Source organism: Nicotiana attenuata, chromosome 7 (genome assembly GCF_001879085.1).
Source record: "Nicotiana attenuata strain UT chromosome 7, NIATTr2, whole genome shotgun sequence".
NCBI lineage: Eukaryota > Viridiplantae > Streptophyta > Magnoliopsida > Solanales > Solanaceae > Nicotiana > Nicotiana attenuata.
In genome coordinates, this window is record NC_031995.1 from 72,446,721 (window position 1) to 72,518,809 (window position 72,089).

The 72,089-nt window shown below is 38.5% G+C and overlaps 1 protein-coding gene across 1 annotated transcript; it reads right to left on the minus strand.

Moving 5' to 3' along the window:
• On the minus strand, positions 39,975-42,074 carry LOC109229295 (transcription factor DIVARICATA-like). The gene is made up of 2 exons (XM_019394685.1): positions 41,081-42,074; positions 39,975-40,702 (listed from the first exon to the last, which is right to left on the minus strand). The coding sequence occupies exons 1-2, from the start codon at positions 41,509-41,511 to the stop codon at positions 40,279-40,281; spliced, it is 855 nt and encodes a 284-aa protein (XP_019250230.1). The 5' UTR covers positions 41,512-42,074; the 3' UTR covers positions 39,975-40,278.

Below are 72,089 nucleotides of genomic sequence, written 5' to 3' on the forward strand. Positions count from 1 at the left end.
CTCGGTACGGGCATTTTGAGTTCTTGGTGATGTCATTCGGATTGACAAATGCCCCAACAGCCTTTATGGATTTGATGAACCGAGTGTTCAGGCCTTATCTGGATTCCTTCGAGATTGTCTTCATTGATGATATTTTGATTTATTCCCGTAGCCGGGAGGAGCATGAGCAGCATTTGAGAGTGGTTCTTCGGACTTTGAAAGATAGTTAGTTGTATGCCAAGTTTTCGAAGTGTAAGTTCTGGTTGAGTTCAGTTGCATTCTTGGGTCACGTTGTTTCAGCATAGGGTATTCAGGTGGATCCGAAGAAGATAGAGGCAGTCAAGAACTAGCCTCGACCCACATCAGCTACAAAGATCCGGAGTTTTTTGGGTTTGGCAGGCTATTACCTTCGGTTTGTGGAAGGGTTTTCATCTATTGCAGCCCCGATGACCAGGTTGACCCAGAAGGGTGCCCAATTCAAGTGATCGTACGAGTGTGAGGCGAGCTTTCAGAAGCTCAAGACAGCTTTGACTACGGCGCCGGTGTTGGTTTTGCCTACAGGTTCAGGGCCATATACAGTTTATTGTGATGCATCCCGTATTGGACTAGTGCGGTGTTGATGCAGGATGGCAAGATCATTGCTTATGCTTCGCGTCAGTTGAAGATTCATAAGAAGAACTATCCAGTCCATGATTTGGAGTTAGCAGCCATTGTTCACGCGCTTAAGATTTGGAGGCACTATTTATATGGAGTGACATGTGGGGTGTTCACGGATCACAAGAGTTTGCAATACTTGTTCAAGCAGAAGGAGCTAAACTTGAGGCAGAGAAGGTGGTTGGAGCTACTGAAAGACTATGATATCACCATCTTATATCATCCGGGGAAGGCCAATGTGGTGGTCGATGCTTTGAGTAGGAAGTTAGCCAGTATAGGCAGTCTTGCGTATATTCCGGTCGGTGAGAGACCGCTTGCTTTGGATATTCAGGCTTTGGCCAATAAGTTCGTGAGGTTGGATGTTTCTGAGCCCAGCCGTGTGTTAGCTTGCACAGTCGCTCGTTCTTCATTATTTGAGCGCATCCGAGATCGGCAGTATGATGATCCCCATCTGTGTGTTCTAAAGGACACGGTGCAGCACGGTGGTGCCAAGCAGGTCACAGTTGGAGATGATGGAGTTTTGAGGATGCAGGGTCGTATTTGTGTGCCTAATGTGGATGGACTTCGAGAGTTGATTCTAGAGGAGGCCCATAGTTCCCGGTACTCTATTCATCCGAGCGCCGCTAAGATGTATCAGGATTTGCGGCAGCATTATTGGTGGAGGAGGATGAAGAAGGATATTACTGCGTTTGTGGCTCGGTGTTTGAACTGTCAGCAGGTAAAGTACGAGCATCAGAGACCTGGTGGTTTGTTCCAAAAGATTGAGATTCCTGAGTGGAAGTGGGAGCGTATCACTATGGACTTTGTTGTTGGACTCCCACGGACTCAGAGGAAGTTCGACGCAGAATGGATTATTGTTGATAGGCTGACCAAGTCAGCGCATTTCATACCTGTGGCAGTCTCCTATTCTTCTGAGAGGTTAGCTGAGATCTATATCTGTGAGATTGTTAGTCTTCATGGTGTGCCCGTGTCTATCATTTCTGAACGAGGTGCGCAGTTTACATCACATTTCTGGAGGGCAGTTCAGCGTGAGTTGGGCACACGGGTCGAGTGGAGCGCAGCATTTCATCCTCAGACGGACGGGCAATCCGAGCGCACTATTCAAATTTTGGAGGATATGCACCGAGCTTGTGTTATTGATTTTGGAGGCTTTTGGGAACAATTTTTGCCTTTAGCGGAGTTTGCCTACAACAACAGTTACCAGTCGAGCATTCAGATGGCTCCTTATGAGGCTTTATATGGTAGGCGATGTCGGTCGCCGGTTGGGTGGTTTGAGCCGGGAGAGGCTCGGTTGTTGGGTATGGATCTAGTAATGGATGCCTTGGACAAGGTCAGTATCATTCAGGATAGGCTTCGTACAGCTCAGTCCAGGCAAAAGAGTTGTGCCGACCGTAAGGTTCGTGATGTGGCATTCATAGTCGGCGAGCGAGTGTTGCTTCGGGTGTCACCTATGAAGGGTGTGATGAGATTTGGAAAGAAGGGCATGCTTAGCCCTAGGTTCATTGGCCCGTTTAAGATTCTTGATCGAGTGGGAGAGGTGGCTTACAGACTTGCATTGACGCCGAGCTTATCAACCGTGCATCTAGTGTTTCACGTGTCCATACTTCGGAAATATCATGGAGATCCATCCCACGTGTTAGATTTCAGCACTGTCCAGTTGGACAAGGACTTGTCCTATGAGGAGGAGCCGGTAGCTATTCTAGACCGGCAGGTTCGTAAGTTGAGATCGAAGAGTTTCCCTTCTGTTCGGGTTCAGTGGAGAGGTCAGCCTGCTGAGGCATCGACCTGGGAGTCCGAGTCCGATATGCGGAGCCGTTATCCCCATCTTTTCTCCGACTCAAGTACTTTTTTTCAATGTCCGTTCGAGGACGAACGGTTGTTTTAGAGGTGGAGGATGTGATGACCCCCAAAAGGTCATCACTCGTTTTGAAAGTAAATTCTGTGTTCCGAGGCCTTAAAACCTCCTTTTTGCCTTACTTTGATTTGCATGCGCAGTCCGGACGTGTATCCGGAAAGCCATTATGTGAAAATCTGTGAAAAATAATAAATTTTGCTTTTAAAATGAATTTAGGTTGACTTTGGTCAACATTTTGGGTAGACGGACCCGAACCCGTGATTTGACGGTCCCGGAGGGTCCGTAGGAAAATATGGGACTTGGGCGTATGCCCGGAATCGAATTCCGAGGTCCCAAACCCGAGAAATGATTTTTTGAAGAAAATTGTTTAACTGAAATTTTTAGAGTTTTTTGAAATTTGAATGTAAATGAATGTGATGGTATCGGGCCCATATTTTGGTTCCGGAGCCCGGTACAAGTCTTATACGTGATTTAAGTTGAGCCGGTAAAATTTGGTAAGAAACGAACTTGAAATGACGTGAATCGGACCTTATTTGAGAAAATTGGAAAAATTGATGTTCTTAAGTGATTTCATTAATTCATAATTATTGATGTTATTTTGATGATTTGATTGCACGAGCAAGTCCCTATGATGTTTTGGACTTGCGTGCATGTTTGGTTTGGAGCCCCGAGGGCTCCGGTGAGTTTTGGATAGGCCACGAAGTGGAATTGAACTTAGGAAGTTGCAGGTTTTCAACTGGTATGTTGCAGGTCTGCAGGCTTCGCAAATGCAAAGCCTGGCTCGCAAATGCGAGAAAGCATCGCAAATGCGAAAATCGACCTGGGTTGCCTTGGTCGCAAATGCGACGTATCTATCGCAAATGCGATGTCGCATTTGCGAAGTTTCCCTCGCAAATGCGAAGGTGACCAGTTTTCTTCAGGGTCGTAAATGCGACAGTTTCTTCGCAAATGCGAAAAAAGCAGACTTCTGAAGGGTTCCCATTCGTGAACCCTGGTCGCAATTGCGACATCTGCAACCTGCAAAATCATAACTTAGACGTATTTTCAACCATTTTTCAAACCCTTTCAAAACCTAAACACCTTTTGGGCGATTTTTCAAAGACAAGTACTCTTCTAAATCGATTGTAAGTCATTTCTAACTCGTTTTTATTAAACATTAACATCTTTTCTCATGATTTCAACTCAAAATCAAAGGTTTTCATAGGGAAAATTGGGTGTTTTGGGTAGAACTTAGGTTTTCTCAAATTTTGGGGATTTGGACCTCGATTTGAGGTCCGATTTCAAAACAAATTATATATTTGAGTTCATGGTGAATGGGTAATTGGGTTTTGGTTCGAACCTCGGATTTTGACCATGTGGGCCCCGGTTCGATTTTTGACTTTTTGGGAAAAACTCTACAAAATCTATTTTCATGCATTAGAATTGATTCATTTAGCATTTATTGATATAGTTAAGTAACTTGTGACTAGATACGAGCGAATTGGTGGTGGAATTAAGAGGTAAAGCGGTAGTTGAGGCTTGAATTGTGTTAGTGGCATCGAGGTAAGTGTTTGGTCTAACCTTAGCTTGAGGGATTAGGAGTCGTGTCCTATTTGCTATGTGTTAATTGTTGGGTACGACGTATAGGCATGGTGACGAGTATCTATACGTTGGTGTCAAGCATGCCCGTGAGTCTTATACTATGATTAATGTGACTCCGTTTTGTATTTCTCATGCCTTATGTGATATTCCTATTGCTGAACAAGACTTGTGGAAGTAAATTTGGTAATTGAACATTTAAGAGCGTTGGATCAAGTTGTGAAGTGATTTGTGAGAGTATTATCGGTACTTGAACATTATAGAGCGGTGGCTCAAGTTGTGAATCGAATTGTGAAAGTATCATTGGTAATTGAGCATTGTAGAGCGTTGGATCAAGTTGTAAAATTGAGTTATGAAGTAAATGTGAAAAAGAGAAGAGGATTATGATATTGTCTCCCTTGCCGGGATGTTGTTGCTTTTCATATTGTTCCCTTGCCGGGATGTTCTTGCTTTTAATATTGTTCCCTTGCCGGGATGTTGTTGTTTTTGATATTGTTCCCTTGCCGGGATTTTTATTGTGATTTTATTGTGATTCTATTTAATTCCTTGCCCTTATTGTTTGTCATTGTTGTTTGGGTGAGGAAGAGTGTTAAAGCACGAAGGGTGATGCCGTGCATGATATTTTGTGAGAGAGTGTTAATGCACGAAGGGTGATGCCGTGCAGCACGATGTACCATTTTGTGCCTTTATATGAGTGATTACGCACGAAGGATCATTCCGTGCCATGATTATGTGAGGTAAAAGCACGAAGGGTGATGTCGTGCCAATTATATTGATATTTGGTGAGGACGAGAGTAAAAGCATGAAGGTTGATGCCGTGCACTTGTTTGATTTCCTGGTTATTGTTGATATTTGAGTTACGGGTTTTTTACGGTTATCTATTTGTGTCCTGTTTTTACTTGATATCCCCGCAGCATGTCTCTCTTCCCCCTTATTCTTTTATATTGTAAATTTCTGCCTTTATTTTTTGCTGTATATGATTTAACTGCACAGGTATATTTGGTAGTCTGGTCATAGCCTCGTCATAATTTCGTCGAGGTTAGGCCAGGCACTTACCAGCACATGGGGTCGGTTGTGTTGATACTACACTTTGCACTCTTTTGTGTAGATCCTGGTGTTGTAGCTTTCGGACCGCAGTGAGGTTGCTACTTCTAGTTCATCAGGCGACCCGAGGTAGTCCTGCAGGCGTCCGCAGGCCTTGGCGTCTCCTTCTATCTTTTATCCTGTTTCTTTCATGTATTTCCAGAGAGAGTGTTGTATTACTTTTTCAGACCTTTATTTGTAGTACTCCTAGACAGACTGTGAAATTGTGACACGAGCCTTGGGTAGTTTTGTTACGGATCGGTATTGGTAGTATTATTAAAACATTTCATTTCAGTCTTCCGCTTATTAAATTATGTTATTTATTAAATGTTGGTTCTTAATTGTTAACGGATTCAAATGGAAACAAGGTAAATAATTCGATTGGTTGGCTTGCCTAGCTTTCACTAGTAGGCGCCATCACGACCCCCGAGGGTGGGAAATCCGGGTCGTGACAGTCGGCAAGAACCATAGTAAATTTCTAAGCTGAATCCCGATAGTATCCTTCCAACATGCTGAAATTGAATCCAATAGTATTCATTCTAGGTCCCAATGACCTCATCTCATCCAACACGACCACTCTAGTGACATGACACATCGATACAATCTAAATCCACAACCCATGCAACCCGTGCACCAATAAGCAACAGTCCAAATGTACTCAAATCATGGAAAGATGGCTCAAATGAGAGAGCTGTACCGCAAGCTCACCGGTACCATCACAACACGATGCTAAGAACCCATCACACACTTTAGAACCAGAACTCACGAATCTAACCCGAATGATCATACCTCGTAACACAGAGGAGAAACATCATAGATCACTCCAGAACACGAACAAGTTCAACAATAATCGAATGGCACATCTCTCAACAATAGCAGTTCGGAGTCAACAAATCCAACCCGGTGCAGAGCACACATCCACATTGGGCCCACCAATGAACCCCAAATCAATTCTGGTCACCCACAACAGATAAATAACTCTTTGAAGGTTCACAATGACTGAATCATAGCACATACTACCCTCTGACTAACCTTAGCTATTTTCTCACAGTCCACAGTCACAAAATCATCTACTCACGAAAACTCTCAGCCTCCCAATGCATAAAGCACACGAATCACCATATCCGATCCCCGCTACACTGCCCGAACATCTAACACACGTCTGATACTTGATCATTCCATGAGGGATACTTCTATAATTCTTCTGTGCCGCCAAGCAAACTTTGAATATCAGCAGTCGATCAGACAAGATAGTACCGCAATACCGGTGAAGCACCAATGACCAAAACACATTGCCCTTTCTGAAATGCATAACCTCATCAAGCTACACCAATCAGTGATCTCATCTAGTCATCTGAAACTGTCTATGTTGCCTAAGAATTTAGAACCTTCCTTCCAAAACTGAACCGTGACCTTACACATGCAATTCTCAATCCCACACAACATACCGCATATACCATGTCATCCTAGGATAAACATAAGGACTTCATATCCATTTCGAGACACAAGCAACTACGTACTCAACTAGTCAAGAACTTTCCATTGATCCCATCTAGAAGAAAAATCACTACACATCCCATGTTCCTCACGCCAATAGAAAATATACACCTCTAACTATGGTAGAACTCATCAAGAACTCTCTGAATCCTATTTTCACAAAGCCAAATCGTCAAGACTGAATTGCTCTAACTCAACCAAGCTACGCAAGCCATCAAAACGTAACAGCATTGCCACAAAGCACCTGTAGAACCCCACGGCATCATAAGCACCCGAGAACCGATCATATCCATTACCGTGCCGACCCAACCTACTACCAAGTTGTCCTAATTCTCTGAGTTCCATTCCGAATTACCTTCAAATTTATATGTTTGCTTGCTAGTACACCACTATCCTTAACTAAAACTTGCCCCACAATCCTTAGCATAAAACCACACCGCCCTAAGGCTCATAAACTGTTGTATTCTCCTGAAGCACTCCCAAAAGTACCACACACGAGCTGCCCGCTCTGAAGAGACCTTCTACGAATCTAAAGCCATTACCTCTACCTGCCTGATACTGGTATGTAGAATTCATAATGATACAGAAATGCCACAAGTCCTGACATCCTCCCATATAAATCTCAGTTTCTAGCCAAAACACATCCTATAGATTCCCAATTACTACATGTAAGTCTTGAATCCTTCAAAATCATTCTCAGGAGTCATCCACTATACTCCAGTTTCAATTAGACTAATCAAATGAACCGAACGACCTGTGCTCCAATAGCACTCCGACACCACAGAATGTAACCTCACCTTAATGCAACCAAACAACTTCCTGTTCTATGCACCGTACATCCTTTACCAATAACAACTCAAGTCATTCCATGATTCTCATACACCCATAAAGCATAACATAACCTTTATTGAAATTTCCTTTACTCGAGCCATCCTCGGTATCAACCTCCATAAGCCATAACAAATTCACCAGCACGCCTCAAACTGGAACAAACATAGCACATAATCGTGCGATCAACTAATCAATAGCAGACTCCCCCACTTGGCTCAAAGCCATAGATCGAAACACACAATAACTCATAATTAATATACTCTATTAATGCCATAATATCATAGTGAGATTAAACTCAATCCTTCATAAGCTCGGCAATACATCCCATCTAGTACTTCAAAATCCGTGAATCTCGCATTCACCCTCGTAACAGTCAAGCCCACTCTCTTAAGCGACCCAAATTTAAATTGCAACACATATACTTCACTGGTAAAGGAGATCTTCCAACAACAACATAAGGATCACACAACTTCAGAACATTCTGCAGGTGGTAACCCACCTGCTTCACCTCAAACTAACATCTCTTTATACCCTTCCACCGTCATAAAGATTATGCAGTCATTTAATCTTCCTGAGTCTGAACTCATATCACAACGTGAAATCTACTTCACTTCCCAACTAGGCAACATGAAAAGATCCTTCATCACACCCACAACTCGGGGCTACACGTCAAATCACGATGGAAATCAAACACCAAATAGTTCTTGCTGCCCCAAAGCAGACCCTTCTCGTCTCATTCAATTCATATGAACACATCTCGCAGTCACATCACACACATCACGTAACTATCCAGCTATCACTTCCACTAATAGGGACATTATCAGATATATATATAAGTCCAAAAGCACATGCTCACACAATCATCACCTCAGTGCTCAAGCTACAACCAAAGCCCGAACTTAAGTCCTCCAGACTGGCCCAACATCAATACACAAAAATCACATCTCGCCCCTGATCAAGGAATCACAAGCCGTCGATGCACATCTGGTACTGAGCGCTCATACGCACATACGAATGCGTGGAAGGAATTCAAAGAGTTACCTTTCAAGCTGAATCAAAGATGCACGATAAGAGTTCAAGAATATGAAGTTTTTCCTAAAGGTTCTGCAGCCTCCCGAGGATAAGTACAGACGTCTTCATACCGATCCGCGAGACTCTACTAAACCTGCTCATGACTCGTGAGACCTATGTAACCTAGGCTCTAATACCAACTTCTCACGACCCTAAAAATCGACCTGGTCGTGATGGCGCTTATTGTGGAACTAGGCCAGCCGACACAACTCCCGAATTAACCATTATTCAATAAAAGTCATTTTTATACCATTTATTAATCAACAATCTCCTGATGTAAATCTAAATGAATAATGCGGAATAAATACACAAGCCCGACATCGGGATGTCACTAGTCATGAGCCGCTAAATACAATTCAACACTGTCTGCTTAATACAATGTAAGCCTGAAATATAAAATAATAAGGATAGGGAGGGGAAGGCAGGGCTGCGAACGCCGTGCAACTACCTTACTATCTCCAATGAACCTGCCACCGAGCTCAGAAATATCTGGATCTGCACACAAGGTGCAGGGAGTAATGTGAGTACGCCAACCCAGTAAGTAATAAAAGTAAATAATGATTGAGCAATAAGAAATCACGTAAACCACGTCATAGCACCACAGTGGGTACAGTATGTTTCCAAAACAGAATACAAATGAAATCATCTCGTTAAAACTCCGATTTTCGTAAAAATCCTTTGAAAAAATGTCTTTCTAACAGTTCAGTAGAGGTTCGGCGTAGTTCATAGTGAATGTGATAAAAATCATAATCGGCCTCTCGGGCCAAACGTAGTTCGTATACAGCCCCTCAGGCAAAACATAAAGCATATACATCTCAAAACAGGAAAAGTGCCAGAGGAAATAACAAAGCCAAATCAGTGATTAAATTCCGAACATCTCGTAAAAACTCCAGTTTCAATGAAAATTGTTCAAAACATTTGTTTAACATTTTCTATAGAGACTCAGTATAAAGATGAGTGAATTCGGTAATTTAGTCCAACATATTCAATACAGACTCAGTTTAAGGAGAAGTGAAATCAGTAATTTCATAAAAACAAGCCCCTCGGGCAAAGCATTACCCATATACATGTAGCCCCTCGGGCAAGCCTCTCAGTCACTCGAGACTCAACTCTCATCATTCAATGCTCACACTCAGCACTCACGCTCAATAGGTACCATACAATAACCGCTGCGGCGTGCAGCCCGATCCACATATCGCTGCGGCGTGCAGCCCGATCCACATATATAGTCGACTGCGCTCACTGAGGGTGTGCAGACTCCGGAGGGGCTCCTACAGCCCAAGCGCTATATCGCTGCGGCGTGCAGCCCGATCCATTATATCGCTCCAGCGTGTAGCCCGATCCACATACATATCAATATCGCTGCGGCGTGCAACCCGATCCATAAATTTATATAATATCGTTGTGGGCGTGTAGCCCGATCCATAAATATATATAATATTGCTGCTGCGTGCAGCCCCGATCCATAAATATATATAATATAATCCTCACCACCAGGCCCTCGGCCTCTCTTAGTCATTAACCTCACCATCAGACCCTCGGTCTTTCTCAATCATTAACCTCACAACCAGGCCTTCGGCCTTTCTCAGCCATCAACCTAAAAAGTCACTCGGACTATCAGTAAACAGGGCATTCAGCTCAAGAATATCATTTATAGTATTAAAATTTAGTACATAAGGCTAAGTTAAGAAAATCAGTAAAACACAGCCTGACTGAGTACGACTATTAAGTCAAAACAGTGAGGAATAACAGTAAAAAGCCCCATAAGGGTCTAAAACAGTTGGCACGAGGCCCAAATATGGCATTCAGCCCAAAACATAGCAACACTTTTCAAAACACGATGATATCAAACAGTTTTTAATCAAATACGCGACTTATCAGTCGTACGGGACGGACCAAGTCACAATCCCCAACGGTGCACAACTCCAAGCTCGTCATCTAGCGTGTGCATCACCTCAAAGTAGCACAACGATGTGAAATCTGGGGTTTCATACCCTCAGGACAGCATTTACAATCATTACTTACCTCGATCCAGATGAACATCTACACCGCGATGCCCTTGCCGCTCGACTCGGCCTCAAATCACCTCGAATCTAACCAAAATCAGAATCATATCATCAATATATGCCAAAGGGACAAAACCCACATGAAAATTATCAAATTAAACTCAAAATCCCGAAATTAGCAAAACCCGGCCCCCGGGCCCACGTCTCAGAATCCAATAAAAATCACATCAATAAAATCCTTATCCTCCCATGAGTCTATACATATCAAGAACATCGAAATCGGACCCCAAACGGCCCCTCAAATCCCTAATCAAAGTCTCAAGTTCCAAGCCCTAAATTCCCAATTCTTTCTCCAATTTTCCCACAAATTTCATGATTAAACAATGAAATAATCACCATAAACACAAGGTATAAAGCCCAAGTAGCTTACCTCTATGAAAACACTTGATCCCCTCTTGAAATCACAGCTTGGAGCTCCAAAATCGACCAAAAATGATGAAGAAAATGACTAAAAATCGCGAAGGGCCTTTAAATAGATTCTGCCCAGCACTTCCGCATCTGGGGTGCCCATAACACATCTGCGGGGCCGCATCTACGCAAAAATGGCCGCACCTGCATTTTTAACTTAAATCACCCGCTTCCGCACCTGCGGGCTCACAGGTGCGGTAAATCCCTCCGCTCCTGCGGCAAAAACCGCATCTGCGGTTGCTCGACGCTTATGCGAACATCGCACCTGCGGTCCCCAATCCGCAGGTGCGGAAACAACAGGAGGTGCAAAATTTGCAGCAATAATTCCACTCTAAACCTTCCGTTAACCACTCAAAACCATCCCGAGGCCTTCGGGACCTCGACCAAACATGCCAACAAGTCGCGTAACATCATTCAAACTTGCTCCAACCTTCGGAACACTCAAAACAACATTAAAAGATCAAATCACCACGGATTCAAGCCTAAGAACTCCAAAACTTCCGAATTCCGCTTTTGATCAAAAAGTCTATCAAACCTCGTCCGAATGACCTGAAACACACGTCAAAAATGACACAACGGACCTACTCCAACTTTCGGAATTCTATTCCGACCCCTATATCAAAATCTCACCTATCAACCGGAAAACGCCAAAATTCCAATTTCGCCAATTCAAGCCTAACTCTACTCCGGACCTCCAAAATACATTCCGATCACGCTCCTAAGTCCCAAATCACCTAACGGAGCTAACCAAATCGTAAAAATCCAAATCCGAGATCATATACTAAAAAGTCAAAATTTGGTCAACCCTTTCAAATTTAAAGCTTCAACTGAGAATTTTTTTTCCAAATCTGTTCCGATTATCCTGAAAACCAAAACCGACGATTTATATATGTCATAATATATCATACAGGGCTAGTCATACCCGAGAACTGGCGAGCGATGTGCAAATGCTCAAAACGACGGGTCGGGTCGTTACAGCTTGGCAGACTACTACTGGAATTTGGTATAGGATATTTCCAAAATAGCACCACCACTAACCTAGTTAACACCAAAAAAAAATGCAAAGTTCTAGTAGACAAAGGAATATGAGTAGAGCTTTAGGAGTCCAAAACATGTTTAACAAGTACCCTAGTATTAGCCTTACCATCAGGTTTTGGAGGACTCACGATATTTTTTTGATGCTCTGAGGATGGATTAGGATGTGTTCTTATGCATATAATCGTGTTATATCTTACACTTCGAGACAATTCCAGAAGCACGACCTACACTATCTTACTTATGATTTAGAGTTAGTTGCAGCGGTATTGGCTTTGAAGGTTTGGAGGCATTACTTATACTGCAAAAATTGTGAGATTTATACTGACCACAAGAGCTTAAAGAATATTTTTCAGCGCAGGCATCTAAATCTTCCACAGTTTTGGTTGACGAAATACCCAATGACTATGATTGTTTTATTTGGTATCATTATGGAATGGTGGCTGATGCATTGAGCAGAAAAATCTATGAGCAATTTGGCACATATAGTTTTGTCAAAAGGACTTTTAGCTTAAAATATGTAGGGACTAAATGGTACTTGTATCAAGTTTAGTATGGAGAATTAAGAGACATTGTTGGCTTGTGATAAATCCAAGTCTTCACTAGTGGAGCACATAAAGTTCACTCAATATAAAGATGAGAGATTATGTAAATATCGAGATGAGACCCTAGCTATTAAAAGCAAGAATATAACTATTGATAGTGATGGTATTCTTCGACTAAGTAGCAGGTTATGTGTACCAAATATAGATGGATTGAGACAAGTTATTCTTGAGGAGCTCACAACTCTAGATACACTGTACATTTAGGGTCCATTAAGATGTACCATAACTGGAAGAAATTGTATTTGGGAGAAAAGAGTTTTTTCTTGTTTCTAACTATTTGACTTGCTAGCATGTCAAGGCTAGAATTTGCGACTTGCAGGACCACTACAACAACTCGAGTTCCAAAGTGAAAATGAAATAGAATCTAGTGAATTTTGTGACAGACACCTCAAAAAAAATAGAGGTTATGATTATATCTGGGAAACTTCTTACAATGAGTTGAAATATGCATAGATACATAAATGGAAAATTGTCCGAGTCCATAGGTTCTATTATTCATCATTCCTTACAGAGAATCAAAATTTACCGTACGCCTTGAATATCTTTTCAAGAAGCATTGGGTACACGAGTAGATCTTACTACTGCATTTCATCAACGGTCAGACGGGAAGTCTGAACGTAAGATCTTGGAGGATATGTTGAGAACATGTATCCTTGAATTTGGAGGTAATTGGGATGCGTACCTACCTTTAGCTGAACTTTCCCACAAAAATAATTTTCAGTTTAGCATTCAGATGGCACGGTACGAAGCATTGCATAGTAGGTGGTGTCGTTCTCCTATTGGATGATTTAAAATCAGTGAGGCTATGATTTTGGTACTAGACACGGAGTAGGAAGCTATTAACAAGATCTAATTAATCAAGCAGATATTGCTCACAGCTCAAAGATAAAAATCTTATGCGGATAAGAGGATAAGAGACTTAGTATTCACAATTAGAGACAGAGTGTTCCTACGATTCTCTCCTATGAAAGGCGTGATGCGATTCAGAAAATGAGGTAAGTTGAGCCCGAGGTTTATAGGATCGGACGAGATACTTGACCGAGTGGGAGATGTGATATACCGTCTAGCACTTCCTCCTCAGTTGTCTTTTATTCATCTAGTATTTCATATTTCTATGTGAAGAAAATGTATATCACACTCTTCTCAGGTGCTTAGAGTACCGACCATACTGCTTGATAAAAAAATTGTAGGCTATTGTCAATAGGCAAGTAAGAAATTTACGGTCAAAAGAAATTATATTTGTAATAGTCGTATGAAAAAATCATATTATGGAAGAAGCTACTGGGAAATGGAAGATGATATACGAGTGAACTATACACCGTACTTGTTTCAATCTATATGTGCACACTTGTTTTAAATTCGGGGACCGAATTTCATAAGGTGGGGAAGATGTAATAACCCATTTTTAACTATGGACATTTAAGTCATTAGCTAAATTAATAATATAAAAGAAGAGACAAAAGAGAAAAAAAGAATATACTAAGAGCAATAAATGGGCCGAGCCCACCATAAATATTACACTACGGGAGTTAGGGATTTAGGGGGAGGCATATTCCAAGATTAAAGAATCAAAAGAGAATAGAGAGGAAAGCTTTACCTGGAACAAGTTACTGGACAACTCAACTAAAAACCAAGGTGAAATACTTCAGTAACATGAAAGAAGGTTTAGGAGAATAAAGTTTTGTCATTAAACCATACAAGACAAAAGAAGGACCGGAGTTGAAGCTCATAGTTACTGCCACACAACGGCTTATACAGGTTAATGTTACTTTGATTCTATTTGAGTTGTTTCCCCGAGTATCTGAGCTTTCATTAGAAACTGAAGCTAAATGCTAGTGAGAAAGATGATGTATAACTTTAATTGGGTTTAGCTATGCACATATTTGGGTATAACCTATTTTGAAGAGTATTTTAGATTGTTTAAGTTTGAATTGTTTAGATCTTTAAATCTAATATTGGAATTTTGTTGGTGCTTAATTATAATGGGTAACATTAAGTTCGAATATATTATTATGATAAGGTTATTACCTGATGTTCGACTCATGAAATGAGAAATAAAGAATGACAGAGAATACTTTGATAGGTCTTATGTAGCCTAATTGAGGTTATTTCCAATGGAATCAGGAGGAAATTTGATAGAATAAAACCCGAATATGTCGGTAGTTCATGAAGTTGATACTTAACTAGTGTTTGTGATAATATAGATTGACTAAGGAAGTTGTACGAACTGCTCGAATTGACGCGCTTGGTATTTCGGCACGAATATTTTGAGTAGTAATCTTACCACAATTTATGTTTTCATAACCTGCATGGTTTATATATGATTTTGAAAATAAATGTATTACCGATGCTTTAAAATTGCATGTTGGATAAGTCCTTTACTTGATATGATACTGAACAGTTTACTTGAGATGTTTACCGATTAATCCAAATGTTTTCACCATTACTAGATATGTTTTACTGTTACTTGAGATGCTACAGTTATTTGAAGTATTCTCACTGTTATTAGACATGTTTTATTGTTACTTGAGACATGATTACTGTTACTGAAATAAAATTACCAGATTTGATAAGGAATGATATGCCCTTTATTATTTTGAAAATGCTTTTGTACGAATATTTACTATTTACAAGAAAGAGTATAAATGGGAGGAGACTTTGAAGGATCCCGTAGCTAACGGCAGGTTCGTTAGACCTGGTGCACGTTGTATTTACAGATTACCGATTACAGTTATAGCCCTCGCTAGTGGGAAGGTAGAACTAGCATACAGTTACAGTTTTCCCTCGAGTAGGGACTTACAGTTATATTTGACTCATTTTACGAAGGGGTCCACACAGTGATACAGATTAGATGATCCTTCCTTGGAAACCTCCTAAACATAAAGATTTGATATGATACAGTGATTACCGAGTTTATTACCGAATTGCTAAATTGATTTCTGTTACAAGAAACACATGATGAGACTGATTATTCTTACCGTTTTGAAAGGGCATTTTATTTTTATGATAATTTCTGAATTTTATTATACAAGCATGTATTTCTGACTTGTCCCAATCAAAAATGATTGTGGTTAAGTGTTATTACTCACTGAGCTAGCGACTCACTCCCCGCTATTTTTTTTATACAGAGAAAGCAGTTGACGCGAGCGAGGATTTTATTAATTAGAGTACACGAGTTGACGTTCCTGGTGAGCCCCGCACTTGTTCGTGTGGGAGAAGAGTTTATTTATTGTTACTTTCTTTTCTTTTGAACTCTTAGAGTCGCTCCATAGTCATTTTTACTAGTGTCAGGAGTATTCATTTGTTAAATTGGACTAGTTACTGGTATTGCACTTTCTTTCTGTAATTTTGAGATGGGCTTAGTATTATCTTATTTATAAGGTTGGTAGTGTTGGTGAAAACTCGTTTGTTAGTTCATGAAGATTGTGGTTGATTTAGGTAATACTGGTTTGTTGTTAATTGTTTATGAGACAGGAAAATTTTTGGATAGTCCTAAAATAGGAGAAACTCTGTCCGATTTTCTGTAAATTATCGATGAGGCTTAATTGGGAGCACTTGCTCCTAAGTGCCGCTCATGATCCTAATTTGGGTCGTGACAATTCTGCCACGTTTCGTATGCCAAATGATCCCAAAACTCGCTTTTCATGACTTTTCATGTGCCAAATGATCCCAAAACTCGCTGTTGATGCCTCCAGCTGGATTCCTTGTGAAATTTCAGTCAAGTTAGGCTTTTGAATCACTCCATTTGACCTTATAATGAAGGAGATATGTTGCTTTCAATATTTGGAAATAGTGCAGATTTTTAAATACGAAGTCATTTACAATTTGGTAATTAATATGAAAAATCTGGCAACCCAATTCTTAGTAAAATGACCATAAACTCCTCATACGATGTCCAATTTCGATCATTCTTTTTTATATGGCTCCGTAATTACGATACGGATCTAATGCTTCAATAAAAATAGAAATTGAAGCTCATTTGCTTAATGTGGTACCATTTATGCTTGAAGAAACGACGTCAAAATATCAAAAACGAGCGCAACGCAACCCAAACCTATCCAAAACTCACCTGAGCCCCTCGAGAACCCGTCCGAACATACCAACAAATCCCATAACATAACACGAACCTACGCAAAGCCTCAAACCACGCATAACAACATCAAAACAATGAATCGCACCTCAAATTAAACTTAATGAACTTTCGACTTCCAAAAACTCGCGCCGAAACATATCAAATCAACTCAGAATGAACTCAAATTTTGCACACAATTCCCAAATGATATAACAAAGCTATTCCAATTCCTGGAACCACAATCCGAATCCGATATCCTCAAAGCAAACTTCCGGTCAAACTTATGAACTTTCCAAACCTTCAAATTTCAAACTTTCGCCAATTAGTGTCGAATCCTTCTAGAAATATCCAATTGCAAATCCAAGCATACGCTCTAGTCCAAAATCACCATCCAAACCTAACGGGACCATCAAAACTCCGTTTCGGGGTCAAATTCACAAAAGTCAAACTTGGTCAACTCTTCCAACTTAAAGCTTCAACAATGAAATTCATTCGTCCAAGTCGATTCCGATTAACCTGAAAACCAAAACCGACGATTCACACAAGTCATAATACATTATGCGAAGATACTCGTGCCCTCAAACTATCGAGCAAAGTGCAAATACTCAAAATGACCGATTGGGTCGTTACAAATCCGAACTCCTCCATTAGATTTATTGGAAGCAACCGAAAGTGCCTGCTTCAATTCTGTCATCACCTGATCTTGTCTTAAGGGGTGATTCAAAATTTTTCCTTGTTGATCTCTCAAGATTTTAACTGTTTCAACAACGTATTCGTCATCCGCATCATCAGGAGTTGAACTTCTCACATGCCGAGGATTTTGACCTTTGCGAACTGGAATTGTTTTATCTCCTTCATTGCGAGTTTCGCTAGTTGAATCATCACGTTAGAACACATCATCACGTTCGTTTTGTGCTCCAACATTATAGAAATTGTTCATACCATTAGCTTCCATATCTTATTTTTCTTTTGCTAATAGAAAAGAATCAAACTTTGTTAGTAACAGATGAATGGATCAAAGTAATTACATAATTGTCTATGCCCCACAGTGGGCGACAAACTGTTTACACGTAAAACGGTATAGCTGAATTTATAACGTGGTTTATAGACACGTGAATTAATTTGATCCAGAAATATAAAACAAATAAGAACAGGAACAAGATTATAAAAAATAATTTAAAGAAAATACAAGTCTGGCTATGAGTTTAGCTTCTCCAATAGAACTAACAAGAACAATATAAAGAATAAAGTAAAGAGAGCAATTTGATAGATAAGAGTTGATTTTAGAATTTGCGTGCGGAATCTTTCATGTCCCTCAATAGATACAAATTCTCCTATTTATAGCTCTATTCAAGGAGACAAGATCCTCAAATCAAGCCCTTCTTGAATGAGAATAAAACCCTATTGATAGCTGCATAACGGTTGGTCATTTATACATAGATTCCTTGTAACGAATGCTCATTGAATGCTGCCTTATTTAACCAATATTTCTTCAATATATGCCAATGTAAATTTTCAATTAATTTTCGCATCAATAAACTGGGATGGCCAACCGGTCATGCCAACTAATATTTGTTTCAATAAACCTCTTGTTTACTTGTGGCATATGATTCCATCATCATGCTTATACATGTGTAGTACAAGTAGAAGAAAAATTGGGTAACCTTTCATTTTTACCCGGTATGATTAAAGTAATATAAAGATATCCAATCTTCCTTTCATTTATAGTCTCAATATGCCAACCACTTTGGCTAATACATTTGAAACTCAAAAAGTTTCTTTTGAGACTTACTACAATATCAATGTCATGCACAATTTCATTCATCTAGGTAGTAACAAATTAATTCTTTCGGAACTCTTGATTTTGTACTACAAGATCTTTTGTCACACCATCCATATGGTGAATGTCTCCTTCACGAGAAAATCATATCATAATAATTTTCATGGTCAAAATCATCATAAGCAAAATCATTTCTTGCTTTAAATTTGCCTTTAATAACCTTTTATAAGGCATGGCAAAATATTTTTTGGCATACCACATGTACGCGACCAGTGACATATTCATATAACCACATTGTAATATTCATTATCTTTGTTTCTCTCAAACCTCCCTTAGAGGTGAGTTTTGTTATTCATCCAATCTTGCATAAGCACATTCTTATGTATAATTTGAATCACATATATATTTTCAATTTCACTTTCAAGAATGAGTTTGCATTACAACGCATATCACAAGTCACATTCTCTTCAAGTGGACTATAATCATATGAGCATGCTCATTATTTTCATACCACATTGATGGCGAACATAACCTTCACATTTTGAAGGAATATTTTGAGAACCCTTATTGTTCTTGCCACGGCCCATTTTCTGAACAACCCGTGACCGGCACCCGATCACTAAACATGACCGAGCGAACCATCTATGCTTATCAAATCTATTATAACTTCAAACTTTATATGCAACAAGGCAACACTTTAACCAAATACTTTTGATTAATTTAAATATATAAAATAAATTAACTCCAAAATTTTATTCGTAGTAACTACTGAAATACTACTAAGTTATTATCCAAAAACATCTGAATCTTAACCCACCGACTGTGTCTATGAAGCCTCTACCGATAAACTAACGCACTGCTCAGGACATGAGATTTCCTGGCCTATTCTCTAAGTAAACAAAGAAATAACTAAATAAAGATGACTCTCAGGAATACTCCACGAACAAAAGCGGAGCTCACCCATAGCACTGGAAGGGAGGAAAGTCCTAAACTATAGCCTGCTCGCCTACAAAACCGGTTCCTACGTTGTACCGCCGACCAACGTAGGTTCCCAAAAGAGAACGTCTGTACTCAGTGAGTCTCAATGACAGGGGACGAAACTTTAATAAAATATACATTACGAGCAAAGATTCTAAATGCATGGAAAACATAAAGCTTCTAAGAAGAATTCTAAAATAATTGCATAATAGCACTTTATGAATATTCTAAAAGAAGTTCTTTTATTTTTAATTTTATAAAAAAATACTTCACTTCGTACTTCGAGAGTTCCAACTATCCTGACTTATTTCTGTCTTAGTCACCACGTGATCAGCACGGGATCGATCCCAACCTGATCGAATAGGCCCAATCCACGAGGTGCCACTCGCTTCATGGTTCTCAGCGCTCATGTACCACCTTAGCTTGGCTAGGCAAATTCTCAGCAACGAGACCCTCGGCTCGTGTGCTCCCTACTTTGGCACAAGTAGTTTCAGGAAGTCAACGCCTTGGTCAGGACCCTCGGCCTGGACGATAACCCCTTCTCACAATAGAGGATACTCCCAAAGATCTTTTCTTTCTAAAACTTCTTCTTGTGGTTTTTCAAGTCTAAATCTTTCAAACATACTTATTCTGGAATCCTTAAATGTAAGGTATGGCATAAGAATGAAATAAACATTCAAAATTATTTCTAAAGATTCTTGCTTCTTCATGAATTTTTAACATGAAAATGGCATATAAGAATAACACAAAAATCTGAAAATTTATGCACATATATCAAAATAATCATCTAAACTTTAGCTACAAAATAATTCTAAGCTAATAGGTATTTACTCACTCCAATTAAGTATATATTAGCTCGTTTATGCAATTCATCAAACACCTTGTATGCGTGCTTTTGTGAGTTAAACCACTTTAATAAAGGGGTATATCAACTCACCTCAATACTCCTTGAGCCAATACGTAGACCCCAGTCCAATTTATACCCGTCAAATAATTGATTCTACAACAACCAGTGCATTTTAACTAATTTTAAAGTTTCACACCTAAACATGGAATTTACTGTTGATATAGAGGAAGAAGGGAATTAACTATTCAATTCTTGCCTATTACCATTGTAGGATAATTGACAATAGGGAATTTACATACCTGAGTTCAAGAATTAGTGATTGGTATAGACCCTAAAATTTTATTTTGATGTCTACATAACAGAACAGTGTTCTGTTTCTCATCTAAGGCTTCTGCCTTTTCGTGAATGACAGAACAAACTTTTAAGGCTTAAAGCCTTTGTTTTCCAACAGCCGTTTTTTTTTGGGGGGGCTTTAGGCCCTTTTCCCTTTTTTTTAATAATTTAACTAATAATTAATGATACCCATCTTTAACAATTAATAATATTAAAAATTATTAATATTTTCCTAATTGTATATCCAATTATTTATAAATAGAAAAGTAACTCAAAATCATTCACAAGTGTTTAAATCCGTAATAGAAGTATAATTTAAGATTATAAAAAAATTAAATTCTATATTTAGCGTGTCTTGAAACTTTTATAGATTTGAGAAGTGTTACAATCTTCCCTTCTTAAAAACTTTCGTCCTCGAATGTTGCTAGGGCCTTATTCTTGAGCTAACAATCATTCCTTAGGTCCTTGAACCTCTTAAGTTTTCTTAGCACTACTCACTCTTCCAAGGGACTTAAAATTTTGGCTAACTCCCTAAATTTTCAAAAATTTCTGCAGAGTTTCCCTTTTAAATTGGACTATCCAAAAAATATCCCTGTCACAAATACCACAACTACACCAAAAACAACCAAATATACCATAACAGGCCATTCATAGGCACCATACACAGCTCATAAATTAATCACTCACACTCTGGCAAGGAGGTACCACAATAACTAACATGAATCTAAAGCACAACACTTTAGCAAAAGCAATCACTTTAATGAATTAAATATACTCTGGAATAACTAAATACTACAACAACTAAGTATAATCTAGGAAGGATATAAAACACTTGCTAACTTGTATTTAATAAATGAAATATAAATGTCAAGCCAAACNCCCGCCTAACCTCGAAGAGGTAGAGACGAGATGGTCGACCTGGACACTCACTAGCGGTCCAATAATAATATGTTAACTGTGTGGGGAAATTATGGATTCATATAACATATTCTAATTCACAAAGCTGTAAAACAGGTGAACACCTTTTAACAATTAACAAAGGATTTTCAAGATTTTACTTTTCTTCATTTAATCAGTTCATCTCAAGCCATGAAAGGCGATGTCATCATTTAAGATTTCTCATGCATCAATATATAAAAGATATCATGCGCAAATCATACCGAGGCAACGACCCGATCCAACAGAAAGTAAATGTCCACTTGCCGAGGGTCGACGGCGCGCCTATAGATGCATCTATTAATCTGCCGAGGCGTTCGGCCCGTTCCAAAATAAACACACACAGATAGACAGTCAGTCAATAAGTCAACATGGAGCAATTATCCAAGAAAAGCCAACTCTCTTTAAATAATCTAAGGAAGCAAAGTTTAAGTCTTTTTAGAAATCCTTTTATAAATTTAATGTGATTTAAGCAATTCAAACCCTCAAAGGGGTTCACAATTAATCCAAATATAGCATGCTCAATCAATCAAGTAAGAACTTATCAGGGAGTGTTTATCGATATATATATCAATTCCTCTTTTAACAAAATTTTACAAGTAAGGTTAAATCTCTTTAGAAATTCATTTACAAATTCCATGTGACACAAGCAATTTGAGCTATCCAAGAATTTACAATTAATTCAAGTATTCATGCTTTTGGGTCCTAGCTACCCGGACAATAGCAAATAGTAGCTACGCACGGACCCTCGTCACCTCGTGCGTACGTAGCCCCCACAAATAGGAGCACATAACCAATTTAACTCGCTTATGGGGTAAATTCCCCCTCACAAGATTAGAAAGGAGACTCACCTCGCGCCGAAGACTCATAACCGGCATTCTACATTCTTCCGAAGGCTTGAACCAACGCACATTGCTCCAAAACTAGCCAATTAAAGACAAACTAATGAGAATACACTTAAGTACTTGTTAACAATGCAAATTATACCAATTCCCAACTTCGCTTAGTGAAATAACCAAAATGCCCTCGGGCCTACGTGCCCGGAATCCAAAATTTCTCGAAGACAAAGGTTACCCATGACCTTAGGAACTCAAATATATGATTTTCTCTTAATGCCATACTCAAAATCGTAGCTAAATTCCAAGAATATGATTTTCTAGGTTTTCCACCAAAACCCCACTCTTTATACTAATTTTCACGCCTAAATCCATGTATAAAAGATATATTTAACTCAAAAGCTAGTATATATTACTTACCTCATGACAAGTGACGAAAATGGAGTCTCCAAGCTGCTCCCCATCGACTCCAATGGAAGAAAAATGGGGTTGAAAAGAACTCAACCCCGAACTTAAAACATCCTCACTGCCCCAGTCATTTCCGCTTCAGCGGGACCCTGCCCGCTTCTGCGGACCGCTTGCCACTTCTGCGGCTCCCCTCCACACCAGGCCTTCCGCTTCTGCGGTTATCCAACTGCTTCTGCGGTTCCGCATCAGCGGATCAAGGGCCGCTTCTGCGGTCCTGGCTGCCCTCGCCCTCGTCCACTTCTGCGGCTTCCTCTCCGCTTCTGCTGTCCTATTTCCGCAGAAGCGGAAATACCAGATACCAGATCCCTTCAGCTGTTCTTCAACTTCCAAATTTGATCCGTTAACCACCCGGAATTCACCCGAGGCCCCCGGGACCCCCAACAATTCATACCAACCAGTCCCAAAACACATTACGGACTTGCTCGAGGCCTCAAATCACATCAAACAACGCTAAAACCATGAATTACACCCCGATTCAAGCTTTATGAACTTTGAAATTTCCAACTTCCACTTCCGATGTTTAAACCTATCAAATCATGTCCGATTGACCTTAAATTTTGCACACAAGTCATATTTGACATTACGGACCTACTCCAACTTCCGGAATTGGATTCCGACCCCGATATCAAATAGTCAACCTCCGGTCAAACTTCTCAAAAACCTTCAAATTTCTATCTTTAGCCAAATGGCTCCAAAATGACCCACGGACCTCCGAATTCACTTCCGATCGCGCTCCAAACTCCATAATCACCATACGGAGCTATACGCAGTCTCGAAATCCCAAACGGACATTGATAAAATTAAAATGCACTTCCAACCAAACTTATGAAATTCCTTCTAAAATGCTAACTTCCACAATAGGAGCCAAAACGCTCCCGGGTTATCCAAAACCCGAACCGGGCATACGCCCAATTCCGAAATCATCATACGAACCTGTTGGAACCTTCAGGTCCTGATTCCGAGGTCGTTTACTCAAAAAAATCCAATCCTAGTTCATTCTTTCAGCTTTAAGCTTCGGAAATGAGAATTCTCTTCCTGAATCAACTTTGAACTTCCTGAAATTTAATTCCGACTGCGCGTACAAGTCATAATACCTGAGGTGAAGCTGTTCATGGCCTCCGACTGCTGAACGGAGCGTTAGAACTCGAAACGACTGGTCGGGTCGTTACATTCTCTCCCACTTAAACAAACGTTCGTCCTCGAACGTGCTGAGAACTATACTGGAGTAGTCGGAAATCACTGGTTAACTTCTCATGCACCTTCCCGTGCTACCACAACTCAGTTGAGCACATCAGCTCGATCAATTCTGAAGATATTCCCTCTTATCAAGGTAAATAAGCCTTAGGGCCCAATTCCAACATCCGGAATTCTATGCCTGGCCTGTTTCCAACATACGAACACGGTATCAACCACCACACGTTGTACCCAATCATGATTGCATAACTTTGCTGAATTCACACTTTTTCATCATTTTACTCACCGGATCACGATAACATTTTCTGTTCCACTTAATTGGAATTCCACGAATCCGGTGCTCCCATTGCACCCCATAACACACACAGGTCTTACTCCAACTCTTACAACACCGTCACAACAGAAGAGATGTGAAGAAATTCATAATCATTGCCGAGTCGACCAATCATTGAGTTTATACTTCTGACAGGAAACATCACCATATTCTGAATGAAGTGGAGATCTTGCTCCTTAACATACTCTATATAGTCATATTGCACTGATCCTGAATCCAATGGGCTCATCTCGCCCAGTACGAACTGCTCAGGCAATAAGCCACCCCGGACATAATCAAAAGTCTCATGTAATACCACAATGTGCCAATAGGCTACCATTTTAGAATGCGATTCAAAAGGAAAATGAACTCTGAAAAGAATTACCTAACTCCCGCACTAATACGGAATTTCCCTAGAAAATAGGAAATAGAACACAATAAACAGGTATGGGGAACTGTACTGAACATTACGCTGTTGCAGCGTGCAACCCGATCCGAACACTCATAACCATGGCGGCGTGCCAACCGATCCATACGTAGAACTCAAATAAGGAGATATACATCGAGCTAAATTTGCTCATTATACAACATACCAAATATCGGTCATAAGCACGCTAAGTGCATAATACCATCCCTGAGGGAACATATCGCGTCATAAGCCACAAAACTCAAACACAACTGAGGTGCGATACAAGACCTAAGTCTCAAGAGCCATCCTGCTCACGTAACATCATCGCCACGCGGAACCTTAACACATAAGAATTTACCAAGCCGTCTCACAACTCATACGGCGCAATACATCATTTCATGAAATATGTCTGCCAATGAAATAACACTTTGACTACTCCCACATAAGGAGCGCATTACTGAAATGAACACAACTGGCCTGACATAGGGCCCAAATTCACATTTACACCCATCCACCGACCTCAAGTCGATCCTGAACACATGAAACTAAGCCAATAACTCTTCAAAGGCCCATACTACTTTTCCTTTTCTCATAACACACTAGGACAACCATCGTAACCGGAGCAAACCTCCACAGTCCATAACCCAATAAACAGAGTGCCCTCCAGGCATAAATTCTCAAATTAATTATATTACCACAATCCTCATACTCGGTCTAGATCTTAAATCAGTGAAGTGACTACGCGCCACATTTTATGAAACCTTCCTGTGGGACACTCCCCCATAATTTACCATAACAGTTTACTGGGTCCTACCTCCAACCCACCGACCGCACTAACGCTGAAAAGCGATCAAGAATCATTAACCATGATACAAGCCCCCTTTACTAAGCACCAATCTCAGGTGATGCTGAAGACAATGCCAACTTACCTTAAACACCGAAGCTCCCTTCCTGCTCATCCGAGCCCGAGACATTCCTTACCAGCACCAAGCCGCAACTTTGATCCTCACTTCGAATTCCCATGCTACTCACTGCACCGATGTGCAACATACGATAGAACACGATTTTAACATTAACATTTTGACACTTCATTATATAAGAACCTTCTACTGAACTCACTTCTGGAGTACCATAGCAGCACACAGGCGAATCTTTCATAACCGTAGAATATACCAATCTCTAAGCAGTGGTCTAAGCCACCATAGCCCCTCCCGGAATCTGCTTCCACACAACAAGCCATAACAATAGAAGGCTTCTGAATAACATCGATTGCGGCGGCTGACAAGCCTGATACGTACCATCACAAATCACTCACATAACTCGATCACACTGCAGAAACTGACTGCCAACACCAATGTGCCAAATTCAACTATGGCCAATAAACTACATTCTTCCAAATTATCCTTGATTGCCTTAAAGATATTACTGATTTCTTCCAACACATCACGTACTCCCTCTGCACTCATCCTGAGCGACTTCGAATCACGAGACCATGCTGTCTCAAATCCCACGAACCATTTCATATCTTTCAATTGCTACACCGCGAGCCAAAGCATCACAGATCGTTCTGAGTCTCCATTCATAAGCTANACTCTGGCAAGGAGGTACCACAATAACTAACATGAATCTAAAGCACAACACTTTAGCAAAAGCAATCACTTTAATGAATTAAATATACTCTGGAATAAACTAAATTACTACAACAACTAAGTATAATCTAGGAAGGATATAAACACTTGCTAACTTGTATTTAATAAATGAAATATAAATGTCAAGCCAAACCTAGGTTCACATACCTTGTTACTCAAATAAATATGGATATTTCTTCCCCATATCTTCCTCGACCTCCCACGTAGCCTCTTTTGAATCATGATTACTCCACAAAACTTTTACCGATGCTATATCCTTTGTTCTCAACTTTCTTACTTGCCTATCGAGAATTTTTATAGGTACCTCTTCATAAGTCAAGCCTTCTTTAATTTCTATGGTATCGGTAGGTATTATATGCGACTCATCATGAATGTATTTTCTAAGCATAGACACATGAAAGACAGGATGAACAAAGGACAACTCAACGGGCAACGCCTAGCTCATAAGCCACATTTCCCTTCTTTTCGATAATCTCATAAGGTCCAATAAATCTAGGACTAAGTTTTCCCTTCTTACCAAACCTCATAACTCCTTTCATTGGTGAAACTTTCAAAAACACGTTATCACCAACCATGAACTCTAAGTCACGATGCCTCTTGTCAGAATAGGGATTTTGACGACTCTGAACCATTTTTAGCCTTTCTCTGATTAGCTGAACTTTCTCTAAGGCCTCACAAACAATCTCTAGATCAATCAACGGCACCTCTGCTGGTTCAAACCAACCCACTAGAGACCTACATCTTTGCCCATACAACGCTTCATAAGGAGCCATATCGATGCTGGCCTAAGAGCTGTTATTGTAAGCAAATTCTTTAAGTGGCAAGTGATCATCCTAATTACCTCCCAAATCTATAACACATACTCGCAACATATCTTCGAGAGTCTGAATGGTCCTTTCTGCCTGGCCATCGGTCTGTGGATGGAAAGCGGTGCTCAAATTGACCTTGGTACCTAATCGTTTCTGAAATGCCTGCCAAAAATGCACCGTGAACTGAGGGCCTCTGTCAGATATGATTGAAACTCGAGTACCATGCAATTTGACTATTTCTTTGATGTACAACTACGCATACTGCTCTACAGTATCTATCGTCTTTACTGGTAGGAAATGTGCGGACTTTGTCCGCCGGTCTACAATAATCCAAATTGATTCATGCTTACGGTATGTGCGAGGTAGACCTACTACGAAATCCATATTAATCATCTCCCGTTTCCACTGTGGTATCTCTATATCTTGAGCTAGGCCACCAGGCCTCTGATGCTCGGCTTTGACTTGCTGGTAGTTCAAACATCTATCCACATGATCAACTACTTGCTTCTTCATGCCTTTCCACCAGTACAACTCTTTCAAGTCCAAATACATTTTTGTAGCACCTGGGTGGATAGAGTACCTCGAACTATGAGCTTCTTCCATTATGGACTTTCTAAGCCCATCTACATCATGCACACATAACCGATCATTCAGCTTCACAACTTCGACACTTCCTACAGTGAAAGCAATGATTTCTCTGTTTCTAACTCCTTCTTTTAACGTCACTAAGTACGGATCTCCATCTTGCTTAGAGAGGATTGCGCTAAGGCATAAGCAGTTATACTTCCTTCTTCGGTCTCCATCATTTGCCAGTTTTTGAATTTCTCGACCCAAAGTTCGCCTTTGTACTGCAAGATGGGCCAAGACACCCATTGACTTCCTACTAAGTGCATCTGCTACCACATTAGCTTTGCCCGGGTGATAAAGGATATTGATGTCATAATCTTTCAATTGCTCAAGCCCCCTTCTTTGTCTGAAATTTAATTCTTTTTGCTTGAAAATGTACTGGAGGCTTTTGTGATCTGTAAACACTTCAGAATGCTCGCCATAAAGGTAGTGTCACCATATCTTTAATGCAAACACCACTGCTGCAAGCTCCAATTCGTGTGTGGGGTAGTTCTTTTCATGATTCTTTAACTGCCTGGAAGTATAAGTAATAACTTTTCCATTTTGCATAAGAACACAACCGAGACCAACTCTAGAGGCATCACAATACACTGTGAACCCACCCGAACCTATCGGCAAGGTTAATACAGGTGCAGTGGTCAACCTCTTCTTTAACTCTTGAAAACTCTGCTCACAAGTGTCTGACCACTGGAACTTAACTGCTTTCTGAGTCAATTTAGTTAATGGAGCTGCAAGTGAGGAAAACCCCTCTACAAACCTTCTATAGTAGCCAGCTAACCCCAAGAAACTCCTGATTTCGGTTGGAGTTGTCGGCCTAGGCAAGTTCTTGACTGCTTCTGTCTTCTGAGGGTCTACTTTTATGCCTTCACTAGATACCACGTGGCCTAAGAATGCCACTGAATGTAACCAGAACTCACATTTTGAAAACTTGGCATAAAGCTCATTCTCCTTCAAGGACTGTAAGGCTATTCTGAGGTGTTCTGCATGATCTTCCTTGCTCTTAGAGTATACCAAAATATCGTCTATAAACACGATAATAAAGGTATCAAGGAATGACTTGAAAACTCTGTTCATGAGGTCCATGAATGCAGCTGGGGCATTTGTCAACCCGAAGGACATTACTAGAAATTCATAGTGCCCGTAGCGAGTTCTAAAGGCTGTTTTAGATATATCTTTTTCTCTGATTCTCAACTGATGGTACCCCAAACTCAAGTCTATCTTTGAAAAGTACTTTGCACCCTGAAGTTGATCAAATAAATCATCAATCCTTGGCAGTGGATACTTGTTCTTAATGGTAACTTTATTCAACTGTCGATAGTCGACGCACATTCTGAGAGACCCTTCTTTCTTCTTGACAAACAGGACCGGGGTACCCCACAGTGAAACACTCAACACTCGGCCTGATGAAGCCCTTGTCAAGAAGGTCTTTCAACTGTTCTCTCAACTCATTAAGTTCTGCTAGAGCCATCCTATAAGGAGGTATAGATATGGGCTGAGTGCTTGACATGAGATCAATGCCAAAGTCTATGATTCTTTCAGGAGGAAGTCCGGGAAGGTCATTTGGGAAGACTTCTGGAAATTCTCTAAGAACTGGCACAGACTGAAGAGCTAATGGTTTTGATTCTGGATTAATGATGTGAGCCAAATAGGCGAGACACCCCTTACTGAACATTCGTTGTGCCTTAAGGTAAGAAATAAACTTACCTACAAGCGATGCTGAACTACCCTTCCACTCTAAGACCTCTTCATTTGGAAAATTGGAACCTGAATATCTTGGCACGACAATCTAACATGGCATAGCAGGAAGATAACCAATCCATACCCATGATCACATCAAAATCCACCATTTCTATCTATATGAGATCGGCTTTGGTGTTGCGACCTTGGACTGAAACTATACAACCTCTATAGACTCTTTGACTTTCATTGACTCGCCAACTGGAGTAGATACTAGGAATGGCTCACTAAGTTGTTCAGGTTCTAGCCCGAGGTTAATTGCAAAGAATGAAGTCACATATGAAAATGTTGAACCTAGATCCATTATGGCATAAGCATTATGTGATCAGACTAAAAGTATACCTGTAATAACTTCTCCAGATGCCTCTGTACTCTGACGATCAAGTGTACCAAACAAACGGGGTTGTCCCCCCTCCCTGAGTAATTCGATCTGCACCTCTGCCTGCCCCATGCCCGGTCTGATGAGAACCACGAGCCTGAGGTTGTGCAACTGCAGTAGTTGAGGAACTAGAAGGACGAGTTGATCCACCACTAAAATTACATCGCAACCTTGGGCAGTTGGCCTTTATATGACCAATGTCTCCACAATGATAGCAACCATGAAACCTGAGCTTGCACTGACCTGAATGTTGCCACTTACATGTTCCACAAAGACCTTGTTAGTGTGAATGTTGCTCGGCATGACTCTGGCTATGTGAGGATGATGTCCTAAAATTCTGATTCTGGCGAGACTGGTTTCCAAAACTCAGAGTACGTCTGAAGGAAGACCCACCACCTGACTAATGACTGGACTGAGCTGGTGCTAACGACTCCTTATCAGAAGAATCCCTTCCACCTCCGCTGGATGTACCATTAAACCTGCCCGTTGTCCGGGCTTTCTTGATATGCTCTTTTTCTTCTCTCCTTTGTAGTCTGTCTTTTTCTAAGTGCTTGGCGAATCCCACAACAGAGGAGAAAGTTGTCATTCCTACGCTGCAGCTGATGTCGTATCCTTAATGTGGTAAGCCAAACCGCCAACAAACCTGCGAATCTTTGCCTTTTCTGTCTTAACCAGGTGAGTATCATGCTTAGCTAACCTTATGGATTCCATGTAGTACTCTTGCACACTTTTATTCCCTTGCTTGAGATGTTCGAACTATGTAGCCTTAGCTTCCCTATCCTCTTCCGGGGTAAAGTTAGCCATGAAGGCCTCTTCAAATTCTTTCCAAGTAGGCGGACCATCATCTTCATCTCTTTCCTTTTCCCACATCTCAAACCAAGTGTCGGCCACATCTCTAAGCTGGTAAGCAGCCAGCTCCACAGCTTCATCATCAAATGCTTTCATCGTTTGGAGGGTTTTCTTGACACCCTCCAGCCACAACATTGGATCTTCATCAGCTATAGAACCATGGAACAATGGAGGACTTAGCTTCAAAAATTCATTCACTCTTGAGGACTCAGAATTGTTCTGTCTATTTGATTGAGGTGGAATCTCATCTCTTCTCTTGTTCTGGTTGGCCATGAAGGCTTTAAACATCTCCATAGCACTTTGACAGCATTAAACATCTGACCCATCTCTGGAGATATAGTTGTTTGAAGCGGAGCTGCTGTTGGGGGGCACTGGATCCTGAGGTACTGGATCATCATGTTCCACTGCTTCTTCATGTTCAACCTAGGGTACTTGAACCCCCTTTGTGGATTTACCCTTCCTTTTTTGAGTTGAAGCCTTCTTAGTTCTACCTTGAGCAACAATAGTAGCAATAGTTTCTTGAGCAACATCTTGAGTGTCGGTGTCAGAGTTACGAGTACGGGCCATTTCTGCGAGTTTTGGAGAAAATAATACATTAGATAATTTCTTAGAGGTAGGATCTACTGCACGATCTAAAGTATGAAAAAAAAATGAGACTTTTCCTAAATGTTTGTAGCCACATGTTTATAAGTATGGCGCGCTTCATACCCATAAACAAGACTCTACTAACACGGCTTCATAGACCCCTAGGACTCCATAAACCTGAGGCTCTAATACCAAGTTTGTCATGACCCATTTTCTGAACAAGCTGTGACCGGCACCCGATCACTAAACATGACCGAGCGAACCATCTGTGCGTATCAAATCTATTATAACTTCAAACTTTATATGCAACAAGGCAATACTTTAACCAAATACTTTTGATTAATTTAAATATTTAAAATAAATCAACTCCAAAACTTTATTCGTAGTAACTACTGAAATACTACTAAGTTATTATCAGAAAACATCTGAATCTTAACCCACCGACTGTGTCTATGAAGCCTCTACTGATAAACTGACGCACTGCTTAGGACATGAGATTTCTTGGCCAGCTCTCTAGGTAAACAAAGAAATAACTAAATAAAGATGACTCTCAGGAATACTCCACGAACAAAAGCTGAGCTCACCCATAGCACCGGAAGGGAGGGAAGTCCTAAACTATAGCCAGCTCGCCTGCAAAATTGGTTCCTACGTTGTACCGTAGACCAACATAGGTTCCCAAAAGAGAACGTCAGTACTATCCATTATACTCAGTGAGTCTCAACGACAGGGGACGAAACTTTAATAAAATATACATTACGAGCAAAGATTCTAAATGCATGAGAAACATAAAACTTCTACGAAAAATTCTGAAATAACTGCATAATAGCACTTTATGAATATTTTAAAATAAGTTCTTATATTTTTCTTTTTTAAAAAAAATACTTCACTTCATACTTCGGGAGTTCCAACAATCCTGACTTATTTTTGTCTTAGTCACCGTGTGATCGGCATGGGTTTGATCCCAACCTGATCGAATAGGCCCAATTCACGTGATGCCACTCGCTTCATGATTCTCAACGCTCATGTACCACCTTAGCTTGGCTAGGCAAATTCTCAGCAACGAGACCCTCGGTGCGTGTGCTCCCTACTTTGGCACAAGTAGTTTCAGGAAGTCAACTCCTTGGTCAGGACCCTCGCCCTGGACGATGACCCCTTCTCAAAATAGAGGATACTCCCAAAAATATTTTCTTTCTAAAACTTCTTCTTGTGGCTTTTCAAGTCTAAATCTTTCAAACATACTTATTCTGGACCCTTATAAGGTATGGCATAAGAATGAAATAAACATTCAAAATTATTTATAAAGATTCTTGCTTCTTCATGAATTTTCAACATGAAAATGGCATATAAGAATAACACAAAAATCTGAAAATTTATACACATATATCAAAATAATCATCTAAACTTTATCTAGAAAATAATTCTAAGCTAATAGGTATTTACTCACTCCAATTAAGTATATAGTAGCTCTTTTATGCAATTCATCAAACACCTTGTATGCGTATTTTTGTGAGTTAAACCACTTTAATAAAAGGGTATATCAACTCACCTCAATACTCCTTGAGCCAATTTCGTAGACCCCAATCCAATTTATACCCATCAAATAATTGATTGTACAACAACCAGTGCATTTTAATTAATTTTAAAGTTTCACACCTAAACACAAAATTTACTGTTGATATAGAGGAAGAAGAAAATTAACTATTCAATTCTTGCCTATTACCACTGTAGGATAATTGACAATAGGGAATTTACATACCTGAATTCAAGAATTAGTGATTGGTAAAGAACCCTAAAATTTTATTTTGATGTCTGCGTAACAGAACAGTGTTCTGTTTCTCGTCTAAGGCTTCTGCCTTTTCGTGAATGACAGAACAATCTTTTAAGGCTTGAAGCCTTTGTTTTCCAACAGCCATTTTTTTTTTGGGCTTTAGGACCTTTTCCCTTTTTTTTAATAATTTAACTAATAATTAATGATACTCACCTTTAATAATTAATAATATTAAAAATTATTAATATTTTCCCTAATTGTATATCCAATTATTTATAAACAGAAAAGTAACTCAAAATCAATCACGAGGGTTTAAATCCGTAATAGAAGTATAATTTAAGATTATAAAAAAAAATTAAATTCTATATTTAGCGTGTCTTGAAACTTTTATAGATTTGAGGTGTGTTACAGTTCTCATTTTTACAATTACCATAATAATGACTATTATTATTTGATCAGTGGCACGCCCATGTTCATTGGTCAACCACTTGTCTTCATGTTCATTGGTAAACCAGTTGTCTTCATTCGACTTATTATGCACTGCTACAACATTCACTTCAAGAATGGTGCAAATCGAGTGGGACATGCTTCATGCTTTTTCATGAAAAATATGTTATTTTTCTTTAGTCATTATTATATCATCAATATGGTGCATTGAGACTTAAACTCAATGCCTTACCCATACACAAGTGTGTTTGGTTAAATGTGTCGGAACTAAAAACCAATATCATGACCTTATCATCATGGTGCACCAGGACTCAAACCCGATGCCTTACCCTCAACCAGTGGCAAAATAGGCTAAACCGTGTTGAGGCTCACCCTCAAGCATTTAAAAATGTTAATTATCACACCGCTGTTCATATAGTTATTACAATCAGTAAGCAATATTTGCTTGTGAGATGGACATGTACCACATATATATATTCAAAGTATAATAGTGTATCAAGGTAAGACTATTTAGTGACTTTGATAAAAAAAAAAAATTCGTTTCTGAATACAGAGAGTAATACATAGCACCTACTAAATATTATTGCTATACCTTTTAAAATAACAACTAACAGTTAGGTGAAACTCTCTAGATGTGAACTTATACCTCTGAATCCCATTCAAATTCATCAAATTTGAGACTAGAAAAGAATTACTTCCCAATAGAATTAAATGCAACAACGGTCACTTTTGCACAAAGTACGTGTGGTAAACTTAAAAATTTCATTAAGAGGGAATAACTCCTTATAGGCTTTATAAAATAAAATTATTTTGGATGTACAAAGGCTAATAAGAAAGAATAGCCTTTTAATTCTCAAATTTTGAATTACGTGAAAACAACTTGTGCATCATGCAGTGGTTAGATTACACTACTTTAGAAACTAAAAATAGTACGTATGAATTGATCTTGCATATGCGAATCAAATTAATTTAGTTTGAAAAATTGGTAGAAAATTATTTCCAAATCCTAAATATCCTAGCAGAAGCATACCTGATTATATGCCTTTTTTCTTGGTTCTCGTAATGAGATGAATTTAAAACATGGGCTAACTTACCAACGACATGAAATGTCAACCTATCACTTGGCAAATAAGCAAAAGCAATTGTAGCTTCCATGGAAGGTTTTCACTTCTTTTAGGAAGTATTAGAAGAATATAGCAATTCGTGTCGATAACGTGTTAAGAAACTAAACTCAAAATAACAATATGAAATAAGAAAATAGACAAGAATGTAAAGAGCAAGAGATGAGAGCTTCTTATTTCTTTCAAATGTTTCAAGTGTGTACAACGTGATGCCCAAACCCTCTATTTATAGGATGACATTGAGGTAATACAAAGGGATGTCATGAACATGGTATTAACTATTGAGAATATGGGGGAAGATCATGGGGAGGTTATGAAGGTGCGGGAGTTACAACTATAATGGTGAAAAATAGTGGGGATTATCTACATAATAAAAAAGAATAGTGGGAGTTATGCTTGATTAGTGGACATAACCGAGCTAATGATAGAGGCAAGAACACTTTCCGGCCAAGTCCCATTAATTGATCATAACGATATCGTGAAAATGCTGCACGGACTTCGAATCACATGAAGCCCATATAGATGTCCACTCCTATTTCCTCTAAAGCTCTCCCTATGGGGAACACAATCAATCCATACAAGGACCTCCATATAATATGTATTTCATAACAAACAATCACTTTTTCTATCTTAGTGAAGGTTTGATGGTCTGAGTGGTTAATGATACTGGACTCAGTGGACATACTATGAGTTGTTAGGTCTTTCTTTCAAGTCTTTATCATCCCCTTTTCTAGAAATCTCTTAGCCAATTAACGTTCTTTTCTTTTTCTTTTTCTTTTTGGTGCATTAATGAATAAAAAGGGAGCCACAATCTAGGTAAGGCAAGTAAAAGACATAAATTAATAGAAAAGAACGCTACTTTCTCTGCTAGCAAATTTTTATGTCAGTTCAATTTGTTCTTCTTCCCTTGCTTGCATGATCAAGTCTATATTTGTACATATTTTTTTGTATTTAAAAGTGGACTAACAATCAAGTCAATGTAATCTTTACTATTAATTTGATGAATTAATACCAATGTAGATATATTCCCTTGTCAAAGCTCCAACTTTGGTCTTTAGTTATAAGGCGCGACACATGATATGCTGATTAGATGAACGTTATGGTCTAAACTTTGTTACCGACAAAGCTGGTAACAAAGTTAGGAGGATGGTAGAGAGGCCGGTCCATACACCTGGGAGTTTCAAACTTGTGGGCCTATTGGTGTTGGACTAGAATTCGACAGGAAATTTCTCCGATATAATAAAATAAAATAATAATAATAAAAAAATAATTCATTCCCCTGTCAATATGTAAGTTGGTTAGCCTAATGGAGCTTCCGAGGAGTCTGGAAACTCCAAATTAACAGTTCATTAATCTCTATTAATAGCAAACAATATCACTCTAAAGTCATGTCTATAATTTTCTTGCTTTTGCTTTTAGAAAATACGTATTTATATTATATTTTCCGTTGTCAACTTTTGTGCATTCATAGAGGTATCTTTCATTGTCAACTTTTGTGCATGCACCTTTTATTAAGCAATAGTATTGGGATCGAATGAGATTGTTGGGCGGTATTCTTTTACGTTTTTGTCAATATCAACTAGCTACTACAATTTGCAACATTTGACTGTGGTTCTGTACCAGTTACATTAGACCAGTTGTTTTCATTTAGATTAAAGAAAAACATGAAAACCTTTGCTTTCAGGTAAAATTCAATTAATTTTAGTACAAAAAGGAAACATAACAACCAACTACAAACAACTATGTCTCCAACCAATCGCCACTTTCTTTTTCTCTTGCACATGATATTGTTTTAATTTTTTTCAGTTGATAAACAAAGATTGACTGATTTATCATCCTAAAGAATCTAAAGTAACTGAAAAATTTTCAGAGGTCCAGTTGGCGCAGGGTTTAGGCCAAAAGAGGTGTGGAGAATATGACCCTTGATAGGAAGGTGTGAAGGTCAAAAATTAGGGTAAGATTAGTAGGTAATCGAGTGTGTGCCTTCCCCATACCAGTAATATTAGTAGGTAGCCTTGTTTCCTATTAGTGTTAGATCTCTATTACTACATGTTGATCACTTCGCTTGTTTCCTTATAATCTTGCTGTTGTTACTGCTTTCTGTTTATCTTTCCTTGAGCGGGGGGAGGGGGTCTATTGGAAACAGCCTCTCCACCCTCAAGGTCGGGTAAGGTCTTAGACACTACCCTCCCCAGAACCCACTTGTGGAATTGACTGAGTTTGTTGTTGTTGTAATTGGCGCACGGTTTAAGTCTCGGTAAATAATAGGTCCATTCCTCTACCTTTCTCTAATTTAATAATTTTTTTGTTGGCAGTAGAGTTCGAACTCGTGACGTCCGCCTGAGCGAGAATGTAAAACGTTTTTACTAATCTTAACTTGGCTTCTGATGAGTATTAGAAATTCCAGTCTTACCAACAGAACTAAGACATGACAAGTGGATACTCAAATTTCCAGCTCAGATTAACAACTAGCAGCTCATTGTAGGGATTTGGTTTTTCCTGACAACTAGACACTTTTGATTAATACTTATTATTTTACTGCAATTACTCATTTGCCATGAGTTGTATTCTCTGTCTCATTGCATAAAACATTAAGTTTGTTACCATTTATAAATCCTTTTTGCATGTCTTTTATCTATTTGTTTGGACTCAATTGAGTGATGATGATAATATAATCTAACCTCCACTTTCTGTCTTCTTTTCAACCTTCTATTTGATGTGTGTATCAAAAGCTACAATGGAGTATTTTTTTCATATATTTATTCTGTGAGTAAAGAAGCACAACAAAGAAAAATGTTTGTTAGTCCAAAAAGAAGAGTCAATTGTGCTTTTACTAGCTCCTTTTAGATCCTCTTTTTTTTTCTTCATAATAGTGGTGGCGGGGTTTATTTGTCTGCACCTCAACTATTTTATTATGTATCTGTTATACCCCATTAGTACGTGTATTGCGTAACTCTGCACACTACAACTTAGCAGATGAAAAGAGATTATCTAGAGTTTTTTTATCTCTATTGGGATTTGAACCTCCTGACTTTCATCGACCATTAGGCCATACCCTACTTCTTTTTCCACTGATTCTTATTTTACATACACAAAGTGCAGTGTTCCTAAAATATTCAATATGAAGCAAGGTATCAGAATCTAGTTGGAAAAGGGGTAAAGGAATATAAAAGCACAAAACCTATGGGTTGTGAGACAAGGTATGTGGTCTTAATATATCTAAGAGAATTATTATATCAATTAAGAATAAAGTGGCAAAGTGCTATCCTATATATGCAACTAGCAAAAAGGTAGTAGTACTTTAGAAAAAGGAAATAGTGGGGCAGTTTTGTCATTTACCGGAAAAGCTCATATGAATGGTCATATTGCCTTAAATTCTTTGGCTTAATGGAGGGGACCAAAATATAATGAGGAGAAAATGTTGGTGGGCATTAGGATTTTCATTAAACTTCCAACAGAAAATTGACATGGTAATACCACCAAATAGCAAACACCAATTGTAAGTGGTGTGACGAGGGAGAAGTAATGGCGAAGTCCGAAATTTTCTCAAGGGTGTTCAAACTTAAAAGAAGTAAAAAAAATCCGAAAAAGAGTATCGATATGTGTTATGTACCTCTAAAATCTGATATTTTACCTATATACGCAATGTAATTTTACGACAAAGGGTGATCGACCAGCCTTACCAAAATCATTTCACAAGAAGAATATGGAAAACACATGAAGGGTGGGTTTTTGAATGGCGGACAAAATAGCAGACCATAATAGAATTTAAAAAACCATGTCAAAGTGTTATAAAGTTAGTGTTTAGTGTTTACTAATCTTGGACTATCATTAATGCCCCTTTTTATATTATCTCTCATCATTAGATTATAAGATCTTAATTCTCAAATCTACTTTATTAGGAAAGAATTTTTATCAACCTTATTAATTCACTTTTGGAAAATCAGTATAAGATAAAATATTCCCACTAGGGAGGAATATTCTTACTAACAATATAGGAATCTACAATATTGTAATTAACTGATACAATTATGATGAGTCAGAAAAGCTTAATGAAGAGCCTCAATTAACAACAGTGGTTTCCATGCACTACTTTTGAGTTAGTCTAAACAATTGTAATGACCAAACTTATGCCTTCTTGATAACTAGAGGGCACTATCTTGAACATAAAAATCGTTATTTTTCTATCAGGTACCAGCTATCTCCAACTGGCATAAGCACCGAGTAAACTCTACCCACCAACACTTAAAAAGATCAAAAGAAATTACCTCATACTTTTAAGCGTTTTAGGAAAATAATTAGTCCATTACAAAGGAAAAATTACTTTGCCAGTTGACACTTAGGTATAAGTGGACATTGACTAAGCAAATAATAGGAACAAGTTGCCTTGTTTTTGTAGCAGGTGCAGCTGAAACAAGGCGTGCTTGGTTATTAGAATAACCCCTCCTATTAGTAAAGTGAGAGTTAGGCAACCGTCACGACTTGTAGTGAGATGGTTGAAATTATTTATTCTTCGTAAGATGTTCGGGTACGAGTCCTAGAAATAGAATCTCTTGCTAAGGAGTGCATTATCCCCTTAGTGAATCTACTCAGCACGAATTTGAATTAATCGGAACAAAAAATATATTCGGATACCTGAGCCTAAAAAGCAGAGGCAGTGATCTATTGGCTCCTCCACCTTGCGAGAGGCTAAAGCCGCAATACTTCTATCTGCCCCTAGTCATCAATTAACCTTTAGTCTCAATTTAAGTTTCTCCACTAAGATCTGCTGGTGCATAGGTTAAAGAATATGAGCCGTGGAAACGGTCTCTTATATAAAATGTAGGGTAAGACTTTGTACAATAGACTCTTGCAGTCCGGTCCTTCGTCAGACCCCGTGCATAGCGGTAGCTTAGTGTACCAGGCTGACTTTTTTTAATACTAGTTCCTTGTTTCTTCTTTGAAGGAAGTCAGCCTATTAATAATTTTCTCTTTCCTTGTAACAGCAAGAAAAAGAATAACTGACATGAAGTATAAAGTAGAAAAATTAATGGTGCTTTTCTTAAACCGGGAATTAATGACTTGAACTACCACAAATTTCAGAAGGAATTTTTTGAGTAATTACAATTAACAGTAACATTATCGAGTGTGAATGTAAGATGCATAATAATTAGCTTAATACTATTGATCAGTTACTTTCAGTATTAGTCGCAAAACCAAATTAATCTGCAAATCTATTTAAATCAACCTCATCCACACTTGAAAAGACACAGCAGACAGCAAAATAATAGCTCAAAGTTCTCCTAAATAATGAGCAACCCCTCTTTGGTTGCAATATGAACTAACTAAAGCTTACATCTGTCTAGTAGTAGCAGTTTTTGCTTTTGTTCTTGACCAATGACAACAACAACTACGCCTTAATCCGAAGCAAGTTGAGGTCGGAAATATGAATCCTCATTGTTCCTGACCAAAATGGACTAGATTTCGAATCTTCCCCGACTCAACACATAGTATTGTAATTGCCAAACTGGAGAGTTTGTAGAGTAATATTATGCATACCATGCTCGAGGCCATACGATGAAACCCCTCGAAAAGGCGTGGTGATTAGATCACCAGTTGATGAGTTGAATGTTAAATCTGATTCTTGATTTGGTGAATTATAGTCACACAGTGTTTTCACCATTGAATGGTGTTGTTGTTGTTGTGAATGATTATCAGGGGAAGTAGACTTGGATTCAGAAAGATTGACGACAGTGATATCATGTATGCTTGATCTTCTTTTATCTTTTCCACCAGAAAGCTGCCTGATAAAGTATTTCTGAGCATGGCTAGCTACTTGTGTTGGAGTTCTTGTGGTCACGAAATTCCTAGATATATTTCTCCAGTCTCCTTTTCCATACTTTTTCAGCCCCAACAGAAATTGCCTGAGAAAAATAAATATAGCAACATTATTATTACTCTTGCAACACAACAGTATTACTACTACTCAATCTGAAACAAGTTAAGGTCGGGTAGCTCATTCAAGAATCAATACCAATATTGTACAAAATAAAAAGTATACTAAAAGTTGTCTATATTCAATTACAACCATATTTAACCATAGTGTAAAAGTTTCTTAGGTTGGATATCATTATGACCATGTTAAGCTACAAAGCTAAATCAATAAGTTTTATCACTTAAAAACCACCAAGGAGATCTTCTCTGCAATTATTAGTCCATCAACAAATTCACCCCTTTTATTCTTAATTATTTTTATCGGGAGAATCAAACTAATTCTTCGAGCTAGAGAAAATTTAACTCACCTGTGTTCTTCTTCAGTCCATGGCACACCCTTCTTCCTTTCATGTTCAGAAGATCGATTCGAGGTGCCCCGTTTTCCATTTTGAGCATAGAATTGCTTGAATCCATGAAATCCATCTTGGTTATTAACCCACTCTAATGTGAAAGAATTACTAGTTGTGTAGCCAGGTACTGGTATTAAGCCAGCCTCAATATCACTAATATCTTCTACTAATTCTCTATACTGTTTGATCACATCATTCACTGTTTTACCAGGGATCATTGCTGCTACATTGTACCATTTATCTGGTGTATCTTTATCAAATAAAGCAAGTGCATCTTCAAACATCTTGTTTTCTTCAGCTGTCCATTTTGTTACCTTGTTTTCCTCAAATAACCAGCTTGAATTCTTGATATATGTTGCAGGGGATAAATATCCCATTTCCCTGTTCATATTTTCTTGATCATATATAGTGGGCAAAAAAAATACTCCAATAATTATACAACCCCTCTTTGTTTTCTTGGTAAAAGAAGAGGAAATGATGAGTCTTTTATGGCCTCAATAGCATTTATTCAAGAAGCATAGGAAGGGAATATAATTTTAATTTTTTTTTTTTTTGATAATAAGTAAGAGGTGAGGAATCTAGAAAAGACAACCAAACTTTCCAATACCCAAGGAGAATTCAAGAAACTATAGAGTAGATCTTGTTTTGTGAATGATAAGCATTAGAGCTCTTTAATAGATCTAAAGTAATTCATTTTAGACTATACTTAATTGGAAATTTGAGCAACTAAAATGTAAAGGATAGAAGTTCAGAGAATAAGAATTAGAGAAAGTAGAACTCTTATATAGAAACTGTGATAATTAAATATAGATGAAATATGTATTAAGAGGAGGAGGGGGTATTATTGAGTAAAATAGAGAAAACCGGGAGATTTTGCAGGAATTAGAGACATAAGAGTAAAAGCAAGAATATTTGAAAGTGAAAAGAAATTTATTGTAGAAAATCAAGAACTAGAATCAGTGAATATTTATGTGCTAGGAATTATATAAAGCAAAAAACAAAGAAAGAGAGAGAGAGTAAAAGTGATTAATAAACGTTTTGAGATGTCATTGGCTAACATGGTTTTTGTGGGGCCTGCAGCTGAAAGAATTTTGTTTTTTTCTTATTTGGTGTATAGAGAGAGAGACAGACATATAGTGGACTAAATGGACAGTCCTTGCCCAAAAAGGACAATCTATCATTGTTGGTGAAGAAAATAAAATATTAGCTCTCATATTTATATTAAATTAATAAAATCATAGGATGTATTTTTCTTCCATAGATTTGTCATTTAACTATGATAAAACTTTTTTTTTTTTCCAAAAAAGAATGAACTTCTTTTCTTTTTAGTCGGTTTAAAAGATAATTACACTTTTCTAAATTTGAAATAATATAACTTTAAACTTCTCGTTTTACCGTTAGTGAAATGATTTACGGTCACACAAATATCTAAAAATTGCTTTAGACTAAAGTTTCAAAACTTTTTTTTTTAAACTTCATATTCAGATAGATAGGTTCATTCTTTATTAAACGAAACTTTAGTTGTTAAAAGCTAATGTCAAATTATTTTGTTTAGAATAGACGTCGAGTGCCAATAAATTTTTTATGCTTAATGGGCTATTTCGGAATTGAAGTGAAAATTTAGGAGAACCTAAGCATTGCTCTGTTTGACATTCAACATTGAAATGCAATGAAGAAACAATATACACAAAAAAACAAAAAAAAAACAAACAAAAAAAAACAAACAAACAAACTATATACCTATACGTGATGTTGTATACACTGGTACCGGATATACGTATCAATAAACGAGTACATATAACATAACATAAGCAAGGCAGCCCGGTGCATTAAACTATTAAAGGATCGAAACACCCCGAAAAACAATTTAGGCACAAGCAAAAACTTAAGCAAAAGCAATATAGAAGAAATTTATTAAACTAGGAGAGAACTTGGTATGAGGCCTTTTCACAAATCATAAACTCTTGAATCTCTCTACATCGTAGTTGCCTCTCCACAATAGAAAACATGTAGTAGCACCCCTATTTATAATACTACAAAACCAAAATTGACTAGAATCTAGAAAACTTATTCCTACATGATTTAGGTTGTGAATCCTAATTAGACATAAATTAAATAAACAAATAAATACCAAATCCTAGACAACTTAGGAATACTAATTAATCTTGGTTTAATTTCCAACAGCCTCCCTTAAACCAAGATATTCAAACTTGACCATGTCATGAGTAACATCAAGCCTTGTAGAAGTCAAGTACCTTAGACTCTCCACCAATTCCCTAAAATATGTTGCATCAACAAAGTCGCGAGTATCATCTTTAGTTAACTTCAATTTCTCTTCAATGGTGGCCATATATGATTTGTCTTTACTCATGGTAAATCCCTTCAAAATATCATCAACATATTTTTTTCTCAACTTTGAAACCATCAACTTCTCTAACTGCTTTATGGGTAGTCTTGTACATCCAATCAACTCCTCTTGGAAATTTTATAGGTTGTAGAATATTGTCGTTAAAGAACAGTTCGTCATGCTCCTTGAGACATGCAATTTCGAACAATGGCACGAAATCGATTGCATCTTCAATATTTATAATCATGTGTTGTTGTGTTTCTGAATCCCAAGTTATTTCTGCCTCAATCTTGTGCAGATCATCAGAGACTTTCTCTTGATGAATGATGTGTGACTATAATTCATAGTTTTTGCACATTATATGCTTTGCGTTTTACATGATTTAATGTTAAAATACACTTTGTTTGAGCGTAATGGAGTCTATTTTATGTGTAGGTGCATCGAAAATGAAAGTAGAGCTAAAGGGATGCTTAAATGTCGAAAGGGCGCTCGAGAACGATGAAAAGGAGAAGCCGGGCAAAAGCCGGCTAACCAGGCTTTATCCTGGTGAGGCCAGCTAAAAGCCAGGCCTAGGCTGGCTTTATCCAGGCGTTATCCAGGCGACGTCAGGCCTAAGGCCAGGCCCAATCCGAGTTTTGAAGGTTTTTATTGTTTTCCGATTTGACTAGGAGTTGACCTACACGTTTAGAGCTTGTCCCAAACATATAAATAGACCCAAAAATGCCACTCTGTGAGTTTTTTGACACAGAGAGAGAGGAAGAGCGAGTTTGGATACAACTTTAGACCTAGGAAGAGCATGGAGCCGCCGTGGAGGCCGAGGATTCAACCTAAGGAGGAAAGAACACACTAGGAGCAAGGCGAAGAATTCTTCTACGAGTTTTACACTTCCTTCTTCCTATTTTCATTAGTGGTTATGAATTCTAGTATTGTAGTTATGCATACTATTATGAATAGCTAATTTGTTATCTAGGGTTTTGATGGAACCTTTTGGAGGATGATTTTCCTTGTTCAACTACGTTATTATTGTGGTTGGTTGAAGAGCTCTCAATCGACTGTGACTATTTAGTGTGTATTACTTGGGAGAGAGTACATATTTAGGTAGTTGTTGGACAACATCACTCCTAACGTATATGAGGGATCAATACGGAGGGTTTAAAGGTGGGATTAGGGATAACGAAACCTTGGTGCGATTTGAGTGAGCCGTACTTAATGCCAGCTAGCGTAATTCGGGAGAATATGCCTAGTAAATTGTGGTAATTACTCGGGAGAGAGTTATGACAATCAGAGTGCTCATGATCGGTAGAGAAGACTTAGGCAAATTTATAGAAAACGTAGCGAAAAGGATTCCGACAATTGGGAAAATCATAACTCTAGACCTCTTTAATCTTTTCTCCAACCCTTAGTATCCCTAGTTGTTAATCTACTAATTTAATTTGTTAGTTAATTAGATACAAGAATCTTAATATTTATAACATAGGAATTGTTCGAGCTTGTCTTCTTAGCAATATTAAACAGTTGTAGCTAAGCCTTAGTTCTCTGTAGGATTCCACTCCGGACTTGTAAACCGGATTATATTTGCAACGACTGCTTAGTCCTTTTTATAAGGCATAGTTGGGCGTGATCAATGAACCATCTTGCTTTTTTCGTTAATAGGTTCATCTTCAATACTATCAAATAACTTTTCAGATGAAACACCAACCTCTTTTAGACGAACGTCTCTTGCAACCAAATCTTCCTTCTTAATAATTGAAGGAATTTTTGGCTGATTAATTTGAACATTATTTGACTTCTCTTCGCATTCAATAGAATCTGTATCACAACAAAAATTACACGTAACTTCTCTTCTTTTCTCCTCTGTTTCTGAATTTTGTCCTTCTCGATTTATTTTCGTCATCTTTGATGTATCTTCTTTTTCTTTTGGTTGATAATACTTTTTTTGTGATGCCTCCTCCAATGTCTCATCTTTTTGTTGATTCAGTGATCTCTCATATGTCACCAATTCGCCTTCTAAATCATCAAGTCTGAGAGTGCTAAGATCTTTGGTAGCCTCAAGAGTAACTTTCTTGTTGTTAAACTTTAAACTGAGAGACTGCAATATTTTCTAAACAATTTTAACTTCTTACAATACTTCTCCATTGGTCCTCATGCCGTTGACAATATTAGTAATTCTTGTAATGAATTCTTTAACGGACTCTGTTGGTTTCATTTGGGCCAACTCATACTGTCTCCTTAACTCTTGCAATTTGACTTTCTTTACTTCGACGGAACCTCGATATGAATTTGTTTACCATGAAAATGGTAACGACAATTAAATTTATTAAATGGAACTCTAAAAATACGTGATCTATTCCCAAGTTAGTTTGTTAGAGCAGATGGTGCTAGTATTATGAATTTTAACGATGTGGCAGAAGATAAACGAGGTAACGACCGAACCAAAGGGTCTGCTACCCGGGCGTACGCTTGGCCGATTGGGACTTCGAGGTCAAGCTCTGGTTTTCAGGGACCCTCGGGAGCAGTATAACAGCTAGAGATATATTCAAATGAAGCTACTTATAACAGAAATTGATTTGTACGATGAAGAATACATGTAGAGACAAAGAATATTGAAGTATCCTTAGTATCAGTGAGAGCCAATAAGTATTAGTGAGAAAAGAGGGAGGGAGAGAGAGAGATATTATTGCACTTTGTAGAATTGTGGGAGCAACATCAGTCCCTTACAAGGTAGGGCGAGTCCCCTTTATATAGGAGAGGAAACTTAGTAACGAATACATGTGTATCTAATTTATGAAATATGGAGATGTGATGGTTTGACTCAACACCCCAGCATAGGCTAGGGATAGGCCGGTCCTGTCAGACTCAACCGCGTGTCTTGGGGGCTTCCCCCTTTTGTCTTTATCTCGGCCTTGAATCGGACCTCGACAAGCCTCGAAGGAGTGGAATAAGTTGTGACTTCATATCATCGGGGTCTTGAGATATCTTCCCAGGTGGCTTCATGTTCTCGGGGTCTCGAAGTACCTCCCCGAGATGGCTTGATGGCGGAAAATCGGGCCCTCTGATTTCACCACGTACAGAATTCACCAAGATTCTCCAAGCCTCCTTAGTTGATTTTGCATGCAAAAATTTGTTAGATACATGCAATTCAACCTTGCTGGTGAGATAGTAACGTGCCTTATAATTCAATTTTCTATTTTCTCTAATTGCTTAGCTGCATCACCTGTCAATGTTGTACCTTCTGGGGATTCCTCAAATCCTGTTTCAACAATAGACCATAATCCAGCAACATTGAAAAAATATTTCATATATTGATGCCAATCTTCAAACTTATTTTTGCCATCAAACTTGAAAACTTGGCAATCATGTAAATATGGAGTATCCATAATTTTTTTAGGATCTCCACCAACTCTGACAGATTCTCACACAGGATCTGATACCAATTTGAAGGATTGAAACACCCCGAAAAACAATTTAGGCACAAGCAAAAATTAAGCAAAAGCTATATAGACGAAATTTATTAAACTAGGGAGAGAACTTGGTAGGATGATTTTTCACAACTCATAAACTCTTGAGTCTCTCTACATCGTAGCTACCTCTCCACAATAGAAAACATGTAGTAGCACCCCTATTTATAATACTACAAAACCAAAATTGACAAAAATCTAGAAAACTTATTCCTACATGATTTAGGTTGTGAATCCTAATTAGATATAAATTAAATAAACAAATAAATATCAAATCCTAGACAACTTAGGAATACTAATTAATCTTGGTTTAATTTCCAACAGCCTCCCTTAAACCAAGATATTCAAACTTGACCATGTCATGAGTAAAATCAAGCCTTGTAGAAGTCAAGTACCATAGACTCTCCGCCAATTCCCTAAAATATGTTGCATCAACAAAGTCGCGAGTATCATCTTTAGTTAACTTCAATTTCTCTTCAATGTTGGCCATATATGATTTGTCTTTACTCATGGTAAATCCCTTCAAAATATCATCAACATATTTCTTCTCTACTTTGAAACCATCTACATCTCTAACTTCTTTATGGGTAGTCTTGTACACCCAATCAACTCCTCTTGGAAATTTTATAGGTTGTAGATAATTGTCGTTAACGAACAATTCGTCATGCTCCTTGAGACATGCAATTTCGAATAATGGCACGAAATCGATTGCATCTTCAATATCTATAATCATGTGTTGTGTTTCTGAATCCCAAGCTATTTCTGCCTCAATCTTGTGCAGATCATCAGAGACTTTCTCTTGATGAATGATGTGTGGCTATAATTCATGGTTTTTGCACATTATATGCTTTGTGTTTTACATGTTTTAATGTTAAAATACACTTTGTTTGAGCGTAATGGAATCTATTTTATGTGTAGGTGCATCGGAAATGAAAGTAGAGCTAAAGGGATGCTTAAATGTCGAAAGGGCGCTCGAGAACGGTGAAAAGGAGAAGCCGGGCAAAAGCCAGCTAACCAGACTTTATCCTGGTGAGGCCAGCTTAAAGCCAGTCCTAGGCTGGCTTTATCCAGGCGTTATCCAGGCGACGTCAGGCCTAAGGCCAGGCCCAGTCCGAGTTTTGAAGGTTTTTATTATTTCCCGGTTTGACTAGGAGTTGACCTACAGGGCTTGTCCCAAACATATAAATAGACCCAAAAATGCCACTTTGAGAGTTTTTTGAGACAGAGGGAGCGGAAGAGCGAGTTTGGATACAACTTTAGACCTAGGAAGAGCACGGAGCCGCCGTGGAGGCCGAGGATTCGACCTAAGGAGGCAAGAACACACTAGGAGCAAGGCGAAGAATTCTTCTACTAGTTTTTCACTTCCTTCTTCCTATTTTCATTAGTAGTTATGAATTCTAGTATTGTAGTTATGCATACTATTATGAATAGCTAATTTGTTATCTAGGTTTTGATGGAACCTTTTGGAGGATGATTTTCCTGTTACGTATATAGATTTGCTGTAATATTTTCTCTATTTGTTCAACTACGTTATTATTGTGCTTGGTTGAAGAGCTCTCAATAGACTGTGCCTATTTAGTGTGTATTACTTGGGAGAGAGTGCATATTGAGGTAGTTGTTGGACAACATCACTCCTAACGTATATGAGGGATCAATACGGAGGGTTTAAAGGTGGGATTAGGGATAACGAAACCTTGGTGCGCTCCGAGTGAGCCGTACTTAATGCTAGCTAGCGTAATTCGGGAGAATATGTCTAGTAAATTGTGGTAATTACTCGGGAGAGAGTTACGACAATCAGAGTGCTCATGATCGGTAGAGAAATTTATAGAAAATATAGCGGAAAGGATTCCGACAATTGGGGAAATCATAACTCTAGACCTCCTTAATATTTTCTCCAACCCTTACTATCCCTAGTTTTTAATCTACTAATTTAATTTGTTAGTTAATTAGATACAAGAATCTTAATATTTATAACATAGGAATTGTTCGAGCTTGTCTTCTTAGCAATATTGAACAGTTGTAGCTAAGCCTTACTTCTCTGTGGGATTCGACTCCGAACTTGTAAACCGGATTATATTTGCAACGACCGCTTAGTCCTTTTTATAAGGCATAGTTGGGCGTGATCAATGAACCATCTTGCTTTTTTCGTTAATAGGTTCATCTTCAATACTATCAAATAACTTTTCAGATGAAACACCAGCCTCTTTTGGACGAACGTCTCTTGCAAACCAAATCTTCCTTTTTAACAACTGAAGGAATTTTTGGCGGATCAATTTGAACATTATTTGACTTCTCTTTGCATTCAATAGAATCTCTATCACAACAAAAATTACACGTAGCTTCTCTTCTTTTCTCCTCTGTTTCTGAATTTTGGCCTTCTCGATTTATTTTCGTCATCTTTGATGTGTTTTCTTTTTCTTTTGGTTGATAATCCTTTTTTTGTGATGCCTCCTCCAATGTCTCATCTTTTTGTTGATTCAGTGATCTCTCATATGTCACCAATTCGCCTTCTAAATCATCAAGTCTGAGAGTGCTAAGATCTTTGGTAGCCTCAAGAGTAACTTTCTTGTTGTTAAACTTTAAACTGAGAGACTGCAATATTTTCTCAACAATTTTAACTTCTTCCAATACTTCTCCATTAGTCCTCATGCCGTTGACAATATCAGTAATTCTTGTAATGAATTCTTTAACAGACTCTGTTGGTTTCATTTGGGCCAATTCATACTGTCTCCTTAGCTCCTGCAATTTGACTTTCTTTACTTCGGCGGAACCTCGATGTGAATTCACCAAGATTCTCCAAGCCTCCTTAGTTGATTTTGCATGCAAAAATTTGTTAGATACATGCAATTCAACCTTGCTAGTGAGATAGCAACGTGCCTTATAATCCAATTTTCTATTTTTCTCTAATTGCTTAGCTGTATCACCTGTCAATGTTGTACCTTCTGGGGGTTCCTCAAATCCCGTTTCAACAATGGACCATAATCCAGCAACATTGAAAAAATATTTCATATATTGATGCCAATCTTCAAAATTATTTTTGCCATCAAATTTTAATACTTGGCAATCATGTAAATATGGAGTATCCATAATTTTTTTAGGATCTCCACCGACTCTAACAGATTCTCACACAGGCTCTGATACCAATTTAAAGGATTGAAACACCGCGAAGAACAATTTAGGCACAAGCAAAAATTAAGCAAAAGCTATATGGAAGAAATTTATTAAACTAGGGAGAGAACTTGGGAGGAGGCTTTTTCACAACTCATAAACTCTTGAATCTCTCTACATCGTAGCTACCTCTCCACAATAGAAAATATGTAGTAGCACCCCTATTTATAATACTACAAAATCAAAAACATATTTCAATATAAAATTGATAAACAAAACCTAACTAGACATGAATTAAAATAAACTACCAAATACCAAATCCTAGACAACTTAGGAATACTAATTAATCTTGGTTTAGTTTCCAACAACTATCGCTATGTGCGGGGTCTGGGGAAGTGCCGGACCACAAGGATCTATTGTACGCAGCCTTACCCTGCATTTCTGTAAGAGGCTGTTTCCACGGCCAGTGGCGAAGCTAGGAATTTCCCCAAGGGTATTCAAATTTGTAAAAAGTGAAAAAATATTGCCGACAAAGGGTGTTCAATATGTGTTATATACCTTTAAAACGTAATATTTTACCTATATACACACTTCAATTTTTGACGAAGGGTGACCACCCTTATGAAGGTGTGGCTTCGCCATTGTCCACGACTTGAACATGTGACCTCCTGATCACATGGCAACAATTTTACTAGTTACACCAAGGCTCCCTTTATTGCTGGCTTATTCAGACATATGAATCCAAAATTGAATAATCACACCTTTGTAGCTAAAAGCTTGAAATCTTAATTTTTGTATGTTGAAGAAATTTCAGATTCTAGAACTGAAATCTAACGAAAGAATATAAAGGGAAAATGAAAACTATGGGGTAAATGAAAATATAATATGCATCTCTGTCTTGAGTCAAAAAAAATGAAGCCGTTGGTATTTCTTTTCACTATAAAAACTGTCGGTGCAGTGTTCCTTTCTCATCAAAACACTTCAATTTTTAATTCTATTTTATTGAATTTTTGAATTATTGATCTATATATGCATAGATGTGAAGGGAAAAGTATGGTATTTAGACAACTCCGAATGTATCTTAAAAGGTAAAATAAATTTAGTATTAAATGGATTTGAATAGAGCATAATAGGTACAAAGGATACTTATAATCTAACATATATAGCTTATTTAAGATTTAAGTGTGGTTAATTCATTTTTTTGAGCAATTGTAATTCCTTTCCTGCTTATTTGTTATCTGATTGTTGAGTGATAGTCATGTTAGAATGAAAGGTAGCTAAGGGGTCACTGTCTTAACAGTCTATTAGTATTTTATTTACCTATATATTAGTTCTATTTGCATAATAGGATCACACATTCATTGTTTGTACGTAATGTACGTTAGTGGAATTTAGCAAGAATATATGGAAATAATTGAGGGGTTTGATTTTCTTGTTTATTTATTTGTTTATTATCTTACAAGCTGTGAAGGGTTGTTTGGGAGTGGTTGGAAACATGTATTTAATTGGAATTGAAGAAAATTGCAAAACCAAAAACAAAACAAAAAAAAAACTAAGAAGAAGAAAACAAACAAATAATATATTGAGGTGGTTGGCTCCATTTGTACATATTCAATTGGCATTCAATGTTGATCTTCTTCTAGTTCTTTTCTTTTCTCTTCTGTCACATAAAATAATGGTTACTGTCTTTTCTCATGATTTGCTTCTCTTTTCTGAATGGTTTCTGTTATATTTTGTATTATCTTATTAGCTATATATAGGGGCAAAACAGCCAGAATCAAAGAACCCTTTTTAATATATTGTTTACTGTATTTTTCTCATTTGCTTATCTGTTCTGAATGGTTTCAGTTATATTTTGTATCAAATTTTTGTTATAACTGAGAGTTTTTCGAGTATCAAGTGCATTTTTCTAAGTTCGATATATAAAAGACTCTGCCTCTCGATCCTTTTCCACTTAAATATTATTAGATTTTTTTCGGCAAAAAAAAAAAAAAATCAAACTTATGATGTGCGCATAACCCACACATCACATATTACACTCTAGCCATTAAACCAAAACTGAAGAACGGGGGAGGGGGGGGGGGCATATTTATATATAATATTGCAATAATAGAGCAAGAATCAAATAACTCTTTTTTCCCCTTTATATTACCAGAAAGTTTAATCAGTCAATCAAGTGTCGGCTGTATGAATCCTCCAATTTCATTACGGTCTTACCCTCAATATTAAGAGGATTTATTGTTCTTTTATCTATAGCGGTTGAGCAAAGAAGGTCGAGTTCCTATTAGAGGATCATAACCCTAGAAACATGTGAAGGATAATAAATCCCAACCATAGCTTGCATTTTAAGTAGAAAAGCAGATATTGTCTTGATTTCACATGAAGTTTGAATAACCCAAAAAAGATTGTGGAATAACTCATCTGACTTTGCTTGTTATAAAATTTACCTTTGGAAATCTTGACTTCTTAGGAAACAGAAAAGAATTATATGTTGCTTGGAAGAGTATCTTTTGTTTTTGGGATCTTTACACAAATGCCAGTCAGATTCACTGTTTACTTTTTCTAGCCTTTATACTCAATATATATATATATATATATATATATATATATATTTATATCAACTATTTTTAATTTAAGCGATTAGGTAAACAGCCATTTAAGTTAATTCTTGTTTTTGGTTTTCTGATCATTTCAAGAAGGGCAAAATGCTTATTACTGGTCTGAAAGTCTTAGTCTATGTGTGTGGGAAATGAAAGAGAATAGTTATTATATTATAATTTTTTAAATCAAATGTGAGTTTCCATAAGTGGAAAGATTCCTTGCTTACCATCTTTCCCAAAAAAGTGCAAATGGTTTAAAAGGGATGAGGGCATGTGGGCACAAATACAACTTGCAATGCATCTTGATCTTCTGCATATACCCTTCAATAGCTCATCTATGTCTCCCCTTAAATCAACCCACGAGGCCCGCGAGACCTAACTTTAACTTTTTTTGAGTTGGCAGTAGGTCAGAAAAAACGTATTTATATTTGGTGTTTATACCAAATCTGGGTCGTACGCAAAAATTTTTATAAGCGGTGTCGAAATTTATAAAAGAATTGAAATATAACTTTGATTATCATTCTTTTGACAAGAAATAACCTTAGTTTGCAAAAGAAAAATGTGCTAGTTGAGGTTTGAACCTTTGACCTCTTGGAAAAACATCAAGCACATTACCAACACAACAAGACACAATATATGTTAAGTGGTGTCATTTTTTCTTACTTATCTGTTTCCGTATAGCATAAATACATATATTTAGTAAAATTTTCCGACGAAACGGTGTCGCGTGACACCGCTTCGGTAATCGTAAATCCGCCCCTGTACCAAATTATATAAATATATTATGCAATGGATTAAGTGAGAATACATATCAATTGACCATGATAGCAAAAAAAATAAAAATGCATGTTAAAGTAAATGTCATGCATTCATAACTTGCAGGGGCGGATCTATTGTCTCAATTATTGGGTACGTAAACCCATGATCCTTTCGTTAAACTAGGTATATTATGTATGTATTTTCTAGAATTGGTCAAATATTATGTATTGACAGCCATGCTCCTAAAGGTTGAATGGTGCACTTGGTTCAACACTTTAATTATTTACTCGAAGAAATAAGGATCCATTCCCACTTTACATTTTCCCCCTCCTTTCTTTTCTGGTGTACTCGTGTTCTATATATCTTCGATCCGCCGCTGATAACTTGGTAAAAATATAGACCGTGAGTAAGATTATTTTAGTATAAGTTTTAAAATTATTTAGTGGAGAAAGTAAACTAAAAAGATGTTCATAATACAATCGAGACCTTGCACCTACATAATACATGATATTACAACAAATAAGTTTGCTTGTGATGGAGATGTCTCATAGTAGACTTAGGGGTCGTTTGGTAGGGTGTATAAGAATAATGCTGAATAAGGTGTATTATTAGTAATGTAGGGATTAATAATGCAAGCATTAGTTATGCAGAGATTAATTTTTATACACTGTTTGGTGTGGTGTATTAAAAATTAAAATGCATTGTATAATTTTTTAAAAAATTAGTTGTTTACAAAAATGCCCTCTATATTCTTTATACGGGACTTCATGGACAATTTTGTCTTTAATCATGATAATGCATGCCTAATAGCCTTGGTATTACTAATGCCGTAGTTTGCTATGCATTAGCTATACATAGGATAATACCAAACTGGATGTATAACTAATGCTTGTATTAGTTATACATAAGTTTTTTTTTGAGTAATAAAAGCATATTATATTGCATACTTAAGTAATAGGAACCATATTATAGCCCATATTGTCTGCATGGGGCATCAGAATCCCCGTATCTGCTGGAGTGACATTAGTTGTCACACTTTGATTTCCTAGAGATTTTAGCAAGTTATAGGTACTACTCGATAGTTGCTTAACAAAATACTTCTCCATGCATAGGTCTTTATCACAAAGATCTTTCATAAAAGAAGGTGGTTCAGCAAAAAGCTTTGTTTCTCCTGGCTTGTAGCATTTCTTTTCATTTTTCTTTGCATCTTTGGCTAGAGCATCTGCTACTGCATTCCCTTGTCTGAAGCTATGGCTGAGCAGGAGGCGCTTCTTCTGGTGCATTAACAATCTGCAAGATTGAATAAGATTTGTTAGGGTTGCATGGCCATTGTTTATTGCATAAATTACCTCTGTTGAGTCCATATCTATTTCTAGAGGAAATAGATCGAACTTTTATGCCAGTTGAAGTCCTTCATGGAGTGCCTGCAGTTCAAGGTGTAATGGAAATAAACTTTTGCAGTATTTGTTGAAACCTAGAATCCATTTGCCAGTACTATCTCTGTAGACCCCTCCTATGCCACTATGATTGGTTGTGTAAGCCCCATCGATATTTAGTTTTAACCATCTTTTCTGGGGAGCAATCCAGTTTATCTTGATAGGAATAGTATCTTTTATAGTTTGGTTTGCATTGGTCATGAAGTGGTATTCACTGTAGTGATTTAGGATCTTTTGAAGAGATGGTTTGTGAGTGGTGTTATTGATGTTATTGCTGTTTCTGTTTAACCAAATTCCCCACAGAGCAAAAGCCAAGAAGTCATTCCATTTCATATGGTTGCAAGCTAAGTTTCTACTAGGAGTGAGATCTTTTATTTGCATTAGCCAGTTAGGGTTGTTGGTGGTATTTAGATTGTCAATACCAAGGTTCAGCCAGAATGTACGAGTTATAGGGCATGAGATAAATGCCTAGGGGATTCATCATCCTGTCGACATATAGTGCAAGTTTTGTCAATGTTAATCCCTATATGGTTAAGGTATTGACGGCATGCAATGCGGTTGTGGAGACATTGCCATAAAAAGTATTTTATTTTGTTAGGGCATTTAATATTTTAGATCCACTTGCAGTCATGCTGTGTGTTAATGTCATTTTCCTTAATGAGATTAAGACAGCTTTTGCTAGTGAAGGGTCCATTTGTGCTTAGTTTCCATATTGGGGTATCACTGCCACCACGATTCAAAGGCATTGGGATTAGTTCAATATTAGAATTAACCTCTGAAGGGTTCTCAAAAGAGATTTTTGAAACATCCCATTTTCCACAGGAGATTATATCTTTGATTTTGAGTGAAGAGTCTTTTTTTGTTAGAGGACCTTCAATACAAAGTCTAATATTTTGAGTGTTAGGGATCCAGGATGTGTACCATATGTCTAGGTTAGAATTAGTGCTTGATTGCCACCTTATTCCTTTGGAACATATGGACCATCCTTTAAGAATACTTTTCCAGATAAAAGAGGATGGAGTTTTTTGCTCTTATTAATATATTTGGTAATGATTGTTTTTGCCCATAGATTATTTGGGTTAGTAAGAATTCTCTAGGTAAGCTTAGTTAAGGCAATCAGGTTCTTCGATTTGGCCTTTCTGATGCCAAGGCCCCCCTCCTCTTTTTGAGTGGTGACTGTGTCTCAGTTAACATAATGATTTTTTTTTCATTAGTGGAGCCCCAGATAAAATTTCTTTGTAAACGATCTATTTGATTTAGGGTTTTGTTGGGGAGATAAGTGTATTGCATTGCATGACTTGGTATTGAATTTAGGGAGGAAATTGCTAAGGTAGTCCTACCAGCAATATTCAGGAACTTTGTTTTCCATGAGGCAAGTTTTTTTTGCATATTATCAATTATGAATGGATAATCCTTTGGGGTTGGGTTATTCTGGAGAATAGGGTAGCCTAAGTATTTTCCAAATGAATTGCTGATATTCATTGAGAAGAGGTCAGCCACTTTTTTTGCTATATTAGTGTTGCAATTTTTGAAAAAGATTATCCTTGATTTATGGAGGTTGATGTTTTGACCTGAAAGCTCGCAAAAGTGGGTCCTATTGGCATATATCTACTTAATGGGAGATTAGTTATACATAAGTTGAAAAAGTATACCAAATAAGGTATTACTAGTACACAAAGCTAATGTATGCATTATTTTCTCTAATGCACTCTACCAAACGAGCTCTTAGACAATATTTGATACAAGTCGAATAAAAGATTATTTAAAATTGAAGCTGGAAAAAATATTTAAAAATTGAAGTTGTCCCGGATGTAACTTAGAGAAAAAGTTGAAGATGGTTAATAAAAACCAATACAGGTATTTCAAAAATTGAAGTTTGTTATTTACAAATTTATATTTTATTATAAAAGTGGGAAGCCCTTAACTAGAAATTTAAATTACTAGAATACCCTTTTTAAAATTTAATTACCCTACTTATAAATTAAAATAAAACTTCTCATTGGAAAAGGTGCCCTGTAAGAAATTCTCATTCGAAAAGGTGCCTTAAGATGCCTTGTAAGGAATGAGTCTTGGATTTTCCAAAATAAAACAAAGAAAATAATTTGGAAAAAAACTTAAAGTTGAGAAAAAACATTGATAACTAAAGAAGCGGTGCAAATATGCGATTAAAAAATATGTCGAAGGCTAAATTCATTTGCTATAGCAGTCTGAATATTTTCTAATAAAAAAAAATGGTTCTACAAGGTTGTGGTGTCTTTAAGTCTAAGAAGTTCTGGAAATCATATTATTTTCATACAACATGACAATATAAAGATTCAGAATCAAGGATGAATAATTTTATGAAGAAAAAACTGTCAACAATCATGTGTATGTAGTAATTATATTTTTAACATGACTTTCCTTTTCTTCTTTTCACTCCTTAACCTTTTGGCTTCTTCTCTTAAGACTGTAGATAAGGAAGCAAATTAATGGAGGAGTCCATCATACATCAAATATTTTTTCTTCGATCGGTAAGTTAATTTCCTCCGTATGCAATAGTGCAGATTATTTTTTTCATGTTAGTAACTTTGTATCGTTATCATTATTGAAGAACTTTTATTATTTGGTATGCATTGAAGTACGACTCTATTTCTTTTTCTTTTTGCCTTGCATCTATGTTGGTTTAGTTTACTATGTACTACCATAATAAACTTTCTGATTTAGTTTTCTCCCGAGGTCTATATATATATATATATATATATATATATATATATATAAAAAAATACTGGGCAGAATGCTTTAAGTTCGAGGGTTGGTCATTTTTATCACAATTGAGCTATAGACTTCGAAATTGAGCTATTTTGGAGCCAAATTTCATCACAATGAGTGGGGTAAGTGTTCTATTCTCGATTTGGCTATATTTCGTGAATCTATCATCGATTTTGGCATTTGGATTATGAATTTTAAAGAGAAAATCGGAGGTTTTTGTCCAAAGTTTTTTAGAGCGAATTCTTGAGTTTTGAACACCGATTTGGAGTCAGATTTGAATGAAACTAGTATGGTTGGACTCGTAACTGAATGAGTTATCAGATTTTGTGAGTTTTATCGGGTTCCGAGGTGTGGGCTCGGGTTGGACTTTTGGGCTTTGATTAAAGATTCGACCTTTATCGATTGGGTTTGTTTTCTTTGGCGATATTTGATGTATTTTAGTTGCTTTTGACTTGTTTCGAGCCGTTTGGAGATCGGTATGCACGGGATGGCATTTTCGGAGCATCGTTTGGCTTGTTCGGTATTGGATTTGGCTTGTTTGAGGTAAGTAGCACTTTAAACTTGGTGCTGAGGGTATGAAACCCCGAATTATGTGTTATATGATTGATGATGAGGTGACATGCATGCTAGGTGACAGGCGTGTGGGCGTGCACCATGTGATTGTGATTTAATCGATTTCATGGAACTGTGTAGCTAACTTATCTGAACATTTTTACTGTACTCTATGTGTTAGAGCACTTGAGTTGTAATTTATGCTAGACATCATGTTTAGTCTATATGCTAGTACTATTGGGACCCACAGTGATCGTTCCTTGCTGTTGTGATAGAATATATGAGTCCACCAAACTATAGAGAGACCAGGTCCTCTATGAGTTTCCATTGAGAAGCTAATAGAAAGTAAGTAAGTAAGACAGGGAGTTTTTACGTGGAAAAATCCCTGCTCAAGGGGATAAAAAACCACGACCTACATTGGTAGGGTTTCAACTTTACTATGAGCAAATTTTAGATTACAACCTATGCAATCTAGGAATTAAACTCTTAATCCCTCACTAACTTGTAAGCACCTATTACAAGCCACATTGCAATACACCTATTACAAAGACTTCAACTCATGACTAACTCTAGTCACGATACAAACACTAAGGGTTTATGATTTTACACGGGGGTTCCTAAGCATCGCTTCTAGATAAGCAAATTAGGAATTACAATGAAGAACAAATACAAAGTTACAACTCAACTAAGGACAAGAAGATACTAGATTTAGGAACTGGTCCATATACTTTGTTCTTGATGCACTTGAGAATTGAATGCTCGAATATCAGATCGCTTCAATGCTTGGAATGATTTCTCAAATGTTCAAGTGATGTTTTGCTGTAATACACTAGTTAATCCAACTTGGATGACATCACTTGAATGATGTAATCACTTGGTTGGTCAAAGGACAAGTGACTGCAGAACTGTGCTGCACTATTTTTGTGTACAGTGCAGGCAGTCACTTTCCAGCTGTACAGAGTTGACTTCGTACTGCTGTCAGGGAAACACAAAGGTATCAGGTCCCTGTGTTGATTCTCTATCTTCTGAAGTTGTAGCAGTTCACATTAGCTGGAGTCTATTGATTTGCGATGTATACCAAGTGTGTCAGGTTCCTTATCTGGTTCTTTGACAGTAAGTCTGTTAGATTATCAAAACATAAGGCTAAGACATTGGAAACCCATCAATTTTCCCTTTTTGATGATGACAAACTTAGAAATTGATAACCCACGTTTAGAGCAAAATTAACCAGATGAAGCAACATGAACTTCACAAGTTCCCCCATGACTCTATGCTTCCCCCTTAATTAGATCCCTGTTTCAATTATACATCCCCCTTTTGGCATCATTAAAAATACACAAGCAAGCAATCAGCATAAAGAAGTCCAGCCTAGCTAACTCATGCCACATATGTGCACACAATCATGATAGAAGAGTGAAACAGAGAAATATAAGCATTAAACAGCAAAGGAGATAGTTTTTGATAAAACATATGCCTTTGCTATACCACAAAGTCAAAGATTGGACTGTTTTCAGCTGGAGCAGTACAGGTGCATCCCATCCACATCACAAAAAGAAACAAAAATAACTGCCATAGTCATCAAAACAAAAAAATTCCAAAAATTGGACACTGAAAGGGTTGCCTAGGGGACACTAGGAGGAGAGGGCTTGGAAGCTGCAGAAAGGGTGTTGAGAACTAGATCTATTCGGGCATTCGCCGACACTTGCTCGGTGAGCAGTTTTGTCCTTCAGGTTCTCCACTTGTGACCTGAGATCAGTATTTTCTTTGGTCAGACGAGCTATCTCCTCATTTGACCCTGGGCCCCTTGGGCCTACTGACCTTCTAGGATAGGTTCCTTGCCTTCAACTTCCGAATCTCCTCAGTTGCACTGTTTTGAGCATTGATGAGCTGAGAGATCATCGAAGTACTGCCTACCCCTCCATTCTTTTCGACACACTTATATTCCTCCAAAGTTGTGTGAGATAAGGTCTGCTTCTTGGTCCCTACTTTGCACTGTCCCAGTGGCACTTTGAAGAACTTAAAAACGTACGTAAGAAGAAACCCATATGGAAGACCATGGTTACCATCCTTGAAAGTCGCCACCTTCTGCATATGCTCAATCATGATGGCAGGCAGGTTTACAGCTGTAAATCCATCCACTGCCTCCATCAGATACAAGTCAGATTTGGAAGCAATGGACCTCCTCTCAGCACGGGGTAGAAGAACGTTGTTCACTAGCTCGAACAATAACTGATAAACAGGGAGCAAGACTTTCTTGTGAACCCGTTCCCCCTTCTGGTTTGCACCTTCCTTTACAATAGCATTTCTGACGTTTTACCCACACACATCCTTCATAGAAGACTGACCATCAGCAGGGACTTTAAGAATATCCCCAAGTAGAGCAACATCAAAAATAATATCCACCCCATTAACTAAAGTAAAAATATGGTCAGTGTCAACAGGAAAGAGGTCGGCATAGAAGCTTTGGACCTCATCCTCATAGACCTTGGGCACATCTATTGTGAATAGATGTCCCCACCGCTGAAACTCGACCATCTCAATTACTTGTCTCATCCCGGCCATGTCAGAAATTGCTGGGTCAAAGGTGCGACCCCACAAGACCTTTTGGTATCTCAGTCGTCCTTTAGCGGACAGACTCTCACGCTTCATTTTCTTTGTAGAATCAGGTTCCTTCACAGTTTCCATCTTTCTCTTTCCAGACTTCACACTCGATTTGCCTTTTCCACTTGACTTGTCCAACACATCCTCATCAGATAATGACTGGTCACTCACTACTTCTTTTATCTTTCCAACACTTTTCACAGATCTTGAACTTGGCGTAGCAACACCTTCCTCTGAAGCAGATTGCTTCTTCTTCTGCGACCTTTTAACCAAGGAACTAGGTTCCTCTGTTGCTTCCTCATTAATTTCCACCACAGGAATGTCCTTGTCACATACCACTTCTCCATTTTTTACCAGCCTCTTCTTTTTCTGCTTACTGCTCCTTTTGCTCTTTTGTAGGGCAGACTCATAAGCCTCTTTTGCTTGCAACCTAGTAGTAGGTCGCTTAGTAGAAGACTCAGGAGTGAGTACTGCCCTTCTCTTGACAATAAAGGCATCCAGAGCAATATTATCTTGTTCTTCATCATCATTAGACCTCATCTCGGGAACCAGAATTTCCAAGGGCTCAACAGCAAAGTGTGGAGAGGGAGCAGGAGCAAAGCTGACCTGGGAAGAGGGTCCTTGACCTGTTTCCTCTGGAGGGGGGTCAGGTCCTTCACGAGAAGTCCTAGTAGTTTCTGCTGGTGCAGAGCTTTCAAAAAGTACCACCGCTCCTTCTTCTGCTAACCCCTGTGTCTCATTCCTCTGAGACTTGGGCACACCAGAGATTACCTCATGCATTATTCCATATGCAAATACGACCAGTATGTTTGCGACGGCCTCTTCCTCTAGAGACTCCATGGGCACCACAAACTCAGTAGCAAGACCAGCTAAAGATTGATCAACACTAACCCCTGAGACCTCTACAATCTGTGGATCTTTACCCTGTTCTCCACCCTTGCTTTGGTCGGTGAGAATCTCAATCGATAGAGATGAAGGATTATCGAATTTTGGTGTTTTTGAGCTCTCATCATTTGGAGTGAGAGAGAGGTCTGAGAGAGTCGCATGAGAACTAGAGGGTGTATGGAAATCTGGTTTGGAGGTGTTTTCAGTGGTTGAGACTGGAATGGTGACAGAGGGTTCATCAGGGACAAAAAAGTCAGGGTTTTTCTCTGGGGTGTTCTCAACTAAAGAAGGGATTATCGGGTGATTTTCAGCCATTGCAAAGATACAGTTGAGAATTTTTTGGAGAAAAACTGAAGAGAGGAGTATGATCGTTCAAGAAGAAGAGAGGGTTTTAATGAGAGAAGATAATTATGAGGGAGAGAGAGAGAAACCGATTCTAAAACGGCGGTAGATATGTGGGGAGGTGCAATGTTTCAGAGGGAGATGAAGGGATTTGAAATGAAAAGACGTGACAGCAAGGTCTGAAAAGGTGGATGACACGGCACTTGATTTTTGCACCTTTTTAGGATATGTATGAAAAATTGCACAGGACTACTAACTTGTGGTACAAGAACCAGGTTCTTGACCTGTCATTGAAAATTTCAATCCTCTTTTACCACCCATGCAGTGAATCTGCAGCTTCTATAATCATCATGCGTGTCTACCTGCAATGGTATGGAAGTGAGTTAGACTTGGCCGGAAAACACTTTAGCTAATGTTACCTGAGTGTGACTCTCATAGCCAACTGATGGGAATCAGGTTCTCAATTTGGCTTTGTTAGCCCCAGCTCCAGCCTATTTCTTTCAAAATGTTCTCTGCTCAATGCTTTGGTGAAGATATCTGCAATATGGTCTTCTGTACTTCAAAACTTCATGCAGATAAGCCCTTTCTCCACATTGTCTCTCAGAAAATGATGTCTCACATCAATGTGCTTGGTTTTTTTGTGTTGAACCAGGTTCTTGGCCATGTTGAGTGCACTAGTATTGTCACATAGGAGAGGCACACAGTCAGTGTACATACCAATATCTTCCAATTGCTGTTTGATCCATAAGAGCTGAGCACAGTAGGAGGCTGCAGCTACATATTCTGCTTCAGCTGTTGAAAGAGCCACTGAGTTTTGCTTCCTTGTGCCCCATGAGATGAGACATGATCCTAGAAAGTGAGCCATTCCAGAAGTAATTTCCTGTCCACAAGATAACCTGCATAATCAGCATCAGCATACCCAACAAGATTAAAATTGTCACCTGAAGGGTAGTACAGGACCGGGTCCTGTGTTCCCTTAAGATATCTCAAAATTCTTTTGGCAGCCTTCAAATGAAATTCCTTAGGATTTGACTGAAACCTTGCACATAGCCCCACACTAAAAATAATATCAAGTCTGCTGGCAGTAAGATAGAGAAGAGATCCAATAATGTCTCTATACATGGTTTGATTTTCAGGAAGCCAGATTCATCCATGTCCAGTCGAGTGGCAGTGGCAATAGGAGTATAAATTACTTTTGATGCTTCCATATCAAACCTCTTCAAAAGCTCTTTGATGTATTTCTACTGGTAGATGAATGTACCCTTTGTGGACTGCTTCACTTGAAGACCCAAGAAGAAGTTCAACTCACCCATCATGCTCATCTCAAACTCACTTTCCATGAGTTTTGCAAATTCTTCAAACGGTGAATCAGCTGTTGCCCCAAAAATGATATCATCAACATATACTTGAACGATGAGCAGGTTCCTCCCTCGTTTATTCAAAAATAAAGTGTTGTCAATTCTTCTTCTTGTGAAACCATTTTCTAAGAGAAACTTTGACAGTCTTTCACACCAAGCTCGAGGAGCCTGCTTCAACCCATACAGTGCCTTGTCCAATTTAAACACATATTCAGGATGTTCATGATATTCAAAACCTGGAGGTTGCTTTACATAGACCTCTTCCTTAAGGAATTCATTCAGAAATGCACTTTTGACATCCATTTGGAATAGAGTGAATTCCATATGTGATGCAAATGCAATAAGAATTCTGATAGATTCCATGCGAGCAACAGGAGCAAAGGTCTCATCATCATCAATTCCTTCCTCCTGATTGTATCCTTGAACCACTAGCCTAGCCTTGTTCCTTGTAGTGTTTCCATGTTCATCAACTTGTTCCTGAATACCCATCCGGTTCCTATGATTGTTCTATTAAGGGTCTAGGTACCAGGTGCCATACATTGTTCCTTTCGAACTGATGTAACTCATCTTGCATGGTAGTGATCCAGTCTGCATCCTTTAGGGCTTCCTTGATGTTTTTGGGTTCTATTTGGGAAAGAAAGGCTGAGAAGGCAAGTGAGTTTCTGGCTTTTGATCTGGTTTGTACTCCTGAATCTAGAGGGGTGATTATGTTATCGAGAGGATGGGAGCTTTTGTGTTTCCAGTTGGGCACTTGAATCTCATTCGTAGAGAAGCTAGGTAAGTCTGACTGGTTCTCTTCCATTCTTCTCTCAGCAACCTGTGGAGTACCTTAAACTGCATCAACCACTCTTTCTTCAGCTTCAGTTGTTGTGATTGTGGCACCTGGTTCCTCTCTAGCTGAAGAAACTTCATTATCTTCACTTGGCTCCTTTACTTGACTCATCAAGTCTGCCTTTCCGTTTGCCATATATATGACTTCACCTGGAACTGACAGGGGCTATCCATCTTGATCACCCTTGTTACTTCTCTCACAAGAAGGATAGGACTCGTTAAAGATTACATGTACACTCTCCTCTACACACTAAGTTCTCTTATTGTAGACCTTGTAGGCTTTGCTTGGAGAGGAATATCCGAAGAAGATTTCTTCATCACTTTTGGCATCGAATTTTCCAAGTTGATCCTTTCCATTGTTGAGAACATAGCATTTGCACCCAAATGTTCTTAAATGAGTCAGCTTGGGCTTCCTTCCATTCAGCAACTCATAGGGAGTTTTGTTCAAGAGGGACCTAATCATGCACCTGTTCACCAAGTAGCAGGCAGTGTTAACAGCATCAACCCAGAAGTTCTTCGCTATCTCACTATCGATCAGCATTTTCCTTGCCATTTCATCAAGAGTTCTATTCTTCCTTTCCACAACTCCATTTTTCTGTGGAGTTCTGGGGGCGGAGAAAGTTATGGGTAATGCCATTCTCGTTGCAAAAATCATCAAACTTAGCATTGTCAAATTCTGTCCCAAGTAGATGGGTTATCCAATAGCTCTCCTGCATCTGAGGCTAATTTTAGATCTTATTCCGGTTTGCATGCAGAAAGACCAACTTTTGACAATAAATCCAATGAATACTTGCACACTTCGCGCAACTGCTACGTCCTTGCTTTTTGCCCCTTATTTCAAACTTAAGGAAAGCCTTGATCAATATGAGAAAGATGTTGAAATAGAGTAAAACAACCCAAAATCCCAGGAGCTAATCCAAAATCACCTACTCGATTGACAAGCATAGCTTTTATAGCTGCTTTATCTGCCTGAAGTCGTGTAAACCAGAAATGAATTAACAAATATGAAGCAATACCTACTCCCTCCCATCCCAGGAATAATTGAAGAGAGTTATCTCCAGTCACCAACATTGGCATAAAAAAAGTAGGAATGGATAAATAACACATAAATCGAGGGCTATGCAAATCCTCAGACATATATGAAATGGAATAACGATGGACCAAGCTACTTATGAATGTAACCACAATTAACATCACTACGGTCGGGTTATCGAACACGGGGTCAGAAGTGAATTACGAGTCGGACCAATCTGGCCTAGGCCAAGACAAGACACCTTCCTTCACTCTGTAATAGCCCGACGACTCTTCTCTTCACAAGTAGGCTTGGCGCAATGCTTAGTCGATTTTCAAAGCTGGAAAAAATGCAAGAAGACTGACGAGGCGCTGGAGTGAAGTGATTCCTAGGTGGGAATGGCGAACGAAGTTAGACTACTATGCGCATTCTATCAGCTTGGAATAGGTATAAGAGAAAATGGTACTTGATTCATAAGGAATAATTCTTTTGAAGTTATACGAACTTTCTAAAAAAAATTCCATGCGGAGCGTGTCACGAGATATATCGCTCTCGGACTTCTTACGGTAAGGCCAATGCACCAGCCAGCCAGTGTGGTGGCGAACAAGCCGTGCTCTATGCTAAGCTGTTTACCTTGTAGACGGAGGAGATATAGAAAGTGTGCCGTGCTTGATTCATAAGATTCTATAATCAATAGCACCAGTATATTATTTTACTTAGCCTGCCTCTCCCATGACTTTCCGGACCAACCAACCCGGATCTGCCTTCGAAAGTCTCTCTACATTTTGGGAGCAGAGCATGCAGCAAAATCAAGCAATGGATCTTAGAAAAATTCCACTTTGAAGCACGACTCTTTCTATTTCTGTGCTGGTAGTATGATTGGAGCTTCTTAGCGCTTAGGCCACTACCTAAAAGTAAGATTTTCGGCATGAGAATCAAGCGAAGTAGAGACATGAGAAGATCCAAAGAAAAGAAGCAAGACGACTACTTCCATTCCTCTCCTTAGACCGACAGTACTACAAGACAGAAATAAGGCGATTATTACCTAATATAATAATGTGAATTATTATTATAATACCTCACAAACAAGGTAGATGAATTGCCAAGACTGTGCGTGCGGGGTGTAGGTATACCACATACGAGAAAGAACCCCAAGTCAGTAAAGTAGTTAACGGAACACAAGTAAGAAGTTCGTCAGTCCTTCCTCCGATGCATCCCGTTCATTCTTCTTCATTTCATCATTTTGTTGTGTTGTTCTGTTCATAGGTCCCAAGCCCTTCTTAGAAAGCCCTCTTCCCTCTCCTTAAGTTAAGAAAAAAAGAATGTTGCTTTCGCTACTCGTGTGACCCCGCCTCATGGCTTTCAGAAGGGCCTAAAGTGCATGATGATTCGGTTTCCGAAATATATAAATATAAAGAAAAAGGCCTCCTCCTGTTGTTCTCTTTCTTTCTCTCTTCTATTAACTACTGACATTGCAAAGTCTGGTTCTATTAGCCCAACCACTTCGAGTCTAATCAACAACGGTTACATCATATTAAGAGGGCCCAGGCCTGTATAGGAAATCCCAATAGTAAAATTTGGCGTGAGATCAAAGGTTTGATTGAGAGCTATAAGGTGTAATTCTTGATAATATTGAAGGTAGTAAGAGTTTACGGTGGGTGGGAAAGCAGGAGGGGACCCCTGTGGTTAGACTAACTAGCCTCTAAGGTTAGCGAGGTTCCTGCTATGGTGAAGTGAAAGATCTTTCACTATAGTGGGAAGAAGAAAGGTGGGAACGAGCGGAGCGAGAGCAAAGCAAGTTCCAGTGGTGGGTTGTCTTCCTGGTCCCATTGAAATATTTTTCATGGTATGGAACTCACTTCATACCTGCAACAGAGTCAAAGCTGCGGTAATACTGATTCTCCTGGTCAATAGGGCTATTCAAACCAATCCCCCCTTTCTGTTTGCAATTACCGCTGCAGAATAGTCATCCCTAAAAGAAGCAGTTTTCCAATTCAAATAGGTTGCTTTTAGAACAGGTTGTTCTCGAATAAGCTCTTTGAAGCAGCCCTTGTATAGGGTGGAAAACCTATCTGACTACTAAGAGGAAAGGGGCAAGCCAAAACTGACTCCTATCTGACTGGCTTTCCCAAACTAGTAAAAGGGCTGCTAGTTGTAGCGCGCAGTAAACTAGTGAATAGGAAAAGCGAATTGAGATTACTAATGACGGATGGAGGTTGAGGGTAGAACATGTTCGGTGCCTCGCCCTTGTCTCTAAGATAGAAGAGGGAGTAAGAGAAAATATCTGAAGCTGTCATTTTTTAAAATTATAGGTAAAATATGGATCTTCCAATGCCCACAGAGGCAAAGCAATTAACAAGCACTTAAAATCCTGAATCCATAAATGAAGAAAGCATCTCAATTGGAGAAAAGTTCGTTTTCCCGGGGAATTTGCTTGTCAACGAAATTCGACTCATAAGTAGGTCCACATCGTGATCTAAGTTCCATTTCCCATCGAGATTGCGAGCTGGATTTAGAAATGAAAGTGAAAGATTAAGCAATAAAATGTGAGCGCTCTTGCACTATACGGACGACTTTTTGGCGGTAGGGTTGGGGTGGCTTGCTTGAGGCAGATTCAAAAAAAAAGCAGTTGATTACTCGGATTGGTTCTCGCATCCCTGTGCCCAAAAGGATGGGCGAGTTCGGTTTGAGTGTTCATCGATCGGGTGGATCTATATGCTTCGGGGTGGTGAGACGAGGTGTAGCGCAGTCTGGTCAGCGCATCTGTTTTGGGTACAGAGGGCCATAGGTTCGAATCCTGTCACTTTGATGTGGTAGCCTTCTCCGTGGTCGGACAGTAAGGCAAACAGCGCAAAGCATAAAGTAAAGACATGATGCCTCGACTAAGTAAAGTGTTTTTGCCCCTTATCGATAGTTCCGTAGCAGGTTATTTCGTATGTTTTCTAGGATCAGATAGAAGCATTTCTTTTTTTTTAAACCCAAGTCAGTAGGTTGTTTCCGAGAAATACGCAGAGGGAGGGCGTGCTAAAGCCATAGGGGTAAGCTCCCACAAGGATTGATAATAAGCATAAATCAGGCCTTCTGCGGAGATAAAAGGAAGAGCCCATATTCTTTCAGTAATACTATGAGATAGATTAGGAAAGACATGATCTGATCTTATGCAGGCTACTTTTGAATCCATCTTCACTTGAATTTTCTTCACAAATGCTACAAAAACTTCAAAAGTTTCATCTTTTGTTCTGAGGAACAAGGTCCAAGTGAATCTCGAATAGTCATCCACTATCATAAAAATGTATCTTTTTCCTTCTCTGCTTTGCACTCCCATAGGCCCACATAGATCCATGTGAAGGAGATCAAGTGTTTTTGAGGTGCTGACATCCTTCTTTGGCTTAAATGAAGATTTCACATGCTTCCCTCTAGCGCAGGCATCACAAACTTTGTGCTCCATGAACTTTGATTTGGGCAGACCACGGACCAGGTCCTTCTGAACTAGCTTATTCAGTAGAGAAAAACTTGCATGCCCTAGTCTTGTGTGCCACAGTTCAGCATCATGATAAATAGCTTTCAAGCAACTCAGATCACCACTTTGTAGGGATTCAAAATCAGCAACGTAGATGTTCTTGTATCTCTTAGCCACCAGTACCACTTCACCCTTTACTAGATTAGTAATTGTGCATATTTTTGACAAGAACTCCACCTTATTTCCTTTATCACATATTTGAGAAACACTCAAGAGATTGTACTTAAGGCAATTGACGTAGTACACATTTTCAATTGAGCGAGTGAGTGATTTCCCAATTTTTCCAACTGCAAGAATGTACCCCTTTTTCCCATTGCCAAAGGATACACTCCCTCCTTGCAGGGCTTTTAGTGAAAGAAAGTCCATGGTGTTCCCAGTCATGTGCTTTGAACATCCACTATCCATGAACCATTGTTGACTACTTCCTTTCACTATTCCCTGCACAAGGAAATCAAGAGTTAGTTTTAGGAACCCAAGCAAGTTTGGGTCCCTTGTAGTAGGCAAGAGGATGAATAAGAGCTATTTTTGTCCATGCAGGTAACATGCGTTTTTTATGGGTGGCACCTGGTCCCTTTTCAGTAGTTACTTTTTCAGCAAACACTTTGTTTTTCTGAAGAGACTGGACCCTGGCTTGGCAATTTTCTTTGAAATGCCCATTGTTCCCACAATGGGTACACAACCAATTATCTGGTACAATAACATACTTGCTATGGGGGTTGTAAGGAATTCTCTCCCTTTGAAACCCAATTCCCTGCCGGTTACCACCATTATTAACATATATGGCAGTAATAGTCTCTGAGGACCAGGTCCACTTAAGGGAATTCTCAAGATCATATTTTACTCTTTCTAGTTCTGCTTGGAGCTGCCTATTTTTCTCAAGTTCAACACACAAACTAGTTCTCACAACATTTAATTCGTTTTCAAGCTTAAAATGTGCCTCACTAGCTACTTCTTTCCTTTTATCAGAATTTCCAGGCCTACACACGGCTCTAAGTTCCTCTATAGTTTCCCTCAAGTCTACAATCACTATTAGGAGGTCATCTCTCTCCTGCTCAACAGCAGTCACTCTCTCCACTAGGGCATTTTTTTCTTTACTTAGGTTCTCAATGGTTTCTTTCAAGTCAACTACTACTACCACCAGATCATCTCTTTCGTGTTCTACACTAGTGATTTTCTCAGTTAGAACTTTCTTCTCATTTTCCAGATGATCTATAGTTTCCTTCAAATCAACCACACGCACTAACAAATCATCTCTAGTTTGTTCAGCTTCTCCTAGTTCTAAGGTCAAGGCATCTTTATCCTCTACAAGACTATGATAGGCATCAATTAATACGTTGGCTAATGACATGAGTTTCTTAGGAGAGTAGGATTTCAGATTTCTTTGTACATCCCTGAAGTTTAGCTCATCATTGTCATCATCTTCATCATCGTCTGATTGAGCCATTAAAGCAAATATTGAATCATATTCATTTCCTTCACTTTCAACTGCCATCATGGAACTATCACCTGCATCAGTTTCTCCTTCAGATTCTGTTGAGGAATCTCCCCATGCCGCAAGAGCTTGCTTCACACTGTTGTCAGCGGCATTCTTCCTTTTGAAGCGTTTGTCAGAACTGGGTTCCTTTTGGCTGCTTTATCAAGGTTGACTTGAAGTGTTCTTGCTTCAGGAGAGGATAATCTTTGGTGAAATGCCCTGGCTTTCCACACTTATGACAGAGGTCATAATTCTTTGGTCTGCTAGTGATGCCCCTTTTTGGTATTCCTCCATTTCTTCTGACCATCTTCTGAAACCTTTTGGTTAAGTAAGCCATGACATTGTCCTCCTCACTTGAGTCATTGCCTTCAGCTTTGAGTACCAGGTTCTTTTCCTTCTTTGGTTCTCTTCTTTCACTGTCCTTCTTCTTCTTCATTTCGTAAGTTTTAAGATTTCCAACTAGCTCATCTATAGTTAGGGATTGCAGATCCTTTGCCTCAGTAATGGCATTCAATTTACTCTCCCACGAACTAGGCAGAACACTAAGAATTTTTCTCACAAGCTTGTTCCTAGGAATGATTTCACCGAGCGAGTGTAGCTCATTTATGATGAAGGTGAATCTTGTGTGCATGTCTTGAATAGTTTCATCGTCTTTCATCCTGAAGAGCTCTTACTCAGTGGTGAGCATATCAATGTTAGATTGTTTTACTTGAGTGGTTCCCTCATGTGCCGTTTGCAAAGATTCCCATATTTCCTTGGCGGATTGACAAGCTGAGATCCTGTTATATTCATCAGGTCCTATGCCACACACCAAAATTTTCTTGGCACAAAAATTTTTCTCCACAGCTTTCCTGTCTGCATCGTTGTATTCCTTTTTGGTCTTTGGCATCGTCTCTGGAGGATCTCCGACCTTCTTCGTTGGGACATAAGGACCGTCACATAAAACATCCCACAACTCAGAATCTTCTGCCATGATAAAGTCATGCATTCTTGTCTTCCACCACCCATAGTATTGCCCATTGAACCTGGGTGGTCTATACGTAGACTAACCTTCTTCAAAATTTGGAGGAGCAGCCATAAGGATCCTTCCTAGGTGTTAGCCTGATAGAAAGAACCCGCTCCAATACCAATTGATAGAATATATGAGTCCACCAAACGATAGAGGGACCAGGTCCTCTGTGAGTTTCCACTGAGAAGCTAATAGAACAGTAAGTAAATAAGACAGGGAGTTTTTACGTGGAAAAATCCCTGCTCAAGGGGATAAAAAACCACGACCTACACTGGTAGGATTTCAACTTCACTATGAGCAAATTTTAGATTACAACCTATACAATCTAGGAATTAAACTCTTAATCCCTTACTAACTTGTAATGCACCTATTACTAGCCATTTTGCAATACACTTATTACAAAGACTTCAACTCATGACTAACTCTAGTCACGACACAAACACTAAGGGTTTATGGTTTTACAAGGGGGTTCCTAAGCAGCGCTTATAGATAAGCAAATTAGGAATTACAATGAAGAACAATTACAAAGTTACAACTCAACTAAGGACAACAAGATACTAGATTTAGGAACTGGTCCGTAGTAGTGTTGAACTTTGTTCTTGATGCACTTGAGAATTGAATGCTCGAATATCAGATCGCTTCAATACTTGGAATGAATTCTCAAATGTTCAAGTGATGTTTTGTTGTAATACACTAGTTAATCCAACTTGGATGACATCACTTGAATGATGTAATCACTTAGTTGGTCAAAGTACAAGTGACTGCAGAACTATGCTGCACTGTTTCTGTGTACAGTGCAGGCACTCACTTTCCAGTTGTACACAATTGACTTCGTACTGCTGTCAGGGAAACATAAAGGTATCAGGTCCCTATATTGATTCTCTATCTTTTGAAGTTGTAGCAGTTCACATTAGCTGGAGTCTGTTG

Coding starts and splice junctions, on each gene's coding strand:
- LOC109229295 (XM_019394685.1), bottom strand. CDS start 41,511: ATGAACAGGGAAATGGGATATTTATCCCCTGCAACATATATCAAGAAT. Junction 40,703..41,080: donor TGGACTGAAGAAGAACACAG/GTGAGTTAAATT, acceptor TATTTTTCTCAG/GCAATTTCTGTTGGGGCTGA.